At 45.5% G+C, this 66,433-nt stretch overlaps 3 protein-coding genes across 4 annotated transcripts; 2 read left to right on the plus strand and 1 right to left on the minus strand.

Annotated features, from left to right (window-relative positions):
- Window positions 1–11,663: 11,663 nt before the first annotated feature.
- Window positions 11,664–22,095, plus strand: LOC123094065 (AP-2 complex subunit alpha-1). 2 transcript variants are annotated; one of them, XM_044516146.1, is made up of 27 exons: window positions 11,665–12,033; window positions 13,215–13,346; window positions 13,437–13,562; window positions 13,995–14,057; window positions 14,133–14,230; window positions 14,307–14,514; window positions 15,333–15,404; window positions 15,480–15,572; window positions 15,753–15,854; window positions 15,977–16,074; window positions 16,984–17,065; window positions 17,178–17,266; window positions 17,599–17,704; window positions 17,790–17,855; window positions 18,159–18,265; window positions 18,345–18,449; window positions 18,534–18,654; window positions 18,799–18,984; window positions 19,065–19,364; window positions 19,531–19,611; window positions 19,705–19,869; window positions 19,953–20,039; window positions 20,134–20,259; window positions 20,362–20,442; window positions 20,515–20,586; window positions 21,301–21,380; window positions 21,497–22,095. In XM_044516146.1, exons 1-27 carry the CDS (start codon window positions 11,902–11,904, stop codon window positions 21,642–21,644), a joined length of 3,126 nt encoding a protein of 1,041 aa, XP_044372081.1. In that variant the 5' UTR covers window positions 11,665–11,901; the 3' UTR covers window positions 21,645–22,095. The 2 variants fall into 2 exon arrangements, with proteins under 2 accessions (XP_044372080.1, XP_044372081.1); XM_044516145.1 differs by having other exon boundaries at window positions 11,664–12,033; window positions 18,345–18,654.
- A 21,488-nt stretch (window positions 22,096–43,583) lies between these two features.
- Window positions 43,584–53,570, plus strand: LOC123094066 (zinc finger CCCH domain-containing protein 44). The gene is made up of 12 exons (XM_044516147.1): window positions 43,584–44,136; window positions 44,226–44,305; window positions 45,019–45,206; window positions 45,890–46,829; window positions 47,083–47,210; window positions 47,801–47,860; window positions 47,961–48,011; window positions 48,113–48,183; window positions 48,611–48,756; window positions 49,091–52,222; window positions 52,305–52,426; window positions 52,608–53,570. The coding sequence occupies exons 1-12, from the start codon at window positions 43,679–43,681 to the stop codon at window positions 53,148–53,150; spliced, it is 5,919 nt and encodes a 1,972-aa protein (XP_044372082.1). The 5' UTR covers window positions 43,584–43,678; the 3' UTR covers window positions 53,151–53,570.
- A 457-nt stretch (window positions 53,571–54,027) lies between these two features.
- On the minus strand, window positions 54,028–58,274 carry LOC123094067 (transmembrane and coiled-coil domain-containing protein 4). The gene is made up of 15 exons (XM_044516148.1): window positions 57,859–58,274; window positions 57,688–57,769; window positions 57,065–57,493; window positions 56,737–56,902; window positions 56,501–56,653; window positions 56,130–56,227; window positions 55,927–56,018; window positions 55,728–55,798; window positions 55,390–55,525; window positions 55,150–55,209; window positions 54,983–55,065; window positions 54,829–54,905; window positions 54,654–54,724; window positions 54,459–54,516; window positions 54,028–54,321 (listed from the first exon to the last, which is right to left on the minus strand). Exons 1-15 carry the CDS (start codon window positions 58,125–58,127, stop codon window positions 54,193–54,195), a joined length of 1,974 nt encoding a protein of 657 aa, XP_044372083.1. The 5' UTR covers window positions 58,128–58,274; the 3' UTR covers window positions 54,028–54,192.
- Window positions 58,275–66,433: the final 8,159 nt, after the last annotated feature.

Here is a 66,433-nt window from a genome sequence, read left to right on the forward strand (position 1 = left end):
GCTTAGCTACTGAATGCTCTGGAGTCTGTTTCAGTGTGCTCAAGATCAAATATTTGGAGTGAGGGTAATCCAATCAACCATCTATAGCAAAAACACATGAATATATTCGGTTATTTCAGTAGGCTAACCTAAAAGAGCACTACTGCAAGTTAAATTTTTACAATCTTAGGAAACTGAGCAGTATTGTCCATGCCTTCATGATCATGTGCACAATTAATATGACACATGCAATTGGTGGTCTGGAAACCTTGAGAAGCAACCCCACCTGCTGCTCATTGATGATGGAGGTGGGTTCAATGTCATCAAGGGCAACAAAGATGCAGCGGATGACCTCCTGCAGGTATTTTTGGGACGCGCCGTAGGAGCTCTTCCTTATGCTGCTTGTAATGGGTAGTACTCCCTCCTTCCATCTATATAGGGCCTAATGCATTTTTCGAGGCTAACTTTGACCAAATATTAGAGCAATAATATATGACATGCAACTTACACAAAGCACACCGTTAAATTCGTGTGTGAAATGAGCTTTCAATGATATAATTTTCACATTGTGCATGTCATGTACTATTAATCTTGTCAATAGTCAAAGGAGGTCTTAAAAAACGCATTAGGCCCTATATAGATGGAAGGAGGGAGTATCATAAGTTAGTATCATGTACTCCCTCCGTTCTTAAATACTTGTCTTTCTAGAGATTTCAACAAGTGACTACATACGATGCAAAATGAGTGGATCTACATTTTAAAATATGTCTACATACATCCGTATGTTGAGTCCATTTGAAATGCCTAGAAAGACAAGTATTTGGGAACGGAGGGAGTATATGATACTAGTGTGTGATACTACCTCCCTAATGCATAGTATCATGTACTAGTATCATAGATGACATTATTTATTACCATGCATGACATATAGTAGCATTGCATTTATTATGATACGGTATCATTGTATGATACTCAACCATCTCTTTCCTCATTTAATTCTATGCCACATCATCAAAATTGCCTACTATGCATGTATGATACTAGCTATGATACTCCCATTACGAGTAGCCTTAGTGCCAGGTTGCCACACGACGTGACAGCAGGTGCCGACAATGCATGGTGTAGATGTAGCAGTTGGCAAGGCCGGAGGCGGCACGGCGGCACATGAAGGCGAGCAACATCTGCTAGTGGAGGACGGACGTACGTACGTGTCGGTGACCCTGACGCGACAACCAGTCACGTCCTCCATGATGACACCCATGGCCGTGCCGGGCGCCACGAGATCGAGGGAATAACAGTAGGATTTGGGACGGACCTAGGACGCAAGCGACGGCAAAGACGCACACCGGATGAGCCGGTGGAGAGGATCAAAGCGAGCGATGAATGGGGGCCTTGCCGGCGCGTGTCAATCCATGTTCTAGGCCCGAGTTGGTCGGTGACAGAGCAACCCTTGCGACACTAGCGTGAGGAATATCATGGGATAGAGGTCAAGTTCGGGAGAGAGAGATGCATGTGTTTCTGATTCAACGGCTAGTTTTTTTCTTTTTCTTCCACTGTGCGTGCGGAATGGTGTGAGTCAAAATATATAAAAAAAAACAGCGTGGACTTTATGGAAAGAAAGCCAGCAAAGGAACGAAATTTGACAAGCAAAAATTAGAAAAGCTTGAGATAAGTGAATCATCCATTGGATCTTCATCCAATGGCTGACGGAAACCCCACCCCTGCAGCACGGTACCAAGAAGCTTCCCGAAGCAAGGCTCAATGGCTGCGGCGGATGACCCCGAATACGAGGAGGAGTGCCGCATCTGCCGCCTTACCGCCCAGGCGGGCCGCCCATGCGCCTGCCGCGGCAGCATCAGGTTCGTCCACGACCACTGCCAATTCCGATGGCTCGCCACCCGCCAACAATCTCAATCCCAAACCCAATCCAAATTTCTCTGGAAAAATTCCCCATTGTGCGATGTAATTATATATTTCCTCTCATCTTGTTGCTGTAGTTGCTCTTTAGTTCATGTTCAAGTTCCATTTCAATGTGGTGTGATGTTGATGCTGTTGCCCTCGATCGGAAAATTTCAGGTGTGCAAGCATGACATCTCCACCTGCCCTCTCTACGCCACAGGCACCCCTGCGAGGCTGCCCATTTCAGAGTTCATGCTGGGCCTGCCCAACAAGCTCATGGGGTTTCTGATCCCCTTGTACATCACCTTCTGGACCATCTGGGAGTTTGCCATTCCACTCACCACCCTCTGGACATGGCGCCTCGCGTTTGCCAGGACCTATGCGCAAGTCCATCATCTTCTTTCAGAGTTCATGCTGGGCCTGCCCAACAAGCTCATGGGGTTTCTGATCCCCTTGTACATCACCTTCTGGACCATCTGGGAGTTTGCCATTCCACTCACCACCCTCTGGACATGGCGCCTCGCGTTTGCCAGGACCTATGCGCAAGTCCATCATCTTCTATCTGTCCGCTTATCTAGCACCTCCATTGATGCGGAGCGTCCCTCAACTACCCGCACCGACACTCCATCACCACCGCAAACATCAAGTGGGCCAATGACAAGAGGACGTGCGCGCCACATCGAGAACGAGGTGAACTCTTTCCTATTCAAGTCTCGTTTGAATTCGTGTGAGGATTGGATTCTACCTCAAACGGAAACATTGTTCATTCTTAGGTACGAGGAAGTTGACCGTAAGAAGAAGAAGACGGAGCTGCGAGCCTCCATGGAGCGAGAGAAGGAAGGAGAGGTCGAGAAGAGTGAAGAAGGAGGAGGGGAGGAAAAAAAACCTGGACATCCCGGGTGCCCGGCCCCTGCCTAGGCTGCGCCTCAGCCGGCCCCGGGTGCCCGGCCAGGAGCTGGGCCGCGCCCCCAGCCAGCCCCGGGTGCCCGGGCCCTCAACCCCGGGTGCCCGGCCCCCCCTCGCGCCGGCTCCCAGCCCCCCCCCCGGGTGTCCGGTCAGCCCCAACCGGCCCCTTGACTGGGCCGGGTGCCCGGCCCCTTTGCCCCGGGTGCCCGGTCCCGCCTGAGCCGGTGCCTCTGTCCGGTCCGGGTGCCCGGCCCCTTCGCCCCGGGTGCCCGGACCACTCCGCGAGCCTGCGTGCAAGTTGGGGCTTTTGCCCTTGTAACCCTCTCCCCCTCTTATTTCGCCCCTAGACTATAAGTACCCCCTTCCTAGCTCATTTGTAGGGTTAGCAAAGATTAGATTAAACATTGTGAGCCTTTGCTCCTTGTATCCCCTCCTCTTTGGAGATCAAGCCCCCCCCCCCCACCTAGGGAAAAATCCATTGGATTGTCAAGGCCCCCTCTTGGAGAAGATCATCAAGACCTCACATTGTGGGAAGAATTTACCAAGTGCTACTCTCCTTGTATTGATCTTGTAATCTTGTGGATCTCATGTATGCTACTCTAGTGGATGTGATATTTGGGTTTGTTTGAGAGTTTTGTTCTTGGTGTTCTTGAGTGTTTTCCTCCTTCCCCCCCCTCCAAGTGTGAAAAGATCCTTCCTAGGGATTGATCCTACAACATCTTGGTATCATGAGTAAGGTTTATTCACATCTTGGAGTCCCATCCCCCCATTTGCTAGCTTGATTTTGTTGTTTTTCGTCCAAATTCGAAAATCCCCACAAAAAATAGCCCCAAACATTTTTCTTGCAATTTGTTGGATCTTGTGAGATTTGGTTGTTTTGGTCCATGGATTTGATGTTTGGCAAGTGGATCTAGCCCCTCCCCAACAATCCCCACCCTTCCCACCACGAAATCCACCGAATTTGGCCTTTCCCCAAAGATTTCTGCCCAAATCGGCCACCACCGGGTGCCCGCACCTCGAACCCCCGGGCACCCGCACCACCGGGCCATTTCCCCCTGACCACCCCGGGCACCCGCACCACCCACCCCCGGGTGCCTGGACCCCCCCCCCCCCAAATCAGCCCACTTCCAACACCGTTTTGGCCATAATTTCCACCTCCCAAGTCCGTTTTTCATGTTCTTTAGCTCGTTTAGAAGCTCTTGACATCCCCCATCCACATATATCATTACCACCACCATTAGCTCCAATCCAAAAAATCATCACAAAAACACCCACCTTCCGCATTTGACTGATTTTGTGTTGCCATTTGCGTTTCCTAAGGTGTTTCGGCTACTTAGGAGCGCGTGACATCTTCGTCACCATCATCGACTCGGAGTCATCTTCATCGCTAACCGTAAGAAAGGACGGTAACCTCGACGACACTTACTCCTTACCTTGCTTTTGCATTGATAGCCCGAGCTACTTTGCGTCGCTTACCCATTGAGAGTAGCAATATGAGAATTGCCGGGCCACGCTATTGTGCACCGTAGTGATCATGTTATCATCTTTGTGCCATAAGTCTCTCCCGTGCATATCATACCTACTTGTCTCATATCATACTCGGCTCGAGCATCAAGCATAGAAAAAAAAGAGAAGAAAAGATTTTAAGCAAAAGAGGAGAAACAAAGAGCTTGTAAGCAATAGAGTTGAGCCATTTGCATACCTATATCATATTGGTCATCGCATATATACCATAGTTGAGATTGAAGACGGCACGGTTCTCTCATAGGTAGGTGCACAAGCGTATCTTGCCCATTTGAGCAATCGAGCTAGTGTCTCTCGAGCATTCGCACAACAAGAGCATTTTCCGTGGTTGCACATTTCGAGCTCACTCCTTGGTTGTGCGGATCCCATCTATCTTCCGTGTGTGTGTGTGTGTGTGTGTACCTAGTGATACCTTTGGGTTTGATCTATTTGCTTTACTTGCATTTTTGTGAACCTTCTCAACCTTATCAATATCTTGACAAACATTTGCTTGAAATTTTTGCCACCATCCTAACCGAGCTACTCCATAAGCCTTTTATTTGTAGGTGTGAGAAACAAACCCGGTTCCAATTCTCCTATTGTAGCATTACATTGAGTGACACTTGTTACATCCTCAATCCTCGGAGAAGGTAACTTTGGTAGTGTTCTCTCACTTTCCTACTCACCCCACTTGGTTATGATGGATAGGCCACACTCGTCGGTGAACCCACTTTTCGAGGAGCAAGGTGGTGATAACGGCTACGTCACCAAGAACCACTTCATCGCGCAACGAGCGCTACATCAAGAGAAGCTCCCCAAGCTCAAGTCCGCGGCTTCCACGAGCTACTACGACCTCGACACCGACCAGGAGCTTCCTTTCTATGGGACACAAGACCCCGAGGAGTATCTCGAGTGGGAGTGCAAGATGGACGACTACCTCAAGCTACATCAAGTCCATTCCGAAGACCAAGTGAAGCGCGCCTCAAGTGCCTTCCACGATTACGCATCGACATGGTGGCTTCATACACCTTCGACGACCTTCGTCACGAGTTGGCCCAAGATGAAGAAAGCTATGCGGCGAGCGTTTTTGCCTTCCACCTACACGGAACATCTTCAACGCCAATTGGAGAACACCATCCAAGGATCCAAGTCCCTCGACGAGTACTTCCTCGAGATGAAGACAGCCTTGCGACGAGCCGGTGTAGACGACCCCATTTGGATGAAGTTCTACTTCATGATGGGATTGAACAACGACATCTCCAAGATTATCTTCCTCGAGAACTACAAGTCCCTCGACGACAACTAAATTGGTGCTCTCAAGGCGGAACAAGAACTTATGAAGGCCAAGACTTCTCCACCCCAAGCACACTTATCAAAGACCAACATCAAGGACGGCGAGCGTGAGGCTAGTACCACCACGTTGTCCAAGGCCGACAAGCTCCAAGACTACGCTCCCAAGTTTGACTCCACCGCCATCCCTCTTTGTGGCATTGATGACGCCGAGTCTACTTCGACTCTTTGTCAAGATGGTGCAGCGACGAGTACAACTATGGAGACCCTCAAGGAGCAAGCTTTGAAGGCGAGCGACACGGTGGCGAGGGTGTATCCTGTGCCAAGGGTGTCGTATTCATCTCAAGGAGGTCCTCTCAGTCCTTCCATGCGACGATGACGAGTCGGGATTCCTCCTCCCACAGATCCGTTGATCCATGGTTAGATCTCAAGGAGGAGGGCCGTGAGGCGATTGCCGCGGTCAGTGCCTGCACTGGAAGGTCTCCGGCGCCTGCTCCAACCAGATCCAGCCGGAGCCGTCCTGCGTCTGCCATCCCATTGCGGTAATAAATCTCAAGCCATGTCCTTCTCATTGAGTTGAACTACAAAACTCATGTTGCGTTATATCTTGCTGAATGTCTTGCCAGATATGCGTGCTGCTCCTGTTGTGCACTTGCTGATTAAGCCGCTGCTTGTGCAAAATATGCCTACTGCTACCCGGGCTCACATGACCCAGAGGAAGAAGGAGCTGCACAAGGAATCACTGCCAGAAGACTCAATACGAGTTTGAAGAGTCCTGGACTCTAGGCCAAGTTCCGCAAGGAAGCAGCAATGCGAGCTAGCCGAGGGTTCAGACTGATTTGCGCTTTGATTCTCGCTGATTCATGATTTTGACCCAACCAAGCAGCTTTGGCGATCGCGGAGGAGAACCCGCTGTTCCTAGAGGCCTGACGCACGGTCGATCACAAGTCCTCCAACGGGTGGAGCTGGTTCAGATACCACGGGCACTCTCCACGACAAGCAGGTTCCAGTTGTGCAATGTCTACCTGCTATCGTACTGTTCCCCTAGCAAAATAAGTTTATCTGATGCCTCAACAGTTCACACTTCTGCAAGTCACCCATTTATTTAGTGTAAGTCTGGGGAATTTTTTAAGTTGTTGTCTATACCTTCATGTTTTTCCTTGTGAAATATCTTCATGTTTTTTAGATTACATAAATTTTTGAACTTTGGATTTTTGTATGTCTTGGTTTCTACATTTCTGAAACTGAAAGCTATTATCGTCGGGCAGAAATATAAATTTCCTTTGTTGCTATCGCGTTCTTAATCCCTCCGGCAGAAATATAGATTTCTTTTGTTGCTATCGCGTGCTTAATCCCTTCGTCCTAAAATAAGTGTCGCTGAAGAGGGAGTAGTTGTTTCTCACAAACAATTGCAGTCTCAAAGTCTAAACCATCTTCTAAGGTTCTAACAAACTCTGATCACCACCTTTATGAATATGATACACAAATTAAGGATATTGTTAAGATCTTTATTACCTTGACTTTTTTAGTTCACTGTTTGCAGACTCACCAATTTGGGCGGCCCCAGCAATTATGTTCCGAAAATTACAGTTAGCTGCTCAATTGAAAACCTTACCAGTAATAGAACTAAATTGTAATATTGTGGCTATAGTGTTGCTAGAGAACTGATCGACAATAGTGTCAACTAGGTATGTATTTTTTTCTAGAGTAAAGACAAGTATGCTTCCTCCTCCCTGCAGCTTAAGTCATTTAGTTCATATTTATATGTTAGAGCCTAGAGATGAAAACTGAATGTTTTTGTGGCAAACGTCTTACAACCAATATCCTATAACCTGTATTTGACACTATAATCCGAGTCTGCAAATCATGTTTCAGGGTTAAAATAGTATTGTCCGTTTCTACAACATAATGGTTGCTTTTACTGTTCGAAATTTGCATTAGTAGTTGATAATGTGATTAGATCAACCTTGCAGTACTAATGAGCTCCTTTTAGCCTTGCTTATATGGTTAGCTTTTGGAAATAATTGATCATGTTTTCCCCCGTTGGATCAGAAAACTAGAAGTAGGATATGTCTAAGCTAAGAGTGGTTTTAGATCTTAGCATCACACAAGAAAGGCTCCAATCCCCTTCTAGACATACATGTTTGTCCTGTATGTTCTCTTTGTAATTCTTATGGTTTTTAGTAGAATAGAGAGTTCTTAAGCCTTCAAATTAGCATGTGTGGACATTTGATTGAATCAACTCCTCCTTTTAGTTGAAAGAGGAAGCATAGTAAATGCATTTTTTGCGTCTTCTACTCAGTTTTTTTTAGAAAAGGAGGATGACCCCCGGCCTCTGCATCTGGGAGATGCATATGGCCACTTTATTGATTATTCTCGAGGACCTTACAAAGTATTACAACAATGTGCCTGAATCCACCATCTTGGCAACATATGCCGCTACTCCTATCCAAAATGATGAAGGGGTGCTAGCTGGGCCACTACCCAAACCACTCACCTAAGCCTAACATCAAAAGCTGGAAGCCGAAACTCATTCGGAGGCCCCAGCCGAGCCACATACCGGGTCTGGGGCACAATCCGGTCAGACGCACTCGTGTGTCGTCGCCGCCATCTTCCACAGGTCTTCAGATCATATTGAGGCTTCTACCTTGTCTGGCCACTCAGCCATCGACGTCACCATGACGCCAGACAGCAACCTCCTCCTGCGCGAGCCCATCTCCGCACATCGGACGCCGAGTCTCCACAGCGCCATGCCATCGATCTCCGCCGCCATCAAAGTGTGAGATGAAACACCGCTCCACCTGCAAGGCTACAACCAGATATAGTCCTTAGATTGATTAATTACACACACGTACAAGGAAATACATCACTTGAAATTTGTGATTTGCATCGAGAAGAACACCGAGATAGGATCAGAGCATGCGCACTGCTTTATAGTCTACATCAACAAACCATTGACGAGCATGTTGAGACCATGAGCCCACGTGGGACCTCCAAAGAACTTGAAAATCACTGACATTGCCAGCAAGGTTGTGGTGAATTAAAGGTATGTACAATTTGCATTGGCGCTTGCATATATTTTCTCTGAAGATGACCATAATTGTGTCATGCAACTTGTTGTTCTTGAGCAGAGATTTAATGAATCCAGAGATGTTGTAATTTGATATAATTGAACACATACTTGGAGAGACGATGCCGTTGACTTCCGCAACGATGAGCAAGGTGGCGAATACCTGCTAGAGAGTGGAGAACTTCTAGCACCACTCGACAGCCAGATCATCAACCATGTAAGGTATGGGGGCATACAACACCCATGATTGTGTTTTCTGTATTCGTCCGTTTTTCTCAATCGTGTATGACTAGCCAAGTACTTTTTTTTTCTATATTACAATATTTTGGAAAATATAAGAATACGCAAGTAATTCAACAGATGCAACTTCCATTGTATAAAAGCTTCATATATATGAACAGTCAAACTTTATCAATATCTGCAAATAACACTCATGTACTCAATATCATGCCTTTGCATGAAGATTAAAAGAAGAGATAAGGTGAACCACATGGCAAGATCTCAAATAACCGAATATGCTGCATATATAAAATGGCCAGATATGCAATCCAACAAGGTATACATCTGTTCTAATCATGCATATTTCGCAGGGGCTATATGTAAGTTAAACCTCCTGAATATATTTGTGAGAAATAAAAATACATGTCCCCGATGAGTGCTGAGAGGTCTATTTGAAGATATATAAAAAGTAAAAGTGACTTGTAATAACAATTTAAAGTTCAAATTAAAAAAACTTTTAAATACTCATATGACAAATACTCGAGTAGAGATTTGAATGTGATAGAACATTATTAAAAGCTCCATTTAACATCTTCGTCCTGCATATTAAAAGGTACAATATTATGTTTGCGCTTAGCATTCTTTATGTAGGTCCATCCGGTCCATGTTTGATTTTTTCCTGAATTTATTTATGATACAACTCTGGCTGCATGTTTGATTCTAACATAGTATATATGCCCTTTATGTAGGTCCACTGGGTCCAGATGTGCAAGGCAAACACGCAGAGGTCTTCAAGAGGCTTGTGCAGACGGAGCTTACAGCCAGATCCTCGCAAAAAAGACGGAGCTTACAGCCAGATCCAAGCGGATACACCAGCCATAGCTGGCCCTATGCTGGGTGGCGGCATGTATGAGCCTGAGCTTGACATGAACGTGAGGTATAGATGATTGACGAAGCACGACTTTGTTGTATCCATCCACGCCATACCCCTTGCCCAAACAAACGACCTTCTCTTGTGTCCATGAACTTTTGTTAGCGTTTAGTGAATCATGCAATAGCTACTCCCTCTGTATACTAATATAAGAGCGTTTAGATTACTAAATTAGTGATCTAAATGCTCTTATATTAGTTTACGGAGGGAGTACAAGATAGCTTGTTGGGGGAGTTTCCCCGGTGCTGGTGTTACTTGTATGTACTTTGTGTCTGAAATGGATGGATGGGTGTGTTGTACTGCTGCTGAGAAAGGATGGAGGGAGGAAAGGAGGAGTACTTGCATCTTTAATTTTATCTTGCAAGTTTCTGCCTTCCAAAAAATACTAGATTTGATATTCAATCATATACGAGTATTCATGGAAGAACTTGCCTTCTTTTCTGTTACACAACAGGTCTACGGTTCCAACATCTCAATCAGGACGTGGTGAGATGGTCAAAACTTGCATGCTCCTTGCATGTTTTCTTACTGTGTTCGCTGCCATGCTAACATTTTACCGATATGTCCCATGTTGTAACGCCCGGTTGCATGCTAACGCCGGTTTAGTTTGGATAGTGACATGCAACTACGATTATTAATTGGTTTTTGAACTTCCCTTTCTTGGTCAAGTGACATTTAAAGTTTGCACTTCTCAGTTATAACGATAGCAACAATAAGCTCAAGTTGCCATGTGAGCCACATGAAACCTGATTTGTTCATAGGATGTGCGGTTTAATTTTTCTTTTTATATTTTCTTGATTGTTGTATCAATGCAATATTAATCAAATATTGTTATTTCAGCTAGATCTTTGTTTATTAGGCATTACATGGTTTCCCCGGTACCTCGAACATTTTAAATGTTGTCTCTTTAGGTTCTCGTATTTAGCTCAGGGCTTCAACTTTTGTTGAAGGGAAACTTAAGGTTCCAACTTTCTTTTTTGCGGGAATAATTCTTGTATTACTCATTTATTAAGGTTCCAACTTGATATGCCCAATCATTTGGTTTGATTAGAGCATAGAATTGGTAAATTTGTGACATAAAAGCAATTTTAGATATAGGAGGTGAGGTTGGCGTCATCCGGTTTTATAAGAGAGGGCCTCAGTGAAAAATGTTCCGCTAGTTTGGAAAGTTTAGAGGGAAGGGGAGGGGTCTGGCAAGAAAAGGGAAAGGTGGGTTGGGTTTTTTTGTTGGGACCGAGTGTTTGGACAACCACATTTCTTCCCCAAATATGGTTGGATTTGGGGGAGTGGACATCTGTTTGATGTCTAGACCCGTCTGGCGTATGAGGGAGAAATAAGTTTCAACCTTGAAATGATGTTAATCATTTGTTTGATTCATTCATATGCACGGTAGCCCGTGGCAACGCACGAGCGCTCTACTAGTGAAAAGACTTTCTGACTGGATTGATAAGACACAGTGACTTGTTAAGGTATTATGCATGGACTGGACCAGGTTAAAACTGATGTCATTTGGAGGGTGGTTGATGGAGCGAGTATCAATATTTGGAGAGACAATTGGCTCCCTAGGAATTGTAGCCTCAAACTTCAATTGTGGCAAGACGAGCACGTGCGCTTCTAGCTAGTGTTCACGTGAAACGTACCGAATCCGATTAGTCTCGACCATGGAGTAAATGCATGTGCTAAGCCGAGCACATGCAAAGATGGCCAACTTTAATTGTCCGTTTCACCCTACAACGAAACTAAAACCTTCTTGTGAAAATCGCTTGATTTGAATTAAATTAAAAGGCCCTCAGGGGTCAACCTTCACAAGCATTTTAAAATGTCGGCCCAACCAACCAGGCCCTTTTTTTTTCTTTGGAGGAGGAGAGGAGAGACTGGACTGGGGAGGAGGAGGGAGGAAAAAGGCAGGCAGCCAGCGCGGAGGCAGCCAGATCAAACCACGGCGCCGGACGCGACCAATCAAAACCCCTCCCCGCCGTCGCCGGTCGTCTCTCCCACCTCCGCCGGCGATCCGCCCCGGCGCCCCCGCGGCCAGGCGGCCTCCTAGAGAGAGCGGCCAGATCTCGCGCGGCGCCCCGCAGATCTGGGCCTAGAGAGGTCGGGGATGGCGCTGTCGGGGATGCGCGGGCTGTCCGTCTTCATCAGCGACATCCGCAACTGCCACAACAAGGAGCAGGAGCGCCTCCGCGTCGACAAGGAGCTCGGCAACATCCGCACCCGCTTCAAGAACGAAAAGGTACTCCATCCCCTTCCCCTCCTCTCCCCCTATCCATTTCGCCCGCGATCTGGGCGGCGGAATTCAGGCCTGCTTCCGCTCCACGAGAACCACGGAGCTGCGAATTGGGTCTGACTCCTCCTCCTCCTCCTCCTCGTCCTAGTACTAGTCTCGAAATGGCTGCTGGATGGTAGCTAGCCTTATCTGACTTTGTTGGATTCTGCTTGCTCTGCTGCGGTGCAAACTTCAGATGCAACTGTGAAACAAATGGTAGCGACGATTGCCTCCAGTAGCACTAGTTTGGGGGTTGGGATTGAGCTGCTGGGGCACAGCTATTTGAAGGGGATCGAGCTGCTGGGGCAGACATTGCGAAGCTCAATCGCCTTGGGTTGTGCCATCACCACCTGCTAACACTTTACCATAGACACACCCACTGTACTAAACTGACAGTGGAAGATAATGGCTGCAAAGCGCACTATCGGCTTACGATGCCACGAGCTAATCTTTTGATTTATGTCCAGTTCTGTGTGTTGGACTAGCTAGGATCAACCCTGCATTCAATACTGTCAAAATGTATGCTCTCCATGAAGTATGTACTGTTGTGTATATGAGTAATCAAAATTCTGGACTAAGAAATACTCCTAAGCTAGACTAAGAAATATACTGTATTAACTTGATTAATTCATGTTGGATTACAAAAGGTGTGATGGCCCCCATTACAGAGGCGGGAGTTCTCCCTAAGCATACGGAAACTGCCAAATAATATAGCAATTAGTTATTAGTCCCTACTTTCCTAGCTGCATGGTACTCATCCATATACAGATGGACATGAGCATACATCTTGCACATATCAGGTGTTTGTAGAGTCGCATAATAAAGATCTGCCATATTTTTTGACATATCATCTTACTTTATGTCAGGCCAGCTGTATATACAAATGTACGATTGTAATTACAAAATGGTATTGGCCTCGTTAGGCATGCAGGGTCATCTGACCAACAGCGTTTTTGCAAAACCAAGTTATGCTGGCGGAAATTTTGTGAAATTAATACTTAAAATACCGTAAAATTTATAGCTAATTGTGCGCTTAACCCCATAGGGCTGTATTGCTCGCACCGCCACTGTCTGCATGCAGTGCAACAGTTAAGGCGACACAGAGAAATCAATCTTACTAAAAAGCACCATGATCTGCCATCTTGTAGGGATTGTCGCATTATGAGAAGAAAAAGTATGTTTGGAAGATGCTTTATATACATATGCTGGGTTACGATGTTGACTTTGGGCATATGGAAACTGTTTCCTTGATATCCGCGCCGAAGTATCCTGAGAAACAGGTGAAAGCCACATCTTTGAAATTCTCAATTATCTCTCCTTTCCAGTAGTACAATTTGTTTCCTAATTGCTACCTTTTGATTGTGCTGCAGGTTGGATACATCGTGACATCTTGTTTACTTAACGAGAATAACGATTTTCTAAGGATGGTCATAAATACAGTACGCAATGACATAATAGGACGAAATGAGACTTATCAATGCTTAGCATTGACGATGGTATGTCATCCTGTTTTTCTCTTGGATACTCAGCATCTTCTTTTGATTTTTTTTTATTCCGTGGGCATTTTATTCTGAACAAATTTTATAAAATATAGAACTGCCTTGCAAATATGTAACCGGATACTATAATAAACATCCTTTTCTAACTATTGCATACATCACGCATTGCATTTACAAAATGTGACTCGATAGCAGAAAAAGATAGTGATGCAAAAGAAGATCATGACACAAAAACTACCCCTAAGGAATTTAAACAACCAAAATCTGAAACGCACTGAAAAAAGTAACCAGTATTGTTGCAACAATTTACTTCATTTTGAGCTTTGTGAAATGGCGTTTATTATTGTACATTACTTAGAGCTATTTTATAAAATAGAAAAATTTACACCCGCTATTTTATCTATGTTTCCTTAATTAAATCTGTTTCAGGTAGGTAATATTGGCGGGAAAGAATTTTCTGAGTCATTGGCCCCTGATGTTCAGAAACTTCTTGTAAGTGGACAATATTTCGCTCATCTTTTCCTTCTCATTTGAGCAATTGGACTAATGAAACATCTGACTCATCAGATTTCAAGTAGCTGCCGACCTGTAGTCAGAAAGAAGGCTGCTCTATGCCTTCTGCGACTTTATAGGAAGAACCCAGATGTTGTGAATATCGATGGCTGGTACTAACATAACAGAACATGAAGTTTTATTACCCACTCCACACAATTGCTTAGCGAATTGCATTTCATATGTCAGGTCTGATCGGATGGCACAACTTCTAGATGAGCGTGATCTAGGTGTGCTGACATCTGTCATGAGCCTTTTTGTTTCACTAGTATCTAATAATGCTGAAGCATACTGGAACTGCCTCCCAAAGTGTGTACGAATATTGGAGAGGATGGCAAGAAATCAAGATATTCCTCAAGAATACACCTACTACGGAATACCATCTCCTTGGCTTCAGGTTTTTTTTTCCTTCCTTGGCTCACTCAGCTTGGTTAAAAGTTAGGCCTTCATAAATTTGTACTGAGATTATTGAATCTATTTGGTCACAATCTGCTGAAATCTTGTTCTCCTTTAACTTTGATTGCGTACTTGTGATATTTTTTCAGCTGGTCTTGCAAATACTGGATGTCTGATTTAATTGCACGATTGGTTTATTTCATTTATGTTTGTTACCTGCTATTGTGCTTGAAGAAAATAATACTACTCTGTCCCATAATGTAAGACGTTTTTGCAGTTCAATTTGAACTGCAAAAACGTCCTATATTATGGGACGGAGGGAGTAATATATAATAGCTGTGTGCTTATTTCTCTGATTTGTTATCATAATACTTTTAATCTCCAGAGTTGCAGTATGCATATGTGATTTGAATTATGAAGCATCTACTAGGGATGTGGCTTAGGTTATAATGCTAAGCTGCATTTCACAAGCAAGAAATGCATATTACATATTCTCTCATGTGAATGCCAAGTAAGCAACAAAATCATATGATTTTATAAACTCAAAGCTGGTGGAGTTGCGATGGTTGGAACATTTCGTTCTGCTGTTATTTAGTGGGAAGAACAACATAAAGTCTGAATTGTAGTTTTACGCAATGCTTGTGCGGCACTGGCAGAACACATTATTTCAATTGTCTTCTTAAAATTGAATTATGTCACATGCACCATGTACTTTTTATGCTGGGTTGTTCAAAGAAATATCTGTACCTTATGTGCATGTTGGATGCAATTTTTCTGCACAATCATTTGTTTTAAAAATTAATTTTATTATTACTTCAGGTTAAGGCAATGAGAGCTCTTCAGTACTTCCCTACCATTGAGGATCCTAGTGCAAGGCGAGCTTTGTTTGAGGTACACCTCCTTTTACTATTGTACTCTACATATACAAATAGGTCATGGGTTATAATGGTTATTGTCATTCTGTAGGTTTTACAACGTATTTTGATGGGCACTGATGTTGTTAAAAACGTCAACAAGAATAATGCCTCACATGCTGTTCTCTTTGAAGCTCTTGCTCTGGTGGGTTCGTACTCTCTTTTGGGCTTATATTGTTGTTTTCCTTTTGTAGCAACTTGCCTTGTCATTTCCTCTCCCACATCACCTTTTACGTTCTTATTTTTATCTCCATAGCCTCTTATACTTAAGCATCTCTTCCTTATGAAAGTTTGTTGTGCAATACTTTTTTTCATCATATTACAGGTTATGCATCTTGATGCTGAAAAGGAGATGATGTCCCAATGTGTGGCTCTTCTCGGCAAGTTTATTGCTGTCAGGGAGCCAAATATTAGGTATCTTGGTCTGGTAAGTGGCTAAATGTGTTTCTTTGCAACAGTGCTTTCACTTGATTTATGCCATCTGTCCCAGTGTTGCATTAGAAGTGTAAATTTTATTATAATGTAACACTACTCCATTCATCATCACAGGAGAACATGAGTAGAATGCTGTTAGTAACAGATGTACAGGATATAATTAAAAGGCACCAGGCTCAGATCATTACTTCTTTGAAGGATCCAGATATCAGGTACATGAGGCCTTTCCAGCATCTTTGCCTCTTTGGTTGCATACATATTATAAACTCAACCCTGGAAAAATAATGACATTTGAAAGAGTTCAAACCAGTCAGATACCCAAATCACACTTTTGACCTAAGGTTGATAGTTTGGAACTCTTCACCTTTTTTTTTCAATGTAGGAGAGTATCCCGCTGCATAATTTCACTCCTTCTGTGTAGCCAAACCATTTGAATTTAATTTGTGATTTCTTTTGCAACTAATTGAATCATTAATGTTATTTGTTACTTTAGGCAAACCTGAGTACATACCTTGTATTGATAATTGTTATTTGAACATTTTATTTGATTTCCTTCCTGAGAGATACATTCACGATTTGCTGGACCTAGAATCTGACTACATTGAAAACAGTTTCTCTAAAATATGAAGCACCATTAGACAATTTCTACTAAAGTGATGATTGATTTTAGACAGACATTTATATTTTTTGGCTTCATTTGCAACCCTGTTTTCTCCACCAGCCTTCTACTATTCTCTCCCTCCCTCCCAGTGTTCAAAATAGAACAACACTTATGTGTTAAGCTCCATCATTACTGAGTGGTTAACACAAGGAGCACAGCTATGTACACGGGCCACTTAGTTAAACAACATAACACACCAAGGAGTACATGTTTTCATCTGAGGAGTGCTCCATGCGCGACTTACATAAAGTGATAAACTGATAACAACAATTTATGGTTTTAAGAGGCGTTAGGGGTGAAAAGCTCAAAACCAGTATGGTCACCGATACTTGATGGAATATGGATTTTCATATTGTGGTTATATTGTCAGCAGCTCTTTGTTAATTCAGTATGTTTTCACTTGTTTGATCTACACTTGGTGTATTCTGTGCTTTATATTTATGTGTTTTCTGTCGTGCAGCATTAGAAGGCGGGCTCTTGATTTGCTGTATGGCATGTGTGATGTTACAAATGCAAAGGAAATTGTCGAGGAGTTGTTGCAGGTAACCTATGTTGTGATAATGGTCCTGCAAACGATTTTTATTTTCTTTCCAAGTAGGCACCTCTTAACACTTACTGTTGTGTTCTTAATATATTTATCTTCGTTTTTCTCAGTATCTTAACACAGCTGAATTTGCAATGCGTGAAGAGCTGGCTCTGAAGGCAGCCATTCTTGCAGAGAAGTTTGCTCCAAATCTTTCATGGTAAGGAATTTCTTCGACAGGATCAGACCATATTTCACTGTTTGGCTTGGCATTGAACTTGGAAGTTAAATTGTCTTGCATGTATTTGTTACATACATGATGTGGTATTTTGCATGCATAGCCAGTAACCTGCAAACCCGATCAAGTAGCTGTTCACCTAAAATGGGTTTACCATGACCGAGCTACAAACCTCATATTTCCGCATTGGGTTGCTGCACTTTGTGTAGAGTAATAACTGGAGAGAAGAACACACTAATTTATGCTGATTTTGTATTTCTGTAGCTTCAGGTCATTGTGAAGTGTTGGCCATATCTAAACTATTGTTTCTGTAGGTATGTTGATGTTATACTTCAGTTGATAGACAAAGCAGGAGATTTTGTAAGTGATGATATATGGTATCGAGTGGTACAATTTGTCACCAACAATGAGGATCTTCAGGTTCTTGCATATTTCTGATTCCAGTTCCGCCGAATCTTCTCGCTACTGTTTGATGGACCTGATGTTTGACTCGTAATTTTCTCAGGCATATGCTGCAGCTAAGGCGAGGGAATACCTTGACAAGCCCGCTTTGCATGAGACCATGGTCAAGGTATTTTACATGACCTGAACTTGTTGTGCTAATACCATGAAGTTTGATTTTCCAGGACTGCTTGATTGTTTTAATTTGTAGAGCCCCACTATAAATCTGTGTTTTAACTAGCAGTAAAGTCTGTTGATAAATAAATAAACCTACCTTTATCCATGATCAACCTCCTTTAAACTTGGACTTTTCGTTCTGCCTTCTATTTGTCTGTCATAAAGGAATCCAATCTGCCTACCAAGTGTCCACCCTTCTTGTCTGTAGTCTGTATGGTGTTCTACTTCACATTATCCTACTCTCGTAACAATACAGGTCAGTGCTTACCTTCTTGGAGAGTATGGCCACCTTTTGGCCCAAAGACCTAGTTGTAGCCCCAAGGAGTTGTTTACCATTATAAATGACAGGCTCCCAACAGTATCGTAAGTTGTAAAGCACTTCCTTGAGTAACTTCTTTTTTCTGCCCTGATGTAAAATTCTAATTCTCTGATTTTTCATCAGGTCAAGTACTGTTGCTATTATTATCTCAGCCTATGCCAAGATACTTATGCACACTCAGCCTCCTGATGCGGGACTGCAGCAACAAATCCTGGCAATATTTAAAAAGTACCAGTTTACTCATTCTTCTTTGATGACATGCCACCTTTTGTATGTCTGTGAAGTTTTTTTTACGCTTACATTACATTTCAGGCATGAGAGTTATATTGATGTTGAGATTCAGCAGCGAGCAGTTGAATATTTTGAACTAAGCAGAAAGGGTCCTGCTTTGGCTGACGTATTGGCTGAAATGCCGAAATTTCCTGAACGTGAGGTAAACATGTATCCTGATTACCTGTTAGTTGTGTATTGTGTACTCATATTTGCTGGTTATGCTCTATTTCATTGAATTCATTTTATTAATCAAGAAGGATTCATGTTTAACTTCCTGATTATGCATTTTGCATGTCTACTCTAGTCTGCTCTGTTGAAAAAGGCTGAAGATGCTGAAGTTGACACGGCAGAGCAGAGTGCCATAAAACTACGAAGTCAGCAACAATCATCCAGTGCTATTGTTGTAGCTGCTCAGCCCCCTGTAAACGGACCAGCCCCGGCTGCTAATCATCTCACCCTTGTGAAGATGCCAAGTCAAAACATTGCCGAAGTATGACCTTCTTACTTAGTTATGAAATACATTAGGCATCATTCGTGAATTTCATTTAAAGCAATATTTATGATATTCAGGAGAGCAATGTCATTCATGAAGAAACCGCGGTAGAAGCTCCAAAAGAAAATGGTGCTCCCGTCGAAGTTCAGAGAAATGTTGAGATCATCACTGAGCCCGCTCCTGTTAGTAAAGTTGAGCCGCCTGCATCTCGTCCTGCTTCTCAAGCAGACCTCCTTGCAGACCTTTTGGGCCCTCTTGCAATAGAGGGTCCTCCTGCTGCTGTAGAGCAAACTCCTGCTCAAGGATTGGAGGCTAATCAAAGTCCAGTAGGTGACTTGGCACTGGCTACCCTTGAGGACCAGTCCAACTCTGTTCAGGTATTACAATACTTTCTCATAACATTAGTGTCTTTATATGGAACTATTTCATGCATGGCTGTATGCTCACTATTGAGTGGCGGCATCAGCAGAATATGTCAATACTGTCATTCAGTTTTATATGCGCTGGTTGCTTTCTTCTGCTGACCAGCTCTGCTTTCTACAGCCAATTGTCAATGTTGAGGAGAAGTTCAATATATTGTGCACGAAAGATAGTGGAGTTCTGTATGAGGATCCTAACATCCAGGTTTGCAGAAGTCGTTAATTTTTTTTCCTCCTTTCGAGCATTTCTTATTTCTGCTGCCTGAACCCTCTGTGTGGTCTTTTCCCCTACCTCTAGATTGGTTTAAAAGCAGAGTGGCGGGCCCATCATGGTCGTCTCATTCTTTTCCTGGGGAATAAAAATACTTCGCCCCTTTTGTCATTGCGGGCTTTGATTTTGCCTCCTAGCCATTTTAAAGTGGAACTCTCGTCAGTACCTGACACTATTCCTCCTAGAGCACAGGTACCACGCGCTGCAGTACAATCCACATTTTCCATGTTTTCTTTCCTGAATTAATCTCATTTTCGTTTTTCTACGTTCTTCAGGTGCAAATCCCAGTCGAGGTTACAAATCTCCGCGCGAGTAGAGATGTTGCTGTTCTTGATTTCTCATATAAACATGGAGCTGCACTGGTGATTGTTTTACGCCATCATTTTTCCTGAGAGTCCAGATATTCTTTTGTTTTTCTCACAATGTAACAGCAGTGTATTTGCTTTGCTTGCTCAGGTGAACGCTAAACTTCGACTTCCTATTGTGTTGCATAAATTCTTGCAACCTATAACTCTTTCCCCTGAAGATTTTTTCGCCCACTGGAAAACATGGAATGTTCAGTCACTCAAGGTTCAAGAAGTGGTAAGGACTCACCTGTGTTATCAGTGATCATCAGCATTACTTGATTAAGGGCTTACTGGATCAGCCTTTCTAATGAACCCCTTTTTTTATGTGAACACACAGGTTAGAGGTGTAAAACCATTACCTATTCCTGAGATGGCTAGTCTTCTCTTGAGCCTTCACCTGGCAGTTACTCCTGGACTTGTATGTTGCTCCATTCCCCCATGTTTTTTTAGCTCTTTAATTTCGAATTATTGAACTTGTTCGTTTTACTAGGATACCAACCCGAACAACATGGTGGCGTGTGCTACATTCTTTTCGGAGACAACCAATGCCGCGCTTTGTCTGGTAAATATCCTGGCGATCAGTCCATCGAATTGCTTGTTTGGGTATCCCTCTGGGAAGAAACTAAGCTGTTGTATACAACCAGTCTCTCAGTTACTGAGCTACTCTGGCATCATGTCCGTTATCTACACAATATGTTGACTAGCTAGCACCGTTGGGTTAGACGTAAGATAAGAAGCTCAAGCCAAGTTGACTGCACAAACCAGTACATGCCTGCCATTATTCAAGATACATTTCAACATGACAAATAGCCCAATAGAAAATTAGAAGACCGTGCATGTGATCCCAGGATAGGGTGAATGGAGCATCGTGGCTTTTGTGGGGTTTTTTTTTCTAGCCTCTTGTGCTACTGGTGACGCGGTGCATCTCTGTTCTACTATGCAGCTTATGGTGCATCATCCTTCGTACTAGCTAGCGTAATGTATAGTTGAGTACTCATGTACAGCGGCTTCATTTGGTTCACTGAATCTCTTAGGAAATTGTCCTATTAACAACTACTACCATGTAGGACAACGTTACACCTCAATATTTCTGATACATGGAGCATTAGCTAGGATAAATTCTTAGCTAATCCTTGAAATATGCATGCTTTTATGTGCTGTCCCATTTTAGTACTTGGGGTGTCATCTTGAGTTTTGTCTTAAGCTATGATTTCATCTAGTCTAGTTATAAATTTTAGGTTTCTATATAATCTGATGCCTTTTGAGCATTTTGCAGGTGAGAGTTGAAACAGATCCCCAAGACAGAAGTCAGCTCCGGCTAACAGTCGCATCAGGAGATCAAAACCTGACATTCGAGTATACCTTCCTCCTTTCACCTCCACAGCCAGCAGCAGCAGCAATTCATTCATGGTTATGGCTTACACTAGAAAGAAAAACAAATGTTGATCTCGTACTTATTTTCCGCTGAACAGGTTGAAGGAGTACATCAAGGAACATCTGATCGACATCCCGAGGGCTCGAGTGGCCCCCCCTCCCGCTCCGCAACAACCACAAATGCCTCCAGCAGCGCCGGCGACAACATATAACGACCCTGGTGCCATGCTAGCTGGGTTGCTATGAAACCAGACGGATGCTGGAACAAACAGTTGTCAGACGTACATTGCAGTAGTTTTTCATCTTGAGGATCTAACACTGCCCTGCCCAGAAGCTTCCATCCATCTTGCCACCAAGACGACGACGAAGCGCTGTCGAAGGTATGATAACGGCTGGGCAGGAAGGAAGGGGCTGGCGGGGTGGGTTCTCCTTGCACCGGAGAAAAGGAAGCACTGTATTATTGTATTCTTTTGGGCCCTTAGTAGCATCGATCGATCGATCATAATTTGTGTTTGCCATAGCGTGTAATCGTGGTTCTCTTGTATCCTTGAGATGTATCCTATTACTACAGTAAGCACTACCTGGGAAGGAAGGAAGCGGATTGGTGGTGGTGAAGATGACTTACATGTGTAGCTTTTTTTGTGCGGTCGTGCGAGTGTTTATATATAAAGAAAAATGTTGTTAGGTTTGTGACCTACTAGCTTTTTGTTTTGTTCCGTTGTGGTGGTGTATGTATGCCTTGGATCCTTTCCTTTGAGACAAACAAGTGATGAGCGAGTGATACACATAATGAGAATCATCATCAAACTCATTAACCGTCGCCACAATGGCGCTCGCGGGGCGATTTTACTGTGTCGATAGAAATACCAGCCCCGGGTAACACCTCCCCAAGTAATAAAAATATTTACGATCGCTCGCTGCGATTTCGGTCGTCGCCCCTCCTTCCTCCCCCATCCTCCTTTTCCTCTTTCCCATCCTCCTTTCTCTGCCCGTTTCGCTCGCCGTGGCCGATGGCCGCACCAACGGAGACCAGAGGCACTCGGAAAATGGCACCGATGAGGACATTGAGGAAGCCCGTCCAGGTTTGTGTTGGGTTCCGCTACTTTCACCTGATTGAATGGTTTGTGTTTGTTTCATCTGCTGACCATGCATTTTCATACTTGATATTAATTCTTGGCACATTCTTACAGGAATATCATGTGTATATGTTTCAGTTTTCTTCGTTTTGGGGTAAGATTATGTGTGCCTGAATTTAGACACGCATTTTCTGTATCAGATGCAAATTTCTTTTGTTCTCTGTGTGTATGCTGGCCGCAAGAATTACAAGGTTTAGGACATCACAAGAATTACATCCCCTCTAAAAGATTCTCAAGGATACTCCACACCTTTTTTAACGAACAGGGTGTAAATTTGTATGATGTTGCCATTATTCATTTCAGCAATCCCACACCTAGGCCTGCTCTGTGGTTTTTAATGCAGAATCTGTTTGTCTAACCATTCATTATTTTGGTACACCATTTTATCGGTCGGACATTGCACGCGGATAATTCAGGGAAACTATAACTTGTGGGATAACCCGGCTACCTGAACCTTTGTGGGTGCGACCAGATTCGTCAACACTCAGATCATATGTGTTAAGTTGGTGAAAATTGTTCTTGTAGGCAAGTTTAGTACCGTTAAATTGAACCTCATATTATGACTTCCGTTGCGTTGATCTGGTTCCCCAACACATAAGCATGCAGCTTCCAATGATGCCAATGGGGTAAATGGGGTAACATAATTCGTTGTGTAGCATCACCTTTTGAATTTATTTGCGTGCTTGTGTATTATATATGCCACCCAATACTTCCTGAAACCTCCGGCGTTCTACGTACCTTTTAGAACCAGCCTTGTCATGTATTTACATAAGTTCAACTTTTGGATTCAAATCAGTATTGATGTGCAGCTAGCAGCAAGTACTCTTCCTCTTTTAGCAACGCTGCAGTGGAGAAAGTTTAATGAGTTTACAACCATTTCAGTTCATACGAGTGGAACAGTATATATAGGTACTATGATAGATAGCTTTTAGACATTCTTTATAAAAATTACACGAAAACTTGCTTTCTGACTTCAAATTTGTTCGCCTTCTTCCTGATACATGTACAACGAAAGGGGTTCATACGAGAAGTAGGGGTACTTCTTCGAATGATGTTCGTCATTATGCGTTGCGGGGCTTCCATATGGCCCGTGAAGTGAGGATGGTTAGGGAGTCGAGACCCTTGTGAGGGCTTGCCGGCACATTTGTCTTTGTCGCCGTCCACCATTCGAAGAAGTCGGTGTCGCCATCGGGGCGGCATTGCGGGCATGCGGCACCAGGCCAAGATGCCATGCCAAATGATGCGCGAGAAAACGCACCCAACGGGGAGGTGGTGGAGAGTCTCGTCATCCTGGCCGCATAGTTTGCATATTGTTGTAACAAGAGCATGCCAGTGTCTGAACTCAACTCAATCCCTAAGAATTTTACACTGAAGAATAGTGTGTTTCATTTCTGTTTGGGGAGAGGAGGTTCAACGCCGAGTAGAATAGAATTACCGTTTCTTTAATTTCAATGTACACGTGGTGCTTTGATAGCTTATATGCTTGTAACATTGCTGCAATTCTGAAAACAATATCTGAGAATTTTTACAATGCAGGCTTCTTTTCGTTGCACTGAATTGTGTGTTTCATTTCTGCTGGATGGTGCTATCTTAACTATCATATCTTAAAAAAAAAAAGAAATTTTATCTGCTATCTCGAATAGGTATCTACAGAATATACTGCTAATGAGCTAATTCCTCTGCTGGTTAAGGATTTCCTCCTTTCATTTCTCTTTTCTCGGTTACGCTGAATTGTTTAGGGGTTGTTTTACAGGTACTGATTTTGGTGTCAGCTGCTCAAGGTAAAAGGCAGAGGCTGAAGGTAAGAAATTAATCATCACTAGCTAGGTAGCAGTACATGGTCTGGTTTCTTAGCATAATTTTGAAGTACCAAAATCAGTAGTCATTTGAAAAATATGCCACTGTCTTGTTTGTCAGTTCCATTTTTAATGGCCACTGTAATTTAACTTTTTTTCTTATGTGATTTGCCTTCTCTCGATTTGGTGCACTACTAGATTATGAAACTATAAACCGGTTGGGGCTTGTGATTGGCGTCTCCGTTGGTTGGTTGGATGCAGATAATGAGAAACATAGTAAGATGTGAATGTTTCTCTCTAAATCATGGAGAACAAAATTCACGAGTCTGAGCTATAAACATGGGATGGTCTTTGCTCTCGAGTTGTGTTCAGTTCTTTCCATGTAGAATTTTCCTGTGTATACATTATGCTGTGATATGACCATGGCGTTTGTGCCTACAGAATACAGGGCAGTTTGTGCCTACAGAATACAGGGCAGCTTGGTCTGCAAAACATGTTGCATATCTCTTTCCTTTGACCGTGCAGAAGAATTGTCAAAAGATAAACAGATTCATAGGCTTGCCCACGTCCTATTTGTTTTGAGAAATACTAAAGGCCAATCTAAGTCCAGTACAAAGCCCACATCTTTATTTACTATTATAAATTCATTTCGGGGCCATTTAACCTAATATTTTTTGTTTCCTTCTGCTCTAGACCAGGCAAGCAGGGGCGGCACCGGACAGACTTCCTTCAAAGTAATGATATAGGCTACTTTATATTTTTCGGCTGATGATATAGGCAACTTGATATATGGATTAAAACATGCAGATGGCAAGCTCCAGTCTGTCTTGTTTACAATATTGTTACCGCGACCGGATTCATGTTATATTCACTTCAGTTTTGCTTCTAATGAACTACTGTTTTATGGGCTCGTTATGTATACTCTGAATTTTTGAAGCCAAACCATACACTACATGGCAAATATGTTGGTCTGAAAACAAATGAAGCCTATGATTTGGCAAAAAAAAATGGCAGATATATTGGCTATCATCCAAACAAGTATCACATTCAACATTTTGGGCATTCCCCTTGATGTGGTCATATGCCACTTCTCTGGTAGGGCTAGATCGGGGGCGTGATCTAGCTCACGCCTAATAAAATGGCGTGTATTCTCTTAGCCACTTTGATTTTGAAGAAAGCGCCAATCAATATGGCGAGCTTAATAAATTGGCGTGTATTCTCTCAGCAACGTTGATTTTGAAGAAATGCCAATCAATATGGCGCGCCTATTTAGTCTCGGCGTTGGGGACATGGTATGCTCTCCCCATCCTAGTTCTTTTCCTTGCTACGGCCAAGTTACTTCGGCCTTGTGCATGTTTGCATGTCCAAATTTTCTTGATCTTGTGGTGTAGGCATTTCAATCTTTGGAAGCATTCAAGGCCCGGCACTATGACAAGTCATTCACTCTTACGCATTGTTGGACAATCATCAACATGTGCCTAAAGTTCAAGGATCAATACCGTGAGCTACAAAGGAAGAGAGGCAAGAAGACGGCCAAGTTCGCCGGTGGTGGAGATGGCGAGGCGTTAAGAGGCCGAGGGGCAAGACCAACTCCAAGGTGAACGATATACGTGATGCCTCATCCATGCCCTTGAATCGAGGAGGAGGAGCGGCGGCGACGAGAGAAAACGAGATCCAGAGAGAAAGAGACCGGGGGGGGGGGGGGGATGAATGAGAGCACGAACGAATGGGCCGCCGCCCTCCCCCACCCCATAGCCGCACGAGCCAACCGCCGCACGCCACGCAAGTCCCTGACAGCGAATAGACCAAAATACCCTCGGCGGGGGTAGGATTTTACGTGCGGTGGCATGAAATCTTTCCCCCGCCGACGCGCGCGACGGGGCGACCGTGCCGGAACCAAGCCACGGTCGCTGACAACCGAGGCCCACCCGCGAACGGACCCACACGCCATCGACTTTAGACCGGTAAAAACACAGTAAAAAACGAGCGGTGGGAGGCGTTATAGGAAGTTACTATTCATTCCAGCAGTAACTTATTTTGATCCGACGGCCCGGATTCCTCCAGATCTTGATCCAATGGACAAAAACGCATCAAGAGAACCGATCCAACGGCCCAGAATCGCTGATCTCTAAGGAGGCTTGTAGAGACCTTCTTCTCTTATTTCTGGATGCCTTGGATCCATCCTTTCCTTTGGGTGGTGATGAGTGTGAGTGGAATGGTACACATAACATAATGACAATGAAGAAGCAAGTCTGGAACAATTAAGCTGGAGGATTAGCTGCTTGACGTACGGACGATGAGAAGACGGATCTTGCTTCGTGTGGAGTAGTAGTACTCTAGCTGGTAGAGACGGTTACTGCGTGTGTAGTACTCCCTGCGTTTCTTTTTAGTCTGCATATAAGATTTGGTCAAAAATCAAACAATATCAAGTTTGACTAAGTTTATAGAAAAAAATACCAATATTCATATATGAAAATCATTATTATTAGATGCATCATGAAATGAATTTTCATACCATATAGCTTTATTATTGTAGATGTTGATAATTTTTTCTACAAAGTTAATCAAACTTTACAACATTTGACTAGACTAGTACGGAGGGAGATGTGAGCCGTCCGTCTCGTCGTTCCATAGAGTAGTCGACGGAACTGCGGGTCTCTCGCGAGAGGAGATGAGAGGTATTGAGCAGAGTAACAGTAGTGGGCAGTTGAAGGGTGCGACGGACGGACGGAGTATTCATCTACGGCTGCTGCGATCGATCATCCTCCACGTTTCCCTTGTGGTGGAGGCACATTCGTCTATACCAGTAGTAGAAAAATACAATTTCTTTTGTTGCATGCGGACCCGCTTGTGAGACTGAAAAAATTGAAGTTAAATGACAATCTTAACCCACTTGCTTACATGATCCTTAAGAAACTGTGGATTTTTGCACCTTTCTGTCTTTTAGTTCTCTCCCCTCGACAAAGTGGATAGAAAAGAGTCTTGCTTCCATTCCACTAGCCAAGAATAAGGAGAGTGACTTTTTATTTTGAACCTCTTAAGCTGACTTGAAAAAAAGGCCGGAGACGAATTTAAAAAAAATAAGGGCGGAGAGGACATACATACATACATACATACATACATACGTCCAGCGGAGGGCGTAGGCAGTCGATCGCCGCCATCGTCTACTGTTATCTTTCTTTGTTTAACCACGCTACATGTTATTCTACTCTAGCCTAGCCAGTACGGCTGGTGAGGGGAATGCGGGATGGGCCTGGTGACACGTGAACCCACCCCATCGATCGAGCACGCCTTTCACGCCTTGCACGTCCGCGACAAGGACGTGAGAGAGGGCAGCAGCAACGGCTCAAAGCCACAGGAGCCAAACACACACTGCTGCGCCTCTCTCTCTGTCTCTCTGTCTCTCTCGCCAAAGGTACTCTACTAGCCGTGCCTATGTACGTAGTGGGCAGCTCAAGGGGGGTTGCGACTGAGTAGTACTTCCTCCGTGTTTAAATATTTCTCTTTTTAGGAATTTTAAATAAACTATCACATATAGATGTATATAGACATATTTTTGAGTATAAATTCACTCATTGTATTTCGTATATAGTCACTTGTTGAAATCTCTAGGAAGACAAATATTTAGGAACGGAGGGAGTAGTACTCGTCTACTACGGCTTCCTCCAGCAAAATTGTTACTTACGGGGCTGTTTCTACAAAGTAAACGGATTCCAAGAATCAAACACACACGATAAATCATGGAGTAGTACTTCTTTTAAGCCGATGGTTGTTTCTTGTTGTTCTAAGTGAATGGATGCAGCAGGATCTGAAAAGGGAATCGGTCGTGAACTGGAACCTGTTCTTTACACGAACCCTTCTAACTTAGTTTTTTTTTAAATTTATACATGTTCTACCCATTTTTAAATTTACACGATCCATGGCGTGCTTGCCAAGGAGGAGGAGGAGGAGGAAGACGAAGAAGAAAGCAGCAGATTCTTGTCGGCCGCTGGATGTCGTGATGCACAATGTATGCCATCGGAGGGCAGCAGATTCTTGTCGGCCGCTGGAGGAGGAGGGGGCAACGTACGTGATGCTAAGGAGGAGAGGAGGAGGAGGAGGAAGACGAAGATCAGCGATTCCTCCATCTAAGAAAGCAGTCCCGACCGTTCTTTGAGATCGGACGGCCAGCGATTCCAGCGATTCAGCAGGATCTGAAAAGGGAATCGGTCGTGAACTGGAACCTGTTCTTTACATGAACCCTTCTAACTTAGTTTTTTTTTAATTTATACATATTCTACCTTTTTTTTCCTGTTCTATCTCGGTTGTTCCATCTAGCCAACTAAATACTTTTTTTGGAAGAATGTGTTTTTGTTCAAATGTTGAGGAATTCAAACTATTAACCTCATTGTCTAGTTAGGCATGCACTTTCTTTAGATCAGGGCGACATGCATGGTTGGGCCAGCCTCATGACCCGCTTGTGGTACCTGTATTCTTAAACCTTGATTAATATAAGCCTAGCGGATTTTGCTAAAAAAACGTATATCATTGTTACTAATCTCCCTCTCCTCTGAATTTTAGGGTGGGCCCATTTCATTTTTTTTGAATTGCCCATTTCATTTTAATTACCAATCAAAGCAACTCACCTCAACCCAGGCTCTAAATCTCCGGTAATAACTAAGTAGTTATAGCATTAATCTCTCGCACGCGTGCCACCAGCCAATCATTTCCAAGGGTAGGAATCCCTCGTAAACGAATCGTTGCCCCGGGGCAAACAAACATGTCCAACAGGCCATTTACTGGCCACCTCCTAGGCTCCCAACGTCTATGCCATAGTGTGTCTGTGTGTGTTTATATATATCTGGACTGTCTGGGCGTCCCCAAATCCTGACCACGCGGACCGTACATAAAAACCTGACCTCACGATGCACCCTTTCGTTTTCCTGCCGGACTCTCCAATTCCTGCTCAGTTTCCCGCAGTAGCAGGGTATTTCTCGTTGGACCCCTCCTTTAAATCCATATGATACCCACCTCACAAAAACGCCACGAGCACGTTACAACAAGTGCTAAAGTTCCTCTGCCATATCCCACCTTTCCATTGACCACTGTGTGATTCCGTAGCATGCTTAAGTTTTGACGATCCAGTGGGAAGGCCAGATTAAAGCACTTCCAAAGAGAAGCAAATCAGATGATGCAAGAGTTAGATGCATTTTGTCTTAATTATAAGAAATGTCATATTGGGAGTGATGAACCCTTTTTTGATGTAATCTCAAAAATAATGCAAAGAGAGCCATGATGGCCTTTCTTTGATGTCAATCAATTAGTTGAAAGAAAACATAAGCAATACCACTCACAACTAACTAAAATGAAAACTAACATCCCACGAAGAAACCCTCTTAAATAACATCCCATGAAAAAACCTCTTAAATGGCATGTCCACTCGCCAATATTTATAAAAAAATCATTGAACTAAAAAAAATGTTTGTCAAATTCGATTTTTTTCATTGTTTTCAAAAAATAAAATCTTAAAATTCAAATTTGTTTATTATTCTTTCAAAAAAGTTCTTCAATACAAATTTTTCATCAAGTTCAAAAAAAAGATCATCGAATTCAAAATTTGTTCATCAAATACAAAAAAATGCTCATCATTACTAAGAAATTGTTCATCAAATTTAAAAAATGTTCATCATTACTAAGAAATTGTTGATCAAATTAGAAAAATGACATTCTTTTGAAACCGTGAACACTTTTTAATTCAAAAATTGGTTTTGACAATTCAGAATTTTTTGAAAATTTTAGAACCTTCATAAATTATTTAAACATAGAATAAAAAAGTAAAAGTAAAAACGAAAAAAGGAGCGTCCTACCCTGCGACTGGGGCACGCGGGTAACCAAATAGGGGCACCTCTCCGACGGACCCCTTCGAACCAACTACCCCCACCCCAACTTCATGGGATGGGCCCGCTTCCCCAACGAAGCCCAAATTTAAAAAACACCCACGTTTAAACGATCCATAAAATGGCCCAGGTTTAATCGATCGGGGGTTGGCGCAGCAAGATTTGAACGATTAAGGGCGCGTTTGGTTGCCTTCTCCAACAGTAGCTGCATTTCAAACCCATCCCAACCCAGGTGCCGCTGTCGGATATTGATCGTGGTGAACGGTTGTTGTTTTTTTGAAAGATCCAGCGTCGCTGGCATTCATTGATAATAGCAGAAAGAAACGGAAACAACAAGATGGTGAAGGTCCTAGGACCAGGAGATCCAAAGATCAAAAGGAAAAGAAAAACATCAGCCACAAAACACTCCATACAATCCACATTAGATAACGCAGCTCCAACTCCGAAGATGAACCACAAAGAAACGAGGCAAGGTTGGCATCACGAGAGATCACCGAACGAGCCACCTGACACGTGTCATCGTATACCAGCGGCCCCCACCGCGGCTTCGACTTCACAGCACCAGGCTGTCGAGGCATTCCCACGGACACGCCGGCGAAGAAGAGCCGACTACCAGGACCAAAGCCGCGCCTCCGACGTTGCTCACCACCGTCGTTGTTGCCACATAAGCCACCGTGCACGTCCAGTCATAGGAAGCACCAAAGGGATCAAATTCTTCAAGACGGCGCCCTAAAGAGGGGAACGACGTTGAAGACGACGACACCGCCCGACCATGTAGCAGGATCTGGGCTTTCACCCGAAGAACTTGATTCGGGAGTAGAGGCTGTGAAGATTCCCGACGACGCCTCCAAGGAGGATAGCGACGCCCACAGGCGCCTTCGTCACCGGCCGGTCAGCACCGGCCAGGCTTTCACCCGGTGCAGCCACTCCCACGCAGCAGGCCACTAGTAGAAAAAGGGTCAAATGTGAGACACATTAGTCCCGGTTTGTAACAGAACCGACACTAATGTGTCCATTAGTGCCGGTTCCAACGGCTAGGCGGGAGGAGCTCTTTAGTACCGGTTCGTGGCGAACCTTTAGCACCGGTTCGTGCCACGAACCGGTACTAAAGAAAGTGGTGGCAGGATGTTGTCAGAGTGGGACCCTTCCAGCACCTTTAGTACCGGTTCGTGGCACGAACCGGTACTAAAGGTCGTCCTATATAAACCCTTCGTCCACCCGCACTCTGTTCTTCCCCCTTTCCCCTCTCCCTCTCCTCTGTTCTTCCCTTCTTCCTCTCGAGTTCATCACAAAATTTGCCCCAAATTTGTCAAGATTTGCAGGCCCTCATCCATTCAAATGATCACCAAGGTTAGCAACTTTGTCCTTTCATCTCTCATTGCTAGATTAGCTCTTGCATTGGTTTATATAGTGATTAATTGTGGGTTTTAGTAATTTGGGAGAAATTATATGTGGTAGTATTTGATTTATATGCAATTTGAGGTCAAAATAACACTTAGTTTGCATATGTAGGTGTGGTTTACTTAGTGCCTTCTAAATCTCCGTCGTAACCACCGTCGATCGCCCGCACCGTCCCGTCGCCGGCACCACCTTGTGGTGAGCCTCTTGTTCATGAAATTTTATATAAAAAATTGATGTTTGTGTGATTTGGATATATAGTTACTCGTATAATAATTATCTTACCCGTACGTTGTTTGTTATACATAGTGCCATGGTTTTGATATCCGTCCCCGTCGGCCCTCGTCCTTGTTATGATTCGGATGTGGTATATTCTCTTTTAAAATTATTTGTTGCATTTCGTGTTTATGACAAATTATACCCATCAAGTTGACATAGATATTTTTATCTAGGAGGTATGTGAACCGGAAATTCCAACCGACCCTATTGTCGAGAGGTTAAATTTAGTTGAAAGAGAAAACGAGTACTTGAAAGAAAAATTGAAAAGAATTGAGGGGGAGAAGATGGAATTGGAGTTGCATGTTGCCGATGTCGTCGATGATCACAAGATCAAGATGGAGAAAATGCGCTTGAAGATTAGAAAGATTAGAAAATATGCCATCGATAGTGAGGCTTGGTATCATTATGTTGTTGGATCAATTGTTACCTTAGTTGCAATCTTGATCGCATTTGTTGTTGCATTTAAATGCTTTAGCTAGAGAGTTATTTGTTTGTTGCATTTAAGTGTTGTATGAACTTGTATTAATTTGGTCTATTCGGTGTTGTGTAATGAAGATGAGCCGGCAATGGATGTACGATGACCGATGCTCTCCCCAGTTCGTTGAGGGCGTGCATACTTTTTTGCTTGCGGCTGAGGCAAACAAGCGGGCGGATGGTTTTATGCCTTGCCCATGTGCTGGCTGTAAGAATGGTCGCAATTACTCTACGTCAAGAACCATTCACGTCCACCTGTTTGAGTCCGGTTTCATGCCCCACTATAATGTTTGGACCAAGCACGGAGAAAGAGGGGTTATGATGGAAGACAATGAAGAAGAAGAGGACGACGACAGCTATCCTGGCCATGGGTTCCCTGAATACGATGATACAACAATGGGGGAAGAAGCTGAGCCGGTAATGCGGGAAGAAGCTGAGCCGGCAATGCGGGAAGAAGCTGAAGAAGAGGCATCATATGAGCCCGTTGATGATCTAGGTCGGGCCATTGCCGATGCAAAGAGAAACTGCGCAAGTGATTTGGAGAAGAAGAAGTTGCAGCGCATGTTAGAGGATCACAAAAAATTGTTGTACCCGAATTGCGTAGGTGACAAGAAAAAGCTGGCCACCACACTGGAATTGCTGCAATGGAAGGCAGAGAATGGTGTATCTGACAAGGGATTTGGAAAGTTGCTGGTAATGATAAAGGATATGCTTCCAAAGGACAACGAATTTCCCGAGAGTACGTACGAAGCAAAGAAGGCTGTCTGCCCTCTAGGGTTAGAGGTGCAGAAGATACATGCATGCCCTAATGATTGCATCCTCTACCGCGGTGAGTACGAGGATTTGAACGCTTGCCCGGTATATGGTGCATTGCGCTATAAGATCAGCCGCGATGAGCATGGTGATGTCGAGGGCGAGCGCCCCAGGAAGAAGATTCCTGCCAAGGTGATGTGGTATTCTCCTATAATACCACGGTTGAAACGTTTGTTCCAAAACAAAGAGCATGCCAAGGCGATGCGATGGCACAGAGAAGACCGTAAGAAAGACGGTAAGTTGAGAGTACCCGCTGACGGGTCGCAGTGGAGAAAAATCGAAAGAAAGTACGGGAAGGAGTTTGCAGATGATGCAAGGAGCGTATGGTTTGGTCTAAGCGCAGATGGCATTAATCCTTTTGGGGAGCAGAGCAGCAACCATAGCACCTGGCCTGTGACTCTATGTTTGTATAACCTTCCTCCTTGGTTGTGCATGAAGCGGAAGTTCATTATGATGTCAGTGCTCATCCAAGGCCCTAAGCAACCCGACAACGACATTGATGTGTACCTAAGGCCATTAGTTGAAGAACTCTTACAACTGTGGAATGGAACATGTGTACGTGCGTGGGATGAGCACATGGGGGAAGAATTTGACCTAAAGGCGTTGCTGTTCGTGACCATCAATGATTGGCCTGCTCTCAGTAACCTTTCAGGACAGACAAACAAGGGATACCGCGGATGCACGCACTGTTTGGTTGATACCGACAATATATATTTGAATAGTTGTAAGAAGAATGTGTACCTGGGACATCGTCGATTTCTTCCGAGCAGGCATCCCGTAAGAAAGAAAGGCAAGTATTTCAAAGGTGAGGCGGATCACCGGACGAAGCCTCGCCACCGTACTGGTGCTGATGTACATGATATGGTGAAGGATTTGAAGGTGATATTTGGAAAGGGTCCTGGCGGACAACCTGTTCCGAAGGACGCTAACGGACGCGCACCCATGTGGAAGAAGAAATCTATATTTTGGGACCTGCCATATTGGAAAGACCTAGAGGTCCGCTCCGCAATCGACGTGATGCACGTGACGAAGAATCTTTGCGTGACCCTACTTGGCTTCTTGGGCGTGTATGGGAAGACAAAAGATACACCTGAGGCACGGGAGGACCAGCAACGTATGCACGGAGAAGACGGCATACATCAGGGTCATGCAAGCTACGCTCTTACCAAAGAAGAGAAGGAAATCTTCTTTGAATGCCTGCTCAGTATTAAGGTACCGTCTGGATTCTCGTTGAATATAAAGGGAATAATAAACATGGCAGAGAAAAAGTTCCAGAACCTAAAGTCTCATGACTGCCACGTGATTATGACGCAACTGCTTCCGGTTGCATTGAGGGGGCTTCTACCGGAAAACGTTCGATTAGCCATTGTGAAGCTATGTGCATTTCTCAATGCAATCTCTCAGAAGGTAATCGATCCAGAAATCATACCAAGGTTACAGAATGATTTGGTGCAATGTCTTATCAGTTTCGAGTTGGTGTTCCCACCATCCTTCTTCAACATCATGACGCACGTCCTAGTTCACCTATGCGAAGAGATTAACGTTTTGGGTCCTATATTTCTACACAATATGTTCCCCTTTGAGAGGTTCATGGGAGTCTTAAAGAAATATGTTCATAATCGTGCTAGGCCAGAAGGAAGCATCTCCAAGGGCCATCAAAATGAGGAGGTCATTGAGTTTTGTATTGACTTTATTCCTGACCTTAAGCCGATTGGTGTTCCTGAATCGCGGCATAAGGGCAGACTGGATGGAAAAGGCACGCTAGGAGGGGAACAAATAATATGTATGGACAGACATTCTCTCACTGAAGCACACTACACAGTTCTACAGAATTCCGCCTTGGTGGCTCCGTATATGGATGAACACAAGAATTTGCTACGCTCCAAACACCCAGAGCGGTCTGATGACTGGATTACACGTGAACAAACCAGGAGTTTCGCCAGCTGGTTGCAGACACGTACCATGCATGACACCTCTATTGAAGATGACCTGTATTTGCTGTCCCAGTTACCATCTTCGAATATAATGACTTTCAAAGGGTACGAGATAAATGGTAATACATTTTACACGATCGCCCAAGATAAGAAGAGCACCAACCAAAACAGTGGTGTCCGCTTTGATGCAGAAACCAAGACGGGAAAGGAAACATATTATGGTTATATACAGGACATATGGGAACTTGACTATCGACGTGGTTTAAAGGTCCCTTTGTTTCGGTGCAAATGGGTCAATATGACACGAGGCGGGGTAACGAAAGACCCGCAGTACGGAATGACAACAGTGGATCTCAATAATCTTGCGTATGCAGACGAACCATTCGTCCTAGCCAATGATGTGGCACAGGTTTTCTATGTGAAGGACATGTCTACCAAGCCAAGAAAAAGATCCATTTATTTTCTATGGCTTGCCGATCATCGGGCAAGTCCACCAAAGTCCACACTTTGTTCTCATACATGGATCCTATCTCAGATTTCATGGCCTCCAGCCAGTTCGCGGAATCTGGGCTCATCATCGCTTCCTCATAATTCGTAGGTTCATCATGGTCTAGCAACATGACTTCCAGAACAGGATTACCGTACCACTCTGGTGCGGACCATACTCTGGAAGACCTACGAGTTTCTGTAGTAACTTGATTCGAAGTTTCATGATCATCATCATTAACTTCGTCACTAATGGTGTAGGCATCACTGGAACTGATTTATGTGATAAGCTACTTTCCAATTTGGGAGAAGGTACAATTACCTTATCAAGTTCTACTTTCCTCCCACTCACTTCTTTCGAGAGAAACTCCTTCTCTAGAAATGATCCATCTTAGCAACGAATAACTTGCCTTTGGATCTGTGATAGAAGGTGTACCCAATAGTTACTTTTGGGTATTCTATGAAGACGCACTTCTCCGATTTGGGTTCGAGCTTATTAGGTTGAAACTTTTTCACATAAGCATCACAGCCCCAAACTTTAAGAAACGACAACTTTGGTTTCTTGCTTAAACCACAGTTCATAAGGCGTTGTCTCAACGGATGTTGATGGTGCCCTATTTAAAGTGAATGCAACTGTCTCTAATGCATAACCCCAAAACGATAGTGGTAAACCGATAAGAGACATCATAGATCGCACCACATCCAATAAAGTGCGGTTACGACGTTCGGACACACCATAACGTTGTGGTGTTCCAGGTGGCATGAGTTTGTGAAACTATTCCACATTGTTTTAATTGAAGACCAAACTCGTAACTCAAATATTTGTCTCCGCGATCAAATTGCAGAAACTTTATTTTCATGTTACGATCATTCTCCACTTCACTCTGAATTTCTTTGAATTTTTCAAATGTTTTAGACTTGTGCTTCATTAAGTAGATATACCCATATCTGCTCAAATCATCTTGTGAAGGTCAGAAAATAACGATACTTGCCACGAGCATCAACACTCATTGGATCGCATACATCGGTATATATTATTTCCAATAAGTCAGTAGCTTGTTCCATTGTTCCGGAGAACGGAGTTTTAGTCATCTTGCCCAAAAGGCACGGTTCGCAAGTATCAAATGATTCATAACCACGTGATTCCGAAAATCCATCTTTATGGAGTTTCTTCATGCACTTTACACCGATATGACCCAAACGGCAGTGCCACAAATAAGTTGCACTATCATTATTAACTTTGCATCTTTTGGCATCAATATTATGAATATGTGTATCACTACGATCGAGATCCAACAAACTATTTTCATTGGGTGTATAACCATCGAAGGTCTTATTCATGTAAACAGAATAACAATTATTCTTTAACTTTAAATGAATAACCGTATTGCAATAAATATGATCAAATCATATTCATGCTCAACGCAAACGCCAAATAACATTTATTTAGGTTTAACACTAATCCCGAAAGTATAGGGAGTGTGCGATGATGATCATATCAATCTTGGAACTTCTTCCAACACTCATCGTCACTTCCCCTCAACTAGTCTCTGTTTATTCTGCAACTCCTGTTTCGAGTTACTAATCTTAGCAACCGAACAAGTATCAAATACTCAGGGGCTACTATAAACACTAGTAAGGCACACATCAATAACCTGTATATCAAATATACCCTTGTTCACTTTGCCATCCTTCTTATCCACCAAATATTCAGGGCATTTCCACTTCCAGTGACCATTTCCTTTGCAGTGTAGGCACTCAGTTTCAGGCTTTGGTTCAGCTTTGGGCTTCTTCGTGGGAGTGACAACTTGCTTGTCATTCTACTTGAAGTTCCCTTTCTTTCCCTTTGTCCTTTTCTTGAAACTAGTGATCTTGTCAACCATCAACACTTGATGCTCTTTCTTGATTTCTACCTTCGTTGATTTCAACATCACGAAGAGCTCGGGAATCGTTTTCATCATCCCTTGCATATTCTAGTTCATCACAAAGTTCTACTAACTTGGTGATGGTGACTAGAGAACTCTATCAATCACTATCTTATTTGGAAGATTAACTCCCACTTGATTCAAGCGATTGTAGTACCCAGACAATCTGAGCACATGCTCACTAGTTGAGCGATTCTCCTCCATCTTTTAGCCATAGAACTTGTTGGAGACTTCATATCTCTCAAGTCGGGTATTTGCTTGAAATATTAACTTCAACTCCTGGAACATCTCATATGGTCCATGACGTTCAAAACGTCTTTGAAGTCCCGATTCTAAGCCGTTAAGCATGGTGCACTAAACTATCAAGTAGTCATCATATTGAGCTTAGCCAAACGTTCATAACGTCTGCATCTGCTCCTGCAATAGGTCTGTCACCTAGCGGTGCATTAAGGACATAATTCTTCTGTGCAGCAATGAGGATAAACCTCAGATCACGGATCCAATCCGCATCATTGCTACTAACATCTTTCAACACAATTTTCTCTAGGAACATATCAAAATAAACATATGAAAGCAACAACGCGAGCTATTGATCTACAACATCATTTGCAAAATACTACCAGGACTAAATTCATGATAAATTTAAGTTCAATTAATCATATTACTTAAGAACTCCCACTTAGAAAGACATCCCTCTAATCCTCTAAGTGATCACGTGATCCAAATCAACTAAACCATAACCGATCATCACGTGAAATGGAGTAGCTTTCAATGGTGAACATCATTATGTTGATCATATCTACTATATGATTCACACTCGACCTTTCGGTCTCCGTGTTCCGAGGCCATATCTGCATATGCTAGGCTCGTCAAGTTTAACCTGAGTATTCCGCGTGTGCAAAACTGGCTTGCACCCATTGTAGATGGACGTAGAGCTTATCACACCCGATCATCACGTGGTGTCTGGGCACGACGAACTTTGGCAACGGTGCATACTCAGGAAGAACACTTCTTGATAATTAGTGAGAGATCATCTTATAATGCTACCGTCAAACAAAACAGAATAAGATGTATAACAGAAAAACATCATATGCATTCAAAATATGTGACATGATATGGCCATGATCATCTGGCGCCTTTGATCTCCATCTCCAAAGTACTGTCATGATCTCTATCGTCACCGACATGACACCATGATCTTCATCATCTTGATCTATATCAATGTGTCGTCACATGGTCGTCTCGCCAACTATTGCTCTTGCAACTATTGCTATCGCATAGCGATAAAGTAAAGCAATTATTTGGCACTTGCATCTTATGCAACAAAGAGACAACCATAGAGCTTCTGCCAGTTGCCGATAACTTCAACAAAACATGATCATCTCATACAACAACTTATATCTCATCACGTCTTGACCATATCACATCACAACATGCCCTGCAAAAACAAGTTAGACGTCCTCTACTTTGTAGTTGCAAATTTTACGTGGCTGCTACGGGCTGAGCAAGAACCGTTCTTACCTACGCATCAAAACCACAACGATAGTTTGTCAAGTTAGTGCTGTTTTAACCTTCGCAAGGACCAAGCGTAGCCACACTCAATTCAGCTAAAGTGAGAGAGACAGACACCCGCCAGCCACCTTTAAGCACAAGTGCTCGTAACTGTGAAACTAGTCTCGCGTAAGCGTACGCGTAATGTCGGTCTGGGCCGCTTCATCTCACAATACCGCCGAACCAAAGTATGACATGCTGGTAAGCAGTATGACTTGTATCGCCCACAACTCACTTGTGTTCTACTCGTGCATATAACATCAACGCATAAAACCTAGGCTCGGATGACACTGTCGAGGAACGTAGTAATTTCAAAAAATTTCCTACGTGCACGCAAGATCATGGTGATGGCATAGCAACGAGAGGAGAGAGTGTTGTCCACGTACCCTAGTAGACCGTAAGCGGAAGCGTTATGACAACGCGGTTGATGTAGTCGTACGTCTTCACGATCCGACCGATCCAAGTACCGAACGTACGGCACCTCCGAGTTCAGCACACGTTCAGCTCGATGACGATCCCCGGGCTCCGATCCAGCAAAGCTTCGGGGATGAGTTCCATCAGCACGACGGCATGGTGACGATGATGATGCTCTACCGGCGCAGGGCTTCGCCTAAACTCCGCGATGATATGACCGAGGTGGAATATGGTGGAGGGGGGCACCGCACACGGCTAAGGAACGATCCGTAGATCAACTTGTGTGTCATGGGGTGCCCCCCTGCCCCCGTACATAAAGGAGCAAGGGGGGAGGAGGCCGGCCCTAGGAGGGGGCGCGCCAAGTGTGGAGTCCTACTATGACTCCCTAGTCCTAGTAGGATTCCACCTCCCTTGTTGGAGTAGGAGAAGGGGGAAAGAGGGGGAGAGGATGAAGGAAAAGGGGGCCGCACCCCTTGTCCAATTTGGACCAGAGGGGGGCTGCGCGCCTCCTTCCTTTCGGCCTCTCTCCTCTATTCCCATATGGCCCAATAAGGCCCATATACTCCCCGGCGAATTCCCGTAACTCTCCGGTACTCTGAAAAATACCCGAATCACTCGGAACCTTTCCGAACTCCGAATATAGTCGTCCAATATATCGATCTTTACGTCTCGACCATTTCGAGACTTCTCGTCATGTCCCCGATCTCATCCGGGACTCCGAACTCCTTCGGTACATAAAAACTCATAAACTCATAATATAACTGTCATCGAAACCTTAAGCGTGCGGACCCTGCGGGTTCGAGAACTATGTAGACATGACCTAGAACTATTCTTGGTCAATAACCAATAGCGGAATCTGGATGCCCATATTGGCTCCTACATATTCTACGAAGATCTTTATCGGTCAAACCGCATAACAACATACTTTGTTCCCTTTGTCATCGGTATGTTACTTGCCCGAGATTCGATCGTCGGTATTCAATACCTAGTTCAATCTCGTTACTGGCAAGTCTCTTTACTCGTTACGTAATGCATCATTCAGTGCCTCGTTACTTTGATCATTTTTTGGCCAGATATGCTTTATGGGTTGGTCATATTGGCCGCACATGTAACTCATCGACAATGTTTTCTTCTTTTTTTTTGTCTCTCTGATGCGTGCAAATGGATCGTGTTTTGCGGGGGCGTGGGTATTGCCTGCGTGCGTGGACAGCGGAGAGCGGTAGTATTTGGCTTTTTTTACGGAGGCGTAGGGCAGAGTAGAGTCACTCGTGGAGACTCGAGAGTCGGAGAGTGACAAGCAAGGAAGGAAAGGAAGGACGTCGCGAGGTGGAGTGGAGTTGCCGGTGCCTTTCACGCCGATTCGGCTGGCGAATCCATCCGGCGCACTGTAGCACACGCGTCGACGTCGACGTCGCCGTCCGTCCGTCGGTCCGTTCATCGATCTCCAGCGCGCCGCAGTGCCGTCACACCACAACGGTTCGAATTGATTGATGAACACAAAAACAAAAGCAAAACTGCTTCCTCCTCGTTCGCGCGCCGTCGTTATCTTAGCTTGCCTTTCTTCACCTCCTACGCACGCGGGCGCCTTAATCAACCTTAGCTTAGCTTAGCTTAGATTATATTTTTCAGATGTGTTTTGAAACAGTCTATGGTGAAGATGTGTGTAGCGTATTAGCAAAAATTATTAGTACAACCCAAAATACAAACAACTCACTTAATTATTAGTGAAACAGTCTATGGGCTTTGTACATAGAACATCCCGTGTATGCCAACTAATCAAAACCCTCCAAAAATGCTACATGTAACATCCCCATGTTACAATTGGAAGAAGGTCCCTTTGCGTGGTTGCCTCGTAGTATCATTCATTCAGTCGGACGCCCCGGAAGCGTGTATTGGATACGTAGCATGTGTGCCAGCGAGCACTTTTTGGTATCCGTATCGTAGGCGGTAGGGTAGATATACAAGGCCAAGTGGGTCCGAGTTTCACGCCGATTCGGCCGTCCTCCTCGTCTTGGTCGTTATCTTTCTCTTGCGTACCCAGCCACGCACGTTTTCCTATTTGAGCTTACCCATTTAGGGCAGGGCTGCTGCGTGCCACGTGATCTTTACAATATTGTGTCCCTTCCTATAGACGCTGTAATCGTTATTTCTAATTAATAAAGTTGATGCAATTTTAGAAAAAAAAAAACACGAGGGCGGCCGAGAGCTGCAGCGCGTGCGTGCGTGGTCCTACGATACGAGTCGCTCTGCTTCCCCCGTACCGCTCACTCTTTCAATCAGACGCCACGGAAGCCGGTATTCGATACGATCTATGCAAGCACTTTTTGGTACGCGTCTCCGTATCCATAGGCTGTCGCTCCCCCAGCCTAGTCGCTAGTGGAGTCGCGTCGCGGAGTGGAGTGGAGTTGCCGGTGGCTTTCATTGTACACGCGTCGACGTCGCCGTCCGTCCGTCCGTTCATCTCCAGCGTACACACGATGGGTTGTGCCACGTGCTGCCTGGCTGCTTCACGCGGCCCCAAACTCTTTTCCATCAATGCTTCAGCGACAATACCCCGGCCCCCAATCCAGTGTGTACCCTATGCTCGCCACACCACACCACGCACCACACGCAGCCCCACCTGGCACCGGCAAACCACCCACCCGCGTGTCCCTCCTACTTATTTTTACTAGATGACCCCCCAGGCATCCTTATTTTGCCCGCTGACCCCCCAAAAACCTATTTCGTCGTCCCACTCCCCATTCGCGCCGGGCCGTAAGACGCCGCACTTGCACGTCGCCGCGCTGCCTACAAACAATTCGGCGTTCTAATGTCAACCGCGGCTGTTGCTTTTGCTTCGGCGTGTGTACCGAACCATTGCCGCGACGCCTAGGCGTGAGAGACGTATTCATAACTCATAGCGCCTTCTCGTTTTCGTTGTTACCTACTGGTAGGCAAATATAAAATGTCCAGCGCCGCGTTACTTTGGTCTTTTGGGCGCGGCAGGGTCTGAATCTGGCATTAAAGACACACCGATGTGAAAAAGGGCATGGACGGGGGAGAACCAAAAGATGTATGCTGGTCTTCACCCTAGAGATCCTGCAGCCACTATGGTTGCTCCTCCCCCTCAGCCTACCCAGCCCTACCTCGGCGTTGCCCGTACGCGCTTGGGGAAGAAGATGAACATGACGGCAGGGAGTTGAAGAGGTCATCGGATGGCTGAAAGCAAATCATCTGGCCCAAAAGGGTTTTGCGGAAAACATATATGTGTCATATAGTCTGACACGCTGGTAGTAAATATCACCTTTTGTGATTTGTTCTCGTGAGAAACGCGTGTCATATAGTCTGACACGCACGCACGCACGCGTGTACCAGACAGGCATGCATGCGAGATGCACAGGACTAGTAGTGGTATTTATTTGCGGGGCGTGGTTGGGATCTACCAAGGCAGCGGTACTATACCTCTAGTACGTGCGTGGTCCTCTCCTCCTCTGCTTCCCGTATCATTCATTCACTCGGACACGCCCCGGAAGCTGGTATTCGATACGATCGATCCGTGTTTTTGGTATCCGTATCCGTACCGTAGGCGGTAGGGTTGATAGGGCGACAAGGCCAAGCGGGGTGCTTTTCACGCCGATTCGCCAGCCAAATGTATCTCCACTGCGCAACTATGGAGGAGTACGAACTGAAAACAAAACGGAACAAAAACAGCTTCCTCGCTCGCTCGCGACTGCAGACTCTGCTGGTTTCTTTAAAGTAGAAAAGATGGAAAAAAACAGAGTGCATGTGAGGATTAACTCTAGCATGATGTGGAATTTTGACTCTAGCATGCTTGTAAAATTAGTTAGAATATAGTTTGGTGACATGCATTAATTCCAAGGCCAAACTACATGTGGAGACAGGGCCCCGCCACTCGCGCAGCTGCTCTGCTCGAGCCTTTTTTCTGTGCCGAAAGCCCTCCCCCTCTTTCACCGGCTGCGGCAGCTGGTCTTCGCTTCCGCTTTGTTTACGCTAGCTAGCTCGCTTCTTCCACCTCCCCCTCTCCCTCTCCCACACGCGCCTCCACCTGTAGACCGCCTCCTTCTTCTACTGTAGCAGCTAGGGAGAAGGGGTGGGTGGGTGGGTGGGTGGGTGGTAGACCTTCAAGCTCCCTCCCCTCCCGATTGGACCGCCGATTCGCCGCCCGGGGGAGCTGACCATCAGCCCGATCCGTTCGTCCATGGCCAGTACGCTCGACCCCGAGCTCAGACCGCCCCCGCCCCCGCCGCCCGACCCGGAGCCGCCGGGGATGGACGATTCGCACTTCCTCGGATCCATCTGCGGGATGGGGGCCGGGGACACCGTCCTCGCACAGCCCGCCCCCGACGCTGCTCCTCCTCCTGCTCCTGCCCCGGCCCAGGTCCAGGCCCACCGCCAGCAGCAGCAGCAGCAGCAGCAGCATCAGCAGCTGCTGCCCTCGCCGCCCAAGAAGAGGGGGCGGCCGCCCAGGAGCAGCGCAAACCCCAACGGGGCAGCCGCCGCGCCCGTTGCTGCTTCGGCAGCCGCAACAACCCTGACCCCCGCGGCGGCGAGGCGGGCGGAGGCCAAGGCCGCCAAGAAGCGCAAGGAGGAGGAGGAGGACGAGGTGGTCTGCTTCATCTGCTTCGACGGCGGAGACCTCGTCGTCTGCGATCGGAGGTGCCCGCTCGGTTCCTGCCCAATCGCCGCCTCTGGGAAATGTTTTGGAGACTTGGATTTCTCACTCATCTTCCTGCGTGTGCGTGCAGGGGGTGCCCCAAGGTCTACCATCCGGCCTGCATCAAGCGGGACGAGTCCTTCTTCACCGCGCGCACCAAGTGGAACTGCGGTGAGCCAAGTCACCCGCCCACCAACAAAACCGCCTCCTCATGCTCACCTAGCTACTCACCCTAATCCTGCCCTGCGATAATTACTACTGTTAACTACCTTGCGCTCTCTGTCATACTCACCGCTAAGCAAATTATTTGCCCAATTTCGGTTCCTTCCTTCTGTCTGTTGGGGCCGAGTGAGCAAATTAACAGAGGAGGAGTTTTGGTTCCTTCTGTTGGGAAAGTAGTGTGAGCAGATTAATAGGGGAGCAAATTAATTGTTGGTTACTTCTGTTGGGAGCGAGTATGTGTGCAAATTAATTGGTTAGAATTTCCTTTGTCGCAAGCAAGCGAATCCATTGTAAGCAGTTTGTCGCAAGTAAGCAAATTCATCGCGACAAATAGATACACGTGTCTACTGCCTACTGTCTACTACTATGAGTTGTCTTCAAAAGGAGCGTGCATTTTCATACCTTTTGATCTGCACCTTGAGAGCCCAAGGTTTATTTCACATTTTATAAACCAAGTGTAGAGCCCAGTTTACTTTTCCTCTACTCTTATTGTATTACCAGCGTCGCCAATGAGTATGCTAGTACTTATCAAGATTTTCCAATTCAAGTACTTATCAAGGAATAGTCCACCTTGCTTGGGCTGTGTTTGATTACCTCCCAAGTCCAGCTGTTTACCTACACCTGCTGGCTCATGATGTCTCTGTTGACATTTTGGTTATCAGGTTGGCACATATGCAGCAGCTGTGAAAAGGCGGGGCACTATATGTGTTATACTTGTACATTCTCTGCCTGCAAAGTATGCGTCAAACACGGCAAGTTCTTCGCTGTCAGGGGGGCCAAGGGCTTCTGTGATACATGCTTTGGGACTATATTGTTGATAGAAACGAAAGATGAAGGCGATGATACAAAGGTGATTACCCTCCATCAATCTCAAAACTCTCCATTTCATTTTGCAATACTCAATTTATTTTATTTCATTTCGATTTTCGGATTTGGGTCCTTTCTGCAAACTATGAAGAGTAATTCCTCCTTTTGAGACACCTAGTTCACGAAACATCTTCTGTGATCTGCCTTACTTGTATTTGTATGGCATGTTTTTGTAGGGTCTAGCTGAGTCCATCCTTACACACGTTTTACTATATATGTCTTTCCATTTCATCTTCTTGCATCTCAGCATTCCGTAAAATTGTAAATCTGCACCTAAAATTCTTCATTAGTGTTTTCCAGTTTTAATGATCATGTCACTCCAAGTGGCTGTACTGAAACATAATCGCTTGGAGATGCATAATTGTGATTGGACAAGCAGTGTTTACCCTGTTTCGAAATTGGTCAATGCATAATGTAACTATATTGAGTATCTTACTTACGCTTCCAAATGGAAATATCTTACTGAAAGCAGAAATTTGCATTGCGAAGGAAAGGCTTCTAGTGTTAGTGCTCAATGATCTCATGTGCAGGCCGCATTACGCTCCTTAGTGAAATATAGTAGCCATGACCAAACTGCTAGTTGGTGCCCTTCCCTTTTGGGTTTCATTGGTTCCTTATATTCTTCAAGTGGCTCTTCCTTTTTCATGTGTTCTTCTTCAATTGCAGGTTAGGGTTGATTTTGATGATCGATTCACCTGGGAATACCTGTTCAAGCTATATTGGTCGGATCTGAAAGGGAAGCTTTCATTAACAATGGAAGAACTAACTGGTGCAAAGAGTAGATGGAGTGCTCCTATTACTTATGCCAGGAAAGAAAAAGATGAATCATCTGATGACTTATATGACGCTAATTATGATGATGGTGCTGGAAAACGAAGGCGTGCTAACCCTTCAAGGAAAAGGGGTAAAAAACGTCAAAACCCACAGTCTGTTTGTACCGTTGCTGTCGAAGATGTCAAAGTTGCAACAGGAAATGCTGAAAAGCTGCCCAAGAAGGAACCAAGTGACGGGGTTTCTTTGCCGCTGAATACCAAATGGGCTTCACCAGAGCTACTGGAGTTTGTGGGCCACATGAGGGATGGTGACCAATCTTTTATTTCCCAGTTTGATGTGCAGGCTCTTTTGCTTGACTATATAAAAAAGAATGACCTCCGTGATCCTCGAAGGAAAAGTCAAGTTATCTGTGATTCAAGACTTCACCGCTTGTTCAAAAAAACACATGTTGCTCATTTCGAGATGTTGAGGCTTTTGGAAATGCACTGTCCTGTAAGTGATGCTTCAACGGTAAATAATGGCAACCGTGGAGACATCAATCTTAATTCAGCTCAGATAGATGCCACTGGATATGGTGAAGTGGCAGATAAACTGTATCCTGATAGGAAGAAGAGGATGCATAGAAAGATGGAAAGAGAATCATTGTCTAATCTCAATGATTACGCAGCAATTGACATGCACAATATAAGTTTAATCTATCTACGCCGTAGCTTGATGGAAGATCTTATTGACGATCCCACGTTCTCAGACAAAGTTTCTGGTGGTTTTGTGAGGATAAAAATTACCGATGTTGGACAGAAGCAAGATATGTATCGTCTAGTGAAAGTAGTTGGTAAGATGTTCAATTTTTTAACTTATACTACCTCCATCCAGAAAAAAAGAACTTCTACTTGTGTCCATCTGGGAATAGGCGGCTATTTAGAAAGCATGTGGTCAAACTTTTCTAACTCTTGTCTTCCCAGAAAAGCTTCTCTAACTTTGACTAGGAATGTATAAATGAATCTGGAAAAATAGCATCATTGAATGTGTCGATAGTAAATATTTGTTTTGTAGTATCATAAACCAGATTTTGTTTGTTTGTGTAGGGACACATAAGGTTGCAGAAAAATACAACATCGGGAAGAAAAAGACAAATTTTGCACTTGAGATATTAAATCTGAGAAAAAAGGAGATTATCACGATGGATACAATATCAAATCAAGACTTTACACAGGTCATCTCCCTCTCCCTCTCTCATTTTTGTAATCTATATTTAAACATGAATGGAATATCATTATTAAGTGTATTGTCGCAGTTAATCTGACTGGCCGTTCTTCTAGTTTGGGTCATTGTGGACTTGATGACACAAGTTCACTTATCATTCATAGCTAGGTATATAATGGTCTTATTTTTAAGTGTTGTCAAGTGATGAGATCTTTAGACATGGGGGAATGTTCCTGCTCTTGGCATTTGACATAGGAATTTTGTGTTACATGCATCTATTCTTGTTTCTATGTGTGAAATTCTCTCAGACTAGATGAATGTTCTGGTTCAGTGGATTATAGTTGTGCCTCTAATTGAACATGCATTGCTCCTTTCACCTCCTTTTCTGGATCATTGAATTATCATTTATCAATGGGTAAAATATGTGCACCCATTATTTTTGGCAAGAACCTTGAGTACCTATATGTATAATTCACACATATAGAACAATGTACAACAAATAAACTAGAAAACTCAAGTAAAACTGCGATTTTCAGGGGACTCTGTACAACCATTGTTTGGATGCTGCCTCTGCCACTGATTATCGATATTTATGTGTAGGAGGAATGCAAACGCTTGAGGCAGAGCATGAAGTATGGTCTAATCGACCGACTAAAAGTGGTACTGCATATCATATTAACACCTGATGATCTAACTGACTTTAAGGTCTATGGAGTAAGTGTAGGTCTGATATGTTGTTTGATTTGTTTTTTCAATTTAGGGAGATATTCAAGATAAAGCGACGATCTTCCAATCTGTAAGAGTGAATGATGTAAGAACAATCCTACCGAAGGAAAATCATATGTACAAATCTCTTGATTACCATTTTTTTCTTCCAGAAGATTCTGATGTGTATTCTTGAATTTTTTCTAGTGGTTGGAAAATGAAAAGCAGAAGCTGGGCTATCTTCGAGACCGTGCAAGTGAAACAGGACGCAAAAAGGAATATCCTTTTGAGACGCAATCTTGGCTACAAATTTCTACTTCCGCATCATTTACCTTTTTCTGGTGCACACGTTCTTTGTTGACTCTAGGTGATAGACTGAAAGTGTTATTTCTTTTAATTCTCGGATCATTTATTTTCAAACATGCCGTAAAAATATCATAATATGTTAAATAACTTTATATTGTGACTTGCTGATTTGTACATGCATGGATAATCATTTACTCAATGGATAGTGTTCATGGCTTTGTTAGGGGGCCCTTTCTTCTCCTTCTCTTTCATGGCTTTGTTGTAGTCATCTTATGTTATTTTTAGAAATAAGGTATAGGCGTCCCAAGTTACGTTCGCTCACCCTGTTTTTACTCAAACTCCATGATAATCTGAAGTAACTCTATTTTTTCTATTTGGTGGCCCTTAACTGTATCATACACTTAGAGAGTGTGTGGAAAAGCTGCAGCTTCTCAACAATTCCGAGGAAAGAGCGCGCAGAATAAATGAAGTTCTAGAAGTGCATATTGATTCCCATATGGATCCTGATTATGAATCTTCTGAAGAAATGGATGATAAAAGAGCTGGTATTTGTCTGCTTGAAATATTGGTGCTATATTTACTTGATTAATAAAGTATTAGAATGTGGTTAGTCATCTGGCATCCAGTTGATAGGGATTTGCTGCTTAAATTCATGTGGTATGCCGCAGTAGCTATCTATGGATGTTGCAATATTTTATTCTGTTTTTTGCATTCGAGCCTTTTCTTACTGCAATATTTCATATAATATATCTGGAAAATTTCTTTCAGTTGATCCAATGCAACATTTAAATTGAACTGGCGCAGCTGTCCAAATGCATCTGATTTTTTTGCATTAATCTAATTTCATGTTTGATAGCATCGCTTCTTGGTTATATGCAGTTGAACAGAGTGGAAGTGGCAAAAGATCAAATGGGTTGTTCTCACCAATTAAAGTGCAAAATTATGCGAAAATAATGTCTGATGCTATCCGTAATCCCAAAAGCCTATCAAAACAAAGTACAATACCGAAATTGGGAGCTGGAAGAAGCTCTAAGAATTCCCATTCAACAACCGGTACGGATACTCCAAAATCTGGCACCAACGTAAGCAGCAAGATGTGTGAAGCTGCACCCGTTTCATCTCCTGGAGTGACACCATCTACTGAGTTGGAGCCAGAGAAAGTCTGGCACTACAAGGATCCATCTGGAAATGTTCAGGGCCCATTTACTCTTTTGCAGCTATCTAAATGGACAGCTTACTTCCCACGTGATCTGAGAGTATGGCTCATTTTTGAGAGTGAAGAAAGATCGTTGTTGCTGACAGAAGTGCTTTCAAAACAACCAAAAGATTTCGGCCAGGTTCCATCAGTTAGAAGTAGTAAAACAAAATTGGCAGGATCTGGACAGCACAGAAACGGCTCAAATGTGGATTTGAACAGCACTCCATCCCCAGCTGGTTATAGTAGGTTTAATTCTTCTGAAACGACAGTTCAGTCTGCTAAGTATTCTGTTCCAGAAAGGGCGAGTCCGCTGCACCCTTCAGATGAATTACAACATGGTGGAGTACAGGGAAGACGCTCTGCTGAATGTAACAACGGCCACAACCGGGGTGATCGGTGGAGTCCAAGCACGACGCAGACAAGTTGTAGTGGGCAGAACAATGTAGAATCTCATCGTAATCAGCATGCCTCACGGTCACAGGCTCAGCATAAAAGTAGTTTGCAAGCAGGTTGTGCAAAGGATTTGGATTCGAGGCAGGATTATTCGCACACTATACCTACTCAACTAACCAGGAGAGATGTCCCGAGTCCTGCACTTGCTTTGAGTCCATCCGAGTCCAGAACCGCTTCAAGTCAACACGAAAGCTCTTGCTTGAGTTCAACCAATCCGGGACTGCATGATGAACTTCATTCTTCTATTACCTCTGAAAAGACCAAGACCTGTGCTCCTGCAACTTCTGTTGAAGACAGAGGATCTAGTTCACCGTCTGCCATGCTGGCCCACTCAGAGAGAGTTCCAGTCTGCAGTCAGCAGTCAGTTCCTTCCGCAGCCGTTCCTGAAATATGCAAGGTGGGGGAGGAGATCAAGAATGAGGAAAAAACACGTGAAGCTGATGCATCAAATGTTTCAGTTAATCAGTCTCCTCAGTCCAAGATGTTCCCTGATTCTTCTCCTGACAACCAAGATATTGAACGTGAATCTGAGAGTAAGAAGGCTGATGCGGCCCACCCCGAAAGAGTTCCAGTCTGCAGTCCACAGTCAGTTCCTGCCGCAGCGATTCCTGAAATATGCAAGGCGGGGGAGACCAAGAATGAGGAGAAAACACGTGAAGCTGACGCATCAAATGTTTCAGTCAGTCAGTCTCCTCAGTCCAAGATGTTCCCTGATTCTTCTCCTGATAACCAAGATATTGAGCATGAACGCTCTGATCCAGCGCAGAAATCTGAGAGTAAGAAGGTTGATGTGGCCCAGTCAGGGTCAGAATCAGCAAGACCTGAAACTTTGGATACTAAGATACCTGACCACTCTCCAGTTTCTTTTGTTTCGCCGAAAATTGATCTTCCAACTGGGGAAACAGGTGCCACAGATTCAGTACCTAACCTGGAGAAAACAGAGGGAAGTGGTGAAGATTTAAATACTCAAAAGGAGTGTTACAGTGAGGCTAGTCTTGCCATAAGGGAGAAAGTGGTAGCTGATCCTGCTTCTTGTGCTAAGTCAGTAGACGCGTCTGATGTTCCGGAATCAGCATGTGATGTTCCAACTGGGGAAGTAGGAGGCGTTGATAACGTGGAGAAAACAGTTTTGTGTGGTGACGATTCAAATACTCGAAAAGAATGCTACAGCAAGAAGGCTACTCTTGTCACAATGGAGAAATCGGTAGCTGATCCTGCTTGTGCAGAGTCGATCAACACGCCTGATGTTCCGGAATCAGTATCTAATCTGGAGAAGAGAGATTCCAAGGGTCAAGATTCAGATATTCAAAAAGAGCTGTACAATGAGTCTATTATTGTCACGAGTGAGAAACTGTTAGCTGATCCTGCTTCTTGTGCCGAGTCTGCTGTTCCGGAAAGAGACTTAATGGGTGCTGATTCAAATGTCCAAAAAGAACTGCATAGCAAGTCTACTCTTGTCACAAGTGAGAAAGTGGTGGTTGAACCTGCCTCTTGCGCTGAGAAAGTAGGCGTCCCTAATGTTTTGGGCTCAGTATCTAACCTGGAGAGAAGAGATCTAAACGATGAAGATTCAGTTATTCAAAAAGAGCTCTTCAGCGAGTCTACGCTTGTCACAGGTGATAAAATGGTGGGTAAACCTGTCTCTCGTGCCGAGTCAGTAGATGTGTCCAATGTTTTGGAATCAGTACCTAACCTGGAGGGAAGAGATCTAAACGTTGAAGATTCAATTGTTCAAAAAGAACCGTTCATGGAGTCTACTCTGGCCACAAGTGATAAATTGGTGGTTGATCCTGCGTCTTGTGCTGATGTCTCTGATGTCTTGGAATCAGTATTTAACCTCGAGCAAACAGGTTTGAATGGTGAGCATTCAAATATTCAGAAGGAACTGTACGAGGAGTCTACTCTGGTCACAAGGGATAACATGGCAACTAATCCTGCCTCCTGCGCCGAGTCAGTGCATGTGTCTGATGTCCTCGAACCAGCATTCGACTTGGAGAAGACATATTTTGGAGGTGAAGGTTCAGATATTCAGAAAGAATTGCATGAAGGGTCTACTCTTGTCACGAGAGAGTACATGGCGGTTGATCCCGCCCCTTGTGCCGAGCCGACAGACGTGTCTTTAACAGAACAAAATCGTGGAGCTTTGTGCATGGATTCACTAGCAGCAATAGAGCAATTCATGACCGCCTCGCCGGAGGAAGAACCACAATGCTCTAGCCCCATTGCGTTATCCCCATGGGGTGAATCTGGTTACTATCAAGGTGATGCTGTTGATTCTGGACTATGGGGTGTCCAAGATGACACAATCAATGAAATGTGGTCATTGCTGTCACCGACACCTACTCCCCAAAATTTATCTGGTTAGTCAGTTTGTCGATGTTTAGCACGCGTCCATCAATTCTATAGTGTTTAATTTAACCATCCATTTTCTCTCCTTTGCAGGGGTTAAATCCGAGGTGGAAGGTGGTGCCCATGTTGTCAATGCGGCAACTGTTGCCCAAGGAGAGTATGATTTTTTTCAAAGAGATCCAACACCAGGGGTGCATTGGGGACTGACTGAGCAGGTACTCCCTCTGATCCATATTACTTGTCATCTTCACACGTTTTAGTATTGGATACATCCGCATCTAGACAAATCTAAGACAAATATGGATTGGAGGGAGTATGTTATATTGCAACATCTGACCAGCATTTTGCTTCCTACACGATATTCCGTATGACATTAAGTTTTCCATGCTACTTCAGGTGAAACCAAAAGCAACTGCTGCATCAGTATCACCGATAGATGTGAATGTGAGCACAGGAGCATTTGGCTGGCAACCATCAGCCAGCGAGAGATCAAATGCTGCATCAGTATCATCGATAGATGTGAATGCGAGCACAGGAGTATTTGACTGGCAACCATCAGCCGGTGAGAGATCGAACGCGGGAGCCGCATGGAGCACAGGCTACAACCCAAACATGTACTCTAGCTATGGAGCAGCAGCAGCAGCACCCTCTGTGAGAACCTCTCAGCAAGCACCGGTGAAGCAGGAATACACCGAGTTGGACGCTGCTAATTTCGGAGGGGCCCTGAGGAATTTCGGAGCGTCCTTTGGGAACAACACCAAGAGCTGGAACGCGCCCGCCGGCAATGCATCCAACCGAGGCAGCCAGCGCCGCGACAGGTACTCTGAGATAAGCGAGTCTTGGCTCCTTAGCTCGAATAACAACAACAACTATAGGAGTAGGGCAGATGGGTTTAGCGGTGGCGGCACATCACGGACGCCCCCGAGGGGGCAACAGTAGAGAGAGGGCGGTATGTAAATTCCACGAGAGCAGCGGGTAGGCACCCTACCTGCACACGCCACGTCGTTTCTACAAGAGTAGCGAAATGGAAGTTTTTGAGATTCTTTTGGGTCATATGTTTCCGCTTTTGTATAGACTAATCAATCAATCAGTGAATCACGATGGTAGTCGACGTTAGGAGGGCGCGCACACACGATCGATCTTCGTTCAACTGTAGTGGTAAGGAGTACCGAGTATATATATGTATGTCTAGCTTAGGAGAATGACTTTTGAGTGTTTCCCCAAGTAGATTTCTCTATTGTGGGGGCATGGCAATATTCCACTGGAGCTGCATGTGTACCGAAAACTATTTCTTCTTTCATCTTGGCCTCGATTCGCCTGATGTACCCAAAGTGAAGTAAACTGTGATGTCCGAGTGAATTGTCTTGGTTATCTGATGCCCTTGGTGTTGCCAGAATGGTTCTAGTGTTGTAATCTAGGACAGGAGACTATTTTTCGACGAACCGATGGCTAGTGAATACATATGTGATAACCGCGACATACCTGATGTGTTGCGCGCAAGAACATTTTGTGTAGTAAGATGACTCGTTTGAGAGGCTTTCATTGCACAAGTTAGGCAGGTGGCGATGACCAAGATTGTACTGCTATTCAAGGAGTTGGTTGGTTGGTTGTTGTCAATGTCATGGAAGATTCTTACGGCACCTGCATACTGATTTCGTTTTTGTCGCCGCCGCGCATAGTAATGCGGGTGACGCGTTGCTGTTGTTATAGATAGATGTTGTATTTGCGGTTGGAGAGTTGATAGTTCGATAACGGTATGTCATACTAGGCCTACCCTCCTAGCTACTAGATCTAGATGAAACCAACCTATCTGATGTAATGCAAGAGGCAATCACGGCGCACTTGTAGTCTGTCGACTGAGCGCTTGCATACAGCAAAAGGCTCGCCGCGTTATGTTCTATATGTACAGAATGTCGACACTTCATTTTCGTCGAACTCTCGAGTGAAATTTGTGTCCTTTTCTAGGCAACTGTTACGCCCGTTACTTGCTAACTGCCGTTGGTAGGGGGACGAAGACAGGATAGTATGTGTTTAGTTCAAGGTGCTTCAGGATCAGCTGCGCGGCCGACAGGTACGAAGAGTGGCCATCGACGAGCTCGGTGACATCAACCTGTAAAAAATTGTAGAACAGTTATGTAACAAGGCTGACAGATTAAAATTCGAGTAGAGGCGGTCACAAATTTGTAGAGAAGTCATGTAACAAGGCTACCAAAATAAAACCCGAGTCGAGGCGATCAGCATGCTTACGTTTTCGACGCCAGGGACATCGACGGCCTGTATCCCAGCCAATCCTTGCGTGAGTAGACTGCATATGAGATATGAGTGAATCCGTAAGTCGAAGAAAAGACGGTGACCCTAAACTGTTGTTCTGTCACCAACCATCGAATTTTAAAACATCATCTCAGCTGGAGAGCGCCAACTATAAGCGGAACCCTTCTTTACCTTGCGCGGAAGGTTACACCAAGAATCCAGTCATCTTTGGAGTACACGTTCACAAACCTTCCAGCAACCATCTGCAGCAATGTCGTGTAAAATTGTGGCAAGTTTTCACATGCTCGAGTATGACACACATGCAAACTGCACATCATAATGTTTCTGCTCACAAAAAAAATGGTACCTTCCTAGCAGGCTCCCACCGTTCGCCCTTCACCGAAACCGGCGCGCCTAGGAGCACAACCCTCTCGACAAGCCCCTCTGCTTCCATCAAAATAAGTGAGCGAAACTGCGACGAACTTGTATAGATGGGGAAGAGATAACTACACAGAAGGTACCGTTGTCGCTTGATAAAGCAAGCTCCTGCAAGCACTTGAATATGACACGCGCGCCTAGTGAAAACCCAATGAGGGTCACAGGCCTGGGAGGATTTCGGTGTCAGGTGGGAAAAATAATATGAGAGACTAACTGCGCTGAATACAGTGAGTTGCAGGTGGAACTGTACCTGTTCCCTTGTGATCCCTTCATAAGTACTTCAGCAAGCATTTTCCCTGCCTTATCTGATCTGAAAGGTTACAAATAGATTAGTTAAGTCAACATATTGCTATGAGTAATGAATAAAAAGGCGGGAATCTATGTTGAGTGTGTATAATAGCATGTTATGACATATAATAGCGTGTTAGTGTTCCTGGATTTAAGTGCGCAAATCAGCTAAGAAAATGAAGAGATTTTGCAGGTTTGGTACCTGTCAATAGCAACAGACCATTTACTATCAATGAAATCCGTAGCTGCAAGCAGAGTAGCGGGCCACGCAAACGCTGCAAGAAAACCACTTAAGACTGTTCTCATCGCACCTTGCTTCATCAGTTCCAGAGCAAGTCCTGCATCAATAGCAATGCAGGTTAATTAAAGGTGTTTACTACTCCCTCCGTCCGAAAATACCTATCATCAAAATGAATAAAAAGAGATGTATTTAGAATTAAAATACGTCTAGATACATCGCCTTTTGTTCTTTTTGATGACAAGTATTTCCGGACGGAGGGAGTATAACACAAGCTAGATGTACAAATCGACAAACATTACTTGATGTCAGCCAATCTTGTATTGCTGTACTCACAGCAATTATATGCTTAGACTCCCACTGAAGAATGTACCTGCCAGTCATTAGTCCGCAGTGCAGCGGTATAAGAATGTTGTACTGCTATAGCATTAGCTTTAAACACGTGGATCAAGTGCAGAAATAATGATCTGAAAAAAGAGCAAGCCAAAAATTATTCTAGACCTTTCTAGGTTATCCTTCCATCCTTCCCAAGGTCTAATGTAGTCTTCCTCATCAAAGGCAAATCCAGAAACCAAGATGCCTACCGCAAGACGCTGAAAGGGTGAATGACATTGAGGCTAAATCAGTTCAGTTATTATATGGATGAATGACATTCCAGTGAACATGGAATTTGGTGAGGCATCAGAGAGAGATGAGGAACTCACACCCTGATTATGGTTCTCACCAATCGGTTTGAACTCAAATTCTTTTACACTCCCAATCCTTCTTGCCATTTTGGTGCCCGTCAAGCCAGCTCCAGCAGCTAATTTACAAAGATCATTCCAAGGATATAAGTAACCAAGTAGAATATTTCTGCACTACTACATGATTATTCTTGTTGATCCATTCCATCTCTCTTTTGGCAATCCATCTAATCATATTAATTTTAAAATGTGCCAATACAAATGAGATGTGCATTATAGCTCCCATGAACAAGAAGTGAAACGTCATTGTATTGGATGACAACAGTACAGGACGAAAAACAAAAGCTCAAAATGACATCACCACAGGGTTTAGAAAGGACATTTATACCTACCCCCAAATGATGCAGCCACTGCCACAGAGCCAGCAACAGATCCCGCAGCAGTAGCCATAGCAGCAAATCCACTGGCTCCGATAACAGGCATAATTGTGCCCAGCGTCGGAGCAAGAGCACCAAATCCTGCAGCGATTGCTGGAGCAGCTAAACCTGTCATGTAGAAAGAAGAAGAGAATATGAACCACCCAATATTTTTTAGCATCTTAACAGAATTTCCGAAAAAGATCTGCTACCCCCAGTAATAGCCAGTAATGCTCCTCCGGTCAATGCAGCTGCACCAATGATTCCTCCACGCTTCCATTTCGCCCATTTGCTTTTGGGCGACGCGTTTTCCCCTGACTGTTCCTGCTCTTTTGCTGCTGCCATAGCAGAGCATGCGACCATAACCTCGATGGCTTCCTACAGCAGCAGAACGGGTGATCACAAATTATGTAACACAGCCTGAATACACGATTCATATGTTTCGGGTTCCTTTTTGTTTGATGATTACAGAATGCAGTTTGGTAAAATCCTATCCATAATTATCACTGCTGAAGTGAAGAAGAATTGTATTGTACAAACCATTTTGACCCACTTCACATCAAGCCAAGTTGCTAGTAACCGAAGAGCGACCCGATGCCGAGCGTCGTAGCCCTTCCTGAAGTGAGAGGACTTCCTGTCGTCTTCCTCTTGCGACACGGGCTTGTCTGCCACGCAGGCAGAGAGGAGCGTAAACAGCAGCGTCATCTTCCGGTGATGGGTGGCAGGAACATCGTCCAGGGACAACTTATCGATTCCCAGCAAGTCCTCGGCGGCGAAGCCTTTCTCTGAGGACCCGGCCATGCCGGAGCTAGTGGAAGGCCCCTGATCACCCTCTTTGGTTGTTTCATCAATTGCAGTGTCGCTGCTCAAGCTCATCACCATCACATCGACTCCTTTTGCCAAGGCGTGTTCCTGGTCGGATTTCTCCGATGTGCTCTCGGGGTCTTCTTCGAAGATCATCCTCAGGAACTACAAAATGGAAGTGGAATCAGACGCAGCGAAGCACAATTTAGAACAAAACGATAACAGCTATGTACTATATTCAGTGGTTAGTCCTAATTCAACAGTGGAATCCCCAAATGTGCTCTGCAGCTCACTGTCTGAAACGAAATGTAAATCCAACCACGGCGACAGGGGACAGAGAGTGTGATGAAGGGTGGTACCGCGCCGATGTGGTGCTTGGCCTCCGGCGAGGCCGCCGTCTCCTCCAGCCCCGGCCACGCCGCCGGGTCGATCTCCAGGAACCTGAGAGGACGGCGATCCCCAACCCAAAGTGGTAAGTGAAACTGAAGAAATTGGTAACCGCTGAGTGAAATGTGGGGGGCGGAGCGGACCTGAAGACGGGGCGGAGGAGGCCGCGGGAGTCGTGCGTCCAGAGCCCCTTGGCGGCGGCTTCGGCGTCCTCCCCGCTGCCGCCGGCGGAGCTGCTGCTGCCGGTGCCGCTGCCGCCGCTGGCGCTGCTGGCGCGCTCCTCGTCGTCCGCGGCGGAGGTAGGGGGGGAGCCGAGGAGGACGGACTGGTGGATCTGCGCCTGGCGGAGCGCGAGCGCCAGCAGCGCCCCCGCCGCGTAGCGCTGCGTCGGCGTCAGCAGCGCCGCCGCCATGGCTGGTGGTACGGGGTCCGGGCTGTGCGGCGCGGGCGGCAGTCGGCAGCTGGGGTTTGCTTCGAGGGAGGGAGGCGACGTGGACCTGTTCTGGTTGGGCCGGACGCGTGGCCGGCCGGCCGGCGCCGGTGGTTTTTATACGCTGTGCCGGTCAAAACTTTGGGCTTGCTGACTTCTTCTTCTTCTTCTTCTACTACTACGAGTTCACATGAAATCTATTTTGAAACATGTTGATTCCGGCAAATTTGAGGGGAACAAACCGTGATCTAACATGTATTTTTTCCGATCTGCCAATCCCCATTTGTCTGAAAGCAAATTTGGGTCAGTCGATTCCGGAGAGGAGAGTAGAGTAGGACCGACACTCAGCGCCGGCCGCGACATCATAGGTGGAGACGAGACAGAGGTGACGGTACTGAGAACCGTCAATAGCCCCGGTAGGGTAGAGGGTGGAACGTGTGTTCGGAAGTTCCAGAAGGAGTCACACACGGGAGGTTTACCTAGGGTCGGCCCCTCATGATTGAAAAAACACTTCAAGCGAGGGGTTACAATATTTGTGGGTATGAACTACCAAGACGATGACTAGCTGTCAGATGATCTTGATCTACCTGCTAGCCTTACTTTATAAAGAGGGATGAGGCATAGGGTTACACGTCCTGCAAAGTGGCTTGGAGTCTCAACCTACAGAGAGCCTTCGAGCCTTTCAAGTTCAAAGTTTCGGAAATGCAAAACTCCGAATGCTCATTTTATTTTTTGAAACTTAGGCTAAGCATCATATAGGTACAAAGAAAGCATAAGGTGAACTAATCGATTGAAATCACTATTAGATTGAAAACCAACAAGATTAATAAACGTATTAAAAAACGATGCAACTAATGCATTTTTGTTCTTCAATTTTGAATCCTGAAGACTTGAACAACTAAATACTTGTACAAACATTATTTATTTGCCCAATATGACAATACCAGTTTATTACTTCAGTTTTTATGGATGTTACAACCATTTTTTCTCCTGACCATACCCATCCCGTGCCAAGAAAGGAGGCAGCCACGAGATAGGCAGAAAGCTTGGACACCTACGAACAACAGGAGGAGAACCATCATGGCGCAAGCAACCATGTCCCTAGAGCCAAGAAGGTGCGCTTTGACGAACGCCCTCACCCTCACCTTCCAGCAGGCCCCATGGTACCGATTAAGCTCATCGATCACTCTGTCCAGAGCCGGCACCCTCGTCAGCCTCACCGACCAGGTCATCCCATTCCACAGCTCGGCCACTTCCTGGTCACTCTTGAGGTGGTTCAATATGATCCCGTGTTCCCTCAACAGCCGGGCGTCCTCGTCGGTGTCGATGATCCCGTTCATGAGTTCGACGTACCGGGCGAAGACCAGCGCCCTGGACCCGATCGATGCCTCGTAGGCCACCAGGTTCCGTAGGACAACTTCGGTGGTCATGTCGATGCTGATCACCGGGAGGTGCAATGTTGCGGTTCTCGCGCAGAATTCGATCGTGGAGATGCTGCCTGCTGTTGGGGTGAATGTGACACCGACATATGCGAGTTGGGTGATAGAAGGCACTGCGATCTCCTCAAGCAGAGGTGATATGTTTTTGTTGTTATGAACATCGGATGCACCATTGGGTTCCGGGGCGCCTCGTTGGGTAGCTAGCTGCTCGATGGGTTGCCTGACCATTGACAGGCATGGAAGAGTGGCCAGGAACTTTAGAAACATCCTCACCATGAAATCTGTCACCAACGACGCCAACTTCAAGCCACGCTTCACGAGCAATTCTATTATTGAACTCAGTGTCGATCTCTGCGGGTGGTCACTCAACCCATCTTCAAATTCTTCCACGTCACCATCTGACTCTTCAACACAACCACATGGTAACATATTAGAGTAGAGGAAATCTAGCAAGTGGGCGTGCCGTGTGGCGTCGGTGCATGGAGAGCTTATCCCCTTGAGCAAGCAAACCTCGTGAAAGAACCCGGACAAAACGGAGCTCAGATTAGGCCGTTGCACGCCATGGTCTGACAAGCACCACAACTCGACTACTTTGACAAGAAGAAACATTGGAATCTGGTTCTCCAACATCACGACGTCACGTAGCAGCATGCCGTGTACAGATGTCCTATGAGATGGGTCAACCAGATGCGACATCCTCGAGGGCATCCTTTGCAGTGTCCTCTGGTTTTTCACTATTAGATTGAAAACCAAAAAGGTTAATAAATGCATTAAGAAATATGCAACAAATGTATTTATGTTTCTGCAATCTTGAATGCTGAAGACCTGAACAACCAAACACTTGTATTCTTGGAAACATTATTTATTTACCCAATATGACAAGACCAGTTTATTACTTCAGTTTTTGAGGATGTTACAACCATTTTTTCTCTTGACCATACCCATTCCGTGCCAAGAAAGGAGGCAGCCACGAGATAGACAGAAAGCTTGGACGCCGACGAACAACAAGAGGAGAACCATCATGGCGCAAGCAACCAGGTCCCTGGAGCCAAGAAGGCGCGCCTTCACGAATGTCCTGACCCTCACCTTCCAACATGCCCCATGGTACCGGTTAAGCTCATCGATTACTTTGTCCAGAGTCGGCACCCTTGTCAGCCTCACCGACCGGGTCATCCCGTTCCACAGCTCGGCCACTTCCTGGTCACTCTTGAGGTGATTCAATATGATCCCGTGTTCCCTCAACAGACGAGCGTCCATGTCTGTGTCGATGATCCCGTTCATGAGCTCGACATACCTTGCGAAGACCAACGCCCTGGACCCGATCGATGCCTCGTAGGCCACCAGGTTTCGCAGAACGACTTCGGTTGTCATGTCGATACTGGTCACCGGGAGGTGAAGTGTTGCGGTTCTTGCGCAGAATTCAATCGTGGAGATGCCACCGACTGTTGGGGTGAATGTGACACCGACATATGCGAGCTCGGTTATAGAAGGCACTGCGATCTCCTCAAGCAAAGGTGATATGTTTTTGTTTTGGACATCGGATGCACCATTGGGTTTAGGGTCGCTTAGTTGAGAAGTTAGCTGCTCGATGGGTTGCCTGACCATTGACAGACATGGAAGGGTGGCTAGGAACTTTAGAAACATCCTCACCATGAAATCTGTCACCAACGACGCCAACTTCAAGCCACGCTTCACGAGCAATTCTGTTATTGAACTCATAGTTGATCTCTGCTTGTGTTCATTCAACCCATCTTCATATTCTTTCATGTCACCATCTGACTCTTCCACACAACCACACGGTAACATGTTAGAGTAGAGGAAATCTAGCAAGTGGGCGTGTCGTGTGGCGTCGATGCATGGAGAGGTTATCCCCTTGAGCAAGCAAACCTCTTGAAAGAACCCGGACAGCATGGAGCTCAGATTAGGTCGTTGAATGCTATGGCCTGACAAGCACCACATCTCGACTACTTTGACAAGAAGAAACATTGGAATCTGGTTCTCCAACATCACAATGTCACGCAGCAGCATGCTGTGCACAGATGTCCTATGAGATGGGTCAACTAGATGCGACATCCTCGAGGGCATCCTTTGTAGTGTTCTATGGTTGTTGGACTTGCAGAAAGTCTGCAGGAACTCGAGAAGAAACGACACGTCGATCGCCATCATCCATGCCAGTGTCTCATCGGTGAGGTTGAGTTGCCTGCAAGAAATAAACATAAGATAATTAGTAACGATCAAGATTTCCTTGGGTTATGCAATTAAGACAGATTGATTATTTTGCACTTGAACCTGTGATAGTGAGAACGAATCCGGTGCTCGAATGTGGCGAAGACGTCCACAAGTTGCTGGAACTTCATACTTGGCAGGTGGCTTTGGGCTCTCTTGGCCGCCGAGAGCTTGTACATCTCCATGTCACGGAGTCCTTGGCGGCAATGGTGGTAAGGGCCTAGGGCCACCAGCTGAGGCACGTACGCTTCAGGCTTAGTGCACAACAGGGGCTTGAGGACATCAAATATGGAGACGGGCTGGTCATCGCCTAGCTCGATCTCCTCTTCAAGGATTCGGCGAATCCGGATGATCCATTGTGTTTCATCAAATGGGAGGTCTGAGCATGTGACCATTTGGCCTGTCATGTGGGTTTCACATGTCATTTTATTTGAGAGCATGCATGCCGCCATTTATGAGAGGGAGGGAGAGAGTAAGAAGTGATGTAAAATGGCCGTTGGTTAGATTGAAAACGTACCACTACCGCTTGCGAAACAAAGCGTTAACATAGTACTTATGAAACTTATATTTATTAGCATTAACATATATAGTAACCAAAAGCATTTTGCAAGCAAAAGAAACGGTATAGAAACTTTCGTATATAGACAGTTACTAATCCCCCACAAAGAGTAGACTGGAGAAACCTATAAAAGGAAATAGAATTACCGCTTGCGTTTTCTATAAATTTAAGGGGGAGTAATTTAAGGGACATGAAGAAGGTAGAAACGGATGCAATTTCCATTACTCGCTGTTATTGCAGGTGGCGCTGTTGCCTGTTGGCCACTATAATCCTACGGTGCCCATCATCTTCGGTTAGCTAGGTGTCGTTTATCTTCAGCCTCGTTAGAGAATAAGTATCCATGCATTGTGAGCCTGTTCACATGCATGTCCGTAGTTTTTTGCTTTCTGCATGCACTCGTAGCTACTACTCCCTCCGTTCCTAAATATTTGTTTTTTTACACATTTTAAATGGACTACCACATATGGATGTATGTAGACTTATTTTAGAGTGTAGATTCACTCATTCTGCTTTGTATGTAGTCACTTGTTGAAATATCTAGAAAGACAAATATTTAGAAACAGAGGGAGTAGTTCGCCGCAGTGCAGCTGGTTCTCGTGTGTTGAGTATATTGATTATTAGGAAAGACTAGATAGACTAGGATTAGTTCTGACTTGTCTTGTACTCTAAGTTGATCATTGTACTCCTATATATATATATATATATATATGCCCACGAGGCTCAAACAATACATCCACTATTCCATCAACCTCTCTCTCCCTTCTAACATGGTATCTATTGCAAGTCGATCCTAAACCCTAGCCGCCGCCGCTTCCGCACCTGCGCGTCTCCCCTGGGGCGGTGGGACTCCATGACCGCCGTCGGGGGCCGCGCCGCCCGTACCTAGGGTTCGTCCGCCGGCCGTGTTGGCCGGCTGCCCTAGAGAGTCTTTTTCCCGATCCTTTGATCCGGGTTTTTCTCTCTCTCGCCGGTCGCTTTGATCGGCGTCTACTTTTTGGTTTTCCGATTCACTGGATCGGTTTGCGTCGCCCACCTCGCGCCTCTACTCCGACATCGGCGCGACCGGCCGGCTACTTCACTGACCCGGCGGCCTCGCGCGACACGCAACCCTCAAGGCCGTCGTCCGCGCGCCGGCCCGCCCGTCGCCCTGCGCCGGCCGTCACCGTCCTGCTCCGACCGGGACTCCTGCATCACCCGACCCGACGGCCTCGCGCCATGCGGCGGCCAATCGTAGCCGCCTTTTCACCCGCTGTCGCCGGCCTCATCCAGGACTCCGCCGCCACCACGCATCCATCGAGCGGCGTCCCCGTCCTCGCGCGCGATCGGATTGATCACCCGCCCGCCGCCGCGATCCGCCTCATCTACGCCGCGCGACCGACCTGGCCCGTCGGTTACACGCGCCTCCGCAGGTCCCGTGAAGATCATCCCCGAGTTCAACGCGCCTCTCCACCGATCGAGAATCGGGCTGCCGTTGCGTTGCCCAGTCGGGCCGCAGAGCCGCCGCCCCATGGTTCTCCTCCCGGCTGCACCGACCCGCATCACTGTTGCGTCGCCCCTTCGGGCCGTAGTGCCGCAGCCCGCGGTCCACCGCCGCCCCGGGGCCTTCCGCTCCAGGCCATCCCCATGACTGCACCGACCGTCGCGCCGCCGCTGCGTCGCCCCGTCGGGCCGTAGCGAGCGTGGGCGCGGTCCACACTGCCGTCCCGAGGCCGTCCCCGTGGTTGCACCGACCCACGCTCCGCCGTTGCGCCGCCCCTTCGGGCTGTCGCGCCGCGGCCCGTGGTCCCTGCCGCCGCCCCGAGGTCTTCCTGACGTCGCCCGGACCTACCCGCCGTCGCTGCGTCGCCCCTACGGGCCGTAGCACCGCGGCCCGCGGTCCACTCCGCCGTCACCGCACGTCGACCTCCCGTGGTATGCGCTGCACCGTCTCCATTGGCGCGGGAACGCCACCGTCCACGCCGGTATTCTTCACGCTGTCGGGTTCTTCGCCTACTTCGAGCACCGTCGCCGCGCTCCTAACCTAGCTGTCGCCGCCGTCAGGCCGCCGCCGCCGCTCTTCTTTGGCCGCCGCCGCCGCTACCCCCGTAGCCGCCGCAGCCGCCCGCCCACCTCCTTCGTCTTCGTCCAGCACCAGCCCGTCGCCAGTGTCGCCGTCATCTACCTCGATCGCTTCATCTACTCCGACAACCGCGGGCGACATTGGTCCCGTGCCGATTGGCGCCGCAACAATCGTCGAGTCCTTCTTTGCTGGCCTCTCTGACTTCTTCGACATGGCGTACATCTCGTGCAGGTCCCAGTCTACGCATGCCCGGTGCTGGCAACACCGCCGCGTGCCTTCGTCCACGACGTGTCCCCGGGCCCGACAAGCCTGGTGCGGCGCTTTGTCAACTTTGTCTTCGTCCGTCTACGCATGCCCGGTGCTGGCAACACCGACGAGTGCCTTCATCTACGACGTGTCCCCGGGGTTGGCAACCCCGGCGCGACGCGTCATCAACATCATCTACTTCCTGGTGCACCACTACTTCGACACCACTGCGCCCACGACTAACTCGGCGCCTCCTTGCGCCCGCGGCTCCATGGCGACTTCCTCGACACCGGCTACCTCGACTCGACATCGACCACGGCATTCTTCGCACGGCTACCTCGACCACGGCTCCACCACCCACGTTCTCGGCTACATCGACAAACGGCACAAAGGGCTACCGCCTGCTTGAGCAACCTCGTCAGTTTTCACTCCAGCCACAACTCCGCGATGCATGGACCGTTCCGACTGTGGGGGGATGTCCGTCGGCTTGCCTTCGGATTCTTCTCCAGTCTCATCGTCTGCGTCGCTCCCGTTGTGACCGCGGAGGGATGTTGAGTATATTGATTATTAGGAAAGACTAGATAGACTAGGATTAGTTCTGACTTGTCTTATACTCTAAGTTGATCATTGTACTCCTATATATATGCACACGAGGCTCAAGCAATACATCAACTATTACATCAACCTCTCTCTCCCTTCTAACATCGTGGGATGGCGCGAGATCATGGCGGACATGGCGACATTGAGGCAAAGTGGGAGTGGCGTGGTCAGTAGCTCAATCGTGGCCAATTTTTCTGTGTCTGTTTACCTCTGTTTGAGCAACCAACGAGAGTGGTGAGAGAGAGAGAGAGAGAGGGATTAGCTAGCTGGTTTGCAACATCGATCTAGCTTGGTACGACGGGCATGTCTTGCTGCACGCAGAGGGAGTGCAGCTGCGGTTCCGGTGGGACGTGGTGACTGCGCGCTCACATGGCAGGCGAGAGCAGCATGGCCTGTGTGAGAGGCATGCACAACAATCGTCTGACGTTTTGTCTCAATGTAACATGCGTGTTGCATGTGTGTTTTTCTTTTCTTATCCCTTTACCTACAGCCTGGCCACCCGGAGTCCACGTCGGGCCAAAACCACTCAGAGTGGCTCGAGGGACGAAAAGTATCTGGTTTAAACACTCGAGAGGGACTAGACTTTCCTGGTTTCTGAGTTGAGGCACTATTTCTAAACCATCGATAAAGTTGAGTGACGAAAAATACACTTTTTCCTTTTTAGATAGGAGGGCAGGAGAGGAGATACGAGCGATTTGGTTATCCTTTTCTTTTCTTTTTAGGATTGATATGTGTTGGCCAGGAATTTTGTTTTGTTTTTAGGCACATTTGTAGATATACCAACTTACCCTGCAGCATTGCAAACTAGCTTTCCTAGTTATATATATGTTTTATTTCCATGCCATTGTTAGAAAGCTATTAACTGAATGTAAATATTTAACTTTTTTTGCATGGGTTTTCTTACCAGCATTTAATCAGTACAATTTTCAGGGTTTGAGATTAGCTAGCTTCATCACACATACCATCTTTGAATTAAAATAACCTGAATGACACTTGAGATAGAAATAGGTACCATAGTACTTTGTTGTTGGTATAGGGGAAGAGTACTTTTTAGCTAATTTCTTTTGGGGTAAAAGATCTTTTAGCTATTAGGACTATCAAATATGTATCACAATATCCCCCCCCCCCGGCTCTCTCTCTCTCTCTCTCTCTCTCTCTC

Source organism: Triticum aestivum, chromosome 4B (genome assembly GCF_018294505.1).
Source record: "Triticum aestivum cultivar Chinese Spring chromosome 4B, IWGSC CS RefSeq v2.1, whole genome shotgun sequence".
NCBI lineage: Eukaryota > Viridiplantae > Streptophyta > Magnoliopsida > Poales > Poaceae > Triticum > Triticum aestivum.

Excerpts from the sequence above, each read along its gene's own strand:
- LOC123094067 (XM_044516148.1), bottom strand. The coding sequence starts at position 58,127 with ATGGCGGCGGCGCTGCTGACGCCGACGCAGCGCTACGCGGCGGGGGCG. Across the intron at positions 57,494-57,687 it reads CCAAGCACCACATCGGCGCG|TTCCTGAGGATGATCTTCGA; the intron begins GTACCACCCTTC and ends TCCATTTTGTAG. Across the intron at positions 54,517-54,653 it reads GGTGTAACCTTCCGCGCAAG|TCTACTCACGCAAGGATTGG; the intron begins GTAAAGAAGGGT and ends TCTCATATGCAG.
- LOC123094066 (XM_044516147.1), top strand. The coding sequence starts at position 43,679 with ATGGCCAGTACGCTCGACCCCGAGCTCAGACCGCCCCCGCCCCCGCCG. Across the intron at positions 48,012-48,112 it reads AATCTGTAAGAGTGAATGAT|TGGTTGGAAAATGAAAAGCA; the intron begins GTAAGAACAATC and ends AATTTTTTCTAG. Across the intron at positions 52,223-52,304 it reads TACTCCCCAAAATTTATCTG|GGGTTAAATCCGAGGTGGAA; the intron begins GTTAGTCAGTTT and ends TCTCCTTTGCAG.
- LOC123094065 (XM_044516145.1), top strand. The coding sequence starts at position 11,902 with ATGGCGCTGTCGGGGATGCGCGGGCTGTCCGTCTTCATCAGCGACATC. Across the intron at positions 19,870-19,952 it reads CTATTCCTCCTAGAGCACAG|GTGCAAATCCCAGTCGAGGT; the intron begins GTACCACGCGCT and ends TACGTTCTTCAG. Across the intron at positions 21,381-21,496 it reads GATCAAAACCTGACATTCGA|GTTGAAGGAGTACATCAAGG; the intron begins GTATACCTTCCT and ends TCCGCTGAACAG.